Raw genomic sequence first — 70,803 nt, 5'->3', positions numbered from 1 at the left:
AAAAGAAGGGGATAAATAAAGCATTTTTTTTTTCATATTCTTTATATGGCAATAAAATCACTATTAAATTGAGTTCAAAATTATTTCAATGGAAATCCATTAATTGTATACGAAAATTGGTATGTTTATATACACTAAACTCACATATCTCCTTTAAATTTGTTTGGTTCATATGTATTTTTATGTTTAATGAACTATAACCGGCACCTTAACTAGTTAATAATTAGTAAAATTAATAATATTTTAAAATATTTCAGTTTCTTTTAATAAGTAATAATACTTTTTTTTTTAGTATTAGGAAGGGGATTTGAACAAGATAAATTGTCAGAACATGTATATTATGCCTTGGTGTACATTAAAGCTTCTTTTAATAATTAATGGAACTAATAATATCATTGATGTTATTTCAAAGTAGTAACTAAAATTATAATATAATTAATATCTATATGAACTATAATGACATTAATTTTTTTTTAAAAGACAATGAAATTAATAATACCTTTACTATTTTCAACTTTTTTTTTAATTTATAAAACTTTTTTATCTATATTTATTTTGCCTTTTCATTATTTTTTTATTATTTTATAATTTAAATTTTTAATTTAGACATTGATAAAGTTAGAATTAATATGATTTTCGATATTAATGACTTCTCGGTTTTTCAATCATTAATAAAATTAATAATATTATTCTAAATTATTACCTCTATTTCATATTACTTGTCAACTTATGTCACATTTGTGGTTTCAAGGAGTACTAAAATTTTTTTATGTTTATCTTCATAATGACCAATAATTATTATTTCAATTTGATGGTTTTCTTGGAGAATTAATATTAAATTTAGGATAATATAGTCAATTTACTCAATAATTTATTGTAACTCAGACACGTTTAATGGTTTTCTTAAAGAATGTGAAATTTCAAATGTGACAAATATTATGGAACAGATGTAGTAATGAATAAAATAATGACATCATTAATATTATTCATTTTTCAATAAATATTGTTGTTAATATTTTTCAAATAATAGAAAAATTTGTATATCTGCGCAATTCACATGTATATGACTACTAATTAGTAAAAAAATGAAGCTAAAAAATTTTGTTATAGATACTAACCGTTTTTCTAAAAAATCTAATTAGAAACATGCAAAAAACAGATTTCTTTTTTTTTTTTTAACATTTTCTTTATATGGCGATAATAACTAAGGGTGGTCACGGTTTCAGAACCGTCGGTTTCGGTTCCAAAAAATTTGGAACCGGAACCTAATAGAAAATTAACGGTTTCGGTTACGGTTTGAAACCGAACGGTTCCGATTCCGATTCTGGTTCCTCAATGGTTCCAAAATTGACGGTTCCGGCTGGTTCTCTGGCCGATTTTCTGACGGTTCCTGCCGGTTTCGCACCGATTCAGGTCGATTTTGGACGGTTCTGGCTGATTTCAGATGGAACTAGAACCGTCGGTTCCAACTGAGCTAGAACCGCTAGTTCACTGTTCGAAAAATGGTGGAACTGGAAGCGAACCGGTTTGAACCGATTTTGATTCTAGTTCGGTCCGGTTCTGGTTCCCACCGGTTCGGAACCGATGGTTCTAGTTCCGAAAACCGGATTTTGGCCACCCCTAATAATAACTACTTTCTTTTTGAGAAGATCGGCAATAATCACTACTAGTTAGGTCCAAAAGTATTTCAATGGGAACTCATTAGTTTTCTTTTTTTGTTTTTTTTTTGAAAATATAATTTATTAATACTAATATTAAAAATTACAAATGTTCATTTAGCCGAGACATAGAACTCTACTATTAATAGGTAATAGAGTTTGCTTATCTTTTTACAAACTAAAAAAATTCATATTCTTTTGAACAATGAAACCAAAATTAAAAAAGAACTCATATTTTTTTGAATGATGAAACTAAAATTAAAAAATATTCTAGATCTCCTATACGTGGATGACAAAAAAATTAAATTTTCATATAGCAATTGGTCCGTTAATTAATATGGATGACAAAATAATAACTTTTATGGATCTCATATACATAGGTTGTTTTTCTAAGAATTTACAACATACAACGAACATAGATGAATTTACAACACTATACGTCAATATCGAACAATGAAAGAACATGCCGCACTACGAGGCTCCATTAATCAAAAATACACACCTACAACGCAGTAGTTGGGATTCCGGCCAAGCGAGCATCTCATCATATTATTTTAATTAGTATTAAACAATCATAAAGAAGGGATCACACTCAAAAAAAAAAGGACAAAAGAAATTCCAAATATGAAAACAAAAGAAATAACAAAACCAAAAAAAGAACAAATCTATTGTAGGAGACGTAGATATAAATTTATCAAAATGAATAAAAGATTGAAAGCGAAAGAAGGTGAAGCGAAAAAAAAGTACAAAGTAGAAGCTGCCGTTGATAAAGAGTGACAGCGCAAAACAAAACTAGAGTTTATGGAAACTCATTAGTTATATATGGAAACTAGTATATATATATTATGTTTAATAAATAAAACCAGCACTTTCTTTTAACTCATTAAATTAGTGAAAATAATTATAATTGAGAGAAAAGTTAGGTAAAATTTAAAATTACAATTAAAATTAAAATTCAAAATACTACAAGAAAAAAAAAATGAATTTAGAGCACAATTAAAATTACGGCAAAGTTTTAGTTTTTTTTTTTTTTTTTTTAATGATCTAGCCAAAATATTACAAAAACCATGTACTTTGAAACCTTTTTTCGTTCTACAAACTTGATTTTTACCCAGATGGGATTAGAATTCAGAATAGCTAATTTGTATTACATGGAATCATCAAGTTTTGATTCGCATCTTTCTGGTCAACCAAACGTCCCGTGTGAAAGAGTACAAAGAAAGAGGTATTGGCCTTACGATGGAATTTTTGAAATTCAGTTAAGCATTGTCCAATCCAACCATTTGGACTTATATATCTGCACAAGTAACTTAACAAATACATAATGCATTCCCTTTCAGAAAACACAATAACAGCTGCTAGTATTTTATTAGCATTCCCCAGACAAAACACGGCTTTACCTAAATATAAAACGGAATTAAATCGATTTGTGCTATGATTCTAGTCATCTGCAGAACCTCAATACTGAACATATACAGAGCAGGTTTCCTTAGGTGCAGCCCCACGGGTTGGCATAACCGCAATTTTTCAAATAATTTTCGTTGATATCACAATTCACAACAGACATAACCACTATTGCAACAGAAATAAGGTTCCAAAACAGAACATATTTCAGTCCCGCCCACTGTAAGGTTCCACTACGGAATGTACTGTCAAGATTGATGCTAGAGTAGATTCTCAACCCATGACCAAAACAACTTTTTTTCTTTCTCATATTGAAAATATATACAGGTCTATTGGAGAATGTACAAAAACCTAACCCAGACTTGATTAGTATGGAATGAACTTTTACAAGACCGATTTGATTATCAATTTATAGATTATAAGTTCATTAGCAGTTAGCCTATGCAAATGGACAATCAATATATCATGGATTAACAAATGATAAAGGAAAGTGCTTGCCAAATTTTCATGAGGTTTTTCACACTAGTATAGAACTTTTAGTAAGGTCGCATTATGACAAGATAAAGCCTAACTATAATGTTCAAAAACAAGGACAGCAGAGCTGAGCAAGAAGTTTTCTATTATTTGCTAATAGGATGAAGCATGCTATAGCCATCAGGTAGACGCAGAACCCTACCCCATTGCATATTTCTGGGTCCAGGATCGAGCAGTAGCCTCATACTTGGCTCTATCCGTCTTGTACATGTGAGCAATCTCAGGCACCAGCGGATCATCTGGGTTTGGATCAGTCAGCAGTGAGCAGATGGACAAAAGGACCTAAAAAAAAGAGAGAGAATCATTAATAGCTCTTGTTAGAAGCAAAATGCAAGTCTATCATCAGCTTAATAAAATTAAAATGTCCAAACTATAGCATCCTGTAAGATGGAATAAAGAAACAGTTAGATGGCATTCCATGTGTAAATGACAATAATAATAATAATAATAATAATTGAAAAAATAACAATACCTTGGATATAGTAAGGGCAGGGCTCCACTGCTCTTTGAGAATGTCAAGACAAATGCTTCCATTGCTGTTGATGTTGGGATGGAAGACCTTTGTACGGAAGGAAACCTATAAACGTCCCAACAAGCATTCACAAACAACTTAAAACATGCTATTCAATAATGCACCACAGACAACAAAGGAGAAACAATAGACAAGTTAAACTTCCCCATTCACATAATGAAGAGAGAATTATTTGTATTTCAAAACATCAGACCTATTATTGAAAATCAGCTGATAGCAATTTCACAATCACTAGTGTGCATTAACATACTAGACTCGAAGTCCTTAACATTTTATAAACTAATTAAAATTTGTGAAACCAAATAAAAAAGACACAAAATTACTTCCATTCATTTTGCAGTTTTCAATCAAACTTGTTCCAGGCAAAATAAAAGCAGTAGCGTTAATAATGACAAGTTTAATCTTCCTTTTTTATTTTTTATTTTTTTGTTGTAGATAGGATGATAAACAAATTGCTAAGCAAGATAAAAAAATTTTACCTTCGGTGGCTTGAATGGATAATCTGGTGGAAAATGAATTGAGACAAGAAACACACCACCAGCAAAAGGGCTGTCAGCTGGACCCATGATTGTTGCTTGCCAGTGGAACATATCATCAGCAAGTGGGCCTATAAAATAACAAATCAAGCAAATCTAATCTTGAATTAGGCATGATGAGGCCAGCATATCTCAAGATCATGATTCTTATCGGTACTTGATCCACTTCCACCAGGCTTAATTTCAAGCATCGTTCGCAAATTTATCTTTATGCACATTATCATTCCTCAATTTCAATTTTTCACCTAAAACTCGCTAAACACCTATTAAAGTAATAGTATTACCCCTTAAGACTAATTTGATCAAAAGTGAGTCACAATACTTGTGTAATCTTTATCATACCATTTTATATTTAAATTTATTATTAAAATTTAACAATCATACTTTTAGGATCATTCATAATCCCTACTAAACTCTTTCTCTCTCCTCCAGTTCTTTCTATAAAATTGTGCTGCTTGATAGAGAGTTTCTTTTTCGACATGATTTTGTTTGGAACCCAACACAAAGGACAGTAGCATTGCTCTAATAGATGTTTAGAGAGTTTTAAATGACCTCATAATGTGGACGAGTTATGTGTTGAGGGACAACAGATAACATTAAGCCACTTGCAACATGAATATTCTAAGATGAACTGGTCAAATTTCTGCTATGAACACAAGCGTAGCTAGCAAACAATATGTGCTTGAAAATGCACTAATCAAATTTCTCATTAAAAGTTCTCTCTAATAATCACCTCTCTCTTATTGTTTCTTGTTTCAACAATGTATAAGAAAAATTAAAACTTGGATACACATCAACATGTATTGGTTTTATAAAATATAATCCCAAATATGATTAGTGCATTTCTAAAATCAAATTTCTCAAAATTATGCCAAGACAAAAAGACAACAGTTTTCAGGAACCATATGATACTAAAGAAACAAACCAGCACTGCATGAAGCTGGAGGGTCACGCTGCAGATCCTTCAATTCCTTGTTAATTCGTTTTGAAGCCATCACAAATTCTATGAAATTTCAAAAATAAAGTTCAGTTTACTAACTGCATAAAAACTTAAATTTAAAAAATCAAAAAATTCAGCTGGATTGAAATGATCAATTCAATAATACTAATGGTAAGTATAATTGTAAAACAAAAAGAACAAAAAATTCTCAACTAACATGTATTTCTCAATATTAATATATTAAAAATGGCAAAATAAACAAATTGGGTCTATGCATAAAATATCTTCAAATATGGACATCCAACATTCATTTGATACCAATTATATAATTTTACTATGAGATACTGCATCTCCCCCTTCTATGAAACCAAACACCCCAAAATCAATAATTCCATCAATTTTGCATTGTTTCAGCAACCAAACAAAGGGCTGACTCTAAGAATCACACATATCACAAAAAAGAAGACAAGCTCTGACATGCCAAGCAACTTGAAGATCTATATATTGAATAATCAATAAAATATAACAAAAGCCACTCCAAATATACATGCAAAAAATAACTTATTTCCTATAAAAATTATCATCAACAAGTACTGTTCATCAATAAAACAAATTTTCCTAGAAATAAAACAAATTTTCCTAGAAACACAATTCAGCAGAAGTTTAAAAAAAACTTCAAAAAAAATCAGCAATCAAAATCAAATATACATGCAAATAATTATTATTTCCTAAAAAAAATCACATCAACAACTACAGTTCATGAATATAAACAAATTGTCCTAGAAATACACAAAATTCTGCAAAAATTGAAAAAAAAAAATCAACAATCAAAATCACAAACCTCTACAGCAATTCAATATATTATAATTAAAATTAAAAAGCAAAAAAAAAAAAAAAAAGAAACAAGGGCTTCGATTTCGACTTTGATTACCTGTTGATTAGGGTTTGATAGTTATGCTCCGTCTTCCGTTAAAGCTAGGAATAGGTAAAATGAGAGTCGAGAGTGTTTGTTTTCTGTGTGTTTGCGTACATAAAATTGAGAGAGGAGACTAAAGTTAAAAATTTAAAAAAAAAAAAAAAAAAAAAAGGTGAGAATTTGTACAGGTACACACAGTTGGTGCCTCGTGGCGGTGACCCTCTGCCACGAATGCAGGTTACTTGTCACAATCTCAGTGGGCTTGTTATTTTATTTTAGTGGTGTCGTGTATGATTCAACCGGCTCATGGGTTGTCAAAGCAGGGATGGAAACAGAGCGAATATCTTCCTGTACCCGGCTTGCTCCTTCCTGAATGATAAGATTAAACGGTGACGGATTTTCTTTTTCGTGTTACATATAAAATGGATACTTGTAGGTACCTTACCCGTATCTATCCATTTATTTATTCTTTAAGAGAATTCATTTAATTATTTTAAACAGATTTTGAATTCCGATAGTTAAATTATATTATTCCTCCAAGAAGATTTAAATAGGTATTTGACGACTTAGTTAAATAAGTTTAAAATATGTACCGCTGAGATAAAAATTTGTAAGTATTAGCCTCACTTTCGTTTCCCTTTCCATGTTCAACGTATAATTCTAAAAAAATTAGTTCAAGTTTATTCGATAAATTTAATGAGTTAAAATTTGAATTACTCATCGAGCTTGTTTAATAAATACACCGACAAATTTTGAAATGACGGAGAATGAGACTCACAAGCTAGTTTGATGGTATGAAATACTTGTAAATGAATTCAAGTTTGAGCATAAATTTATATTCTACAAGCATGCTTAAATTTGAGTATGAGTATCTAAAATCAGCTCGAGCTTAAATTTGTAAACGAGCCATAATATTTTTTTTAATTATAAATAAAGTCCAAACTATATTTAAACTCTAAGCTTGATTTTTGGAACTTGAATATATGATCTCTGACTCCTGAGTTTGGTAAAATTTGACGCATTTACACATGTAATTTTATGTTTGACGAATCAATTTACTTTCAATTTTATGAAAATTTACAATTATATCGTTATTTTTTATAATTTAATCCTAATTTAATAAATTGATCGCAGTTATGCTGTGTCAAAATTTGGAGCAAATTATGAACCTCATCTCTCCTACATGCCAAAAGCAAAACAATAAAACATTAAAATGTGGATGTTTGGTTAACCGTTCTCGAGCTAAAATATAAGAGAATTCACAGAATAATAGAAAAAAAATTTATGAAATAAATAAAATAAAAAATTCAATAATTAAATAACTTATTAAGAAAAAAATATATTTATAATATTATTATAATTTGACAATCAATTTTTTATGAAAATAAAATTACTTATCAACCTATTTAAACTTTCTTCTAACAATTTAAATTTAATTAACTTAGATTTTTATATATAATGTAATATTATAAATTGCCTGCATTATTAAATTGTCTGCCATTGATGCAAGAGAAGAAGAAAAAAGGAAGTGATCGTCTACCATTTATACAAGAGAAGAAGAAGAAGAAGCCTTAAGAACAAACAGCAGGGTAAAAAATATCCAAACAGGAAACAAAAGTGCATCAGATAAAAGGACAAATAAGTAAATCACTAATAAAACTGAAATTATTAGAATTGTTTAGATCAAAGTGACATTTTTTAAATTAAAAACTTTCAAAATCTGATATCTACTATTATATCCCTCCTTATTTAATTGTAGTCTAATTCATATTATTTTATTAATTAATTAATTAAAAAAAAGAAAGAGATAAAAAAGAGACGGCTGCAATTGAGCAAAATAAAAATACTCCTTGAGCGATTATTCATGTATAGAAGGTGGAAAATCAAAAAGTTACGGGACGTGTTTCATTAAGTCTTTTAGTAACGATCAAGGAGTATGGAAAAAAGAAACTAAATTCTGGACGAAAGGTCTGTCTTTATTTTTCCGAAGTATGGTTCATTTACTTTTCTTGTAATTACAAATAATCACGTTTCTGTTACTTTTATAATTACTTTACTAAAGTTTACTATAATTGCACAACTTGTGAAATGTATATATTTGAATCCAAGTCACAATCTAGAAACAATTACTTATTTTGTCTAAAAATATAAGTCGCTTAAAACTTTTGCATAAGAATTAAAAAAGTAATTTATTCTAATAAATTATAACAAAAATAAGTATAATTTGATCAAGTTACCATTTATATTAAAACTAAGAATAACTTGCAAATCTTCTAAAAAAAAACTTATTGAAGATGATTATTATATTTAATATAAATAAAAGTAAAATTAAAAAATATTATTTATTACTTATTTAAATAATCAAAACATATTTTTATTTTGAAATAAAATAATTACGAAGAAAAGACTCATATTTTGGTGCAGGAAGTAATTACAACTAACAACTTTAAACCAGCATGACTTGACAACTCAAAAATGATTGGATGAGGATGATCCAAAACACGCCAACCCAACACTGCAGGAACACCAACATTAGCAAGCTCGTCAACCACTTTGTTGCTTTTCGGGAACAATGCTGAAACCTGACCTTCCAAAAACTCTAAAGTCTGCTCAGCAGATTCAATTGCTGACCCACAAAAAACACATCCCATATCCAAATTAAATTACCGATAATTATCGTTACATGTGTTAAAGAAAAAAAGGTTATAAAATAGGTATAGTTTCGCAGATCAAAATATTTAATAAATATAGTTTTATTAATTAAAAAAATTAACAGAAATGATTTTTTTTTATAAAATTTTCACCCCAAAAATTGGTGTCAATTCACCAGATATCATAATCTTTTTAACAAAAGAACATATTCATGTGCACGTCTTCCTTTAATTTGCCATTACAAAATAGATATTTATGGGTTAGAGCTATAAAGCAATATAATATAACGTAGTAGAGAATAGAAATTAATTTCAAATTAAATCTTGTCTATTTGTCTTTGTTTTTAAAATTAAAAAGATAAATCCAGAAAAAGTGGTTTGTTAGTAGCGTAACCAGAAGCGCCAAGTCCGTGAGTACGTGTTGGGTTCACCTAAAAACTTGGTGTTTTCATGACCCCAGCCCAGTTGACTAACTAACACTTCTTTTTTCCTAATCTTTGGCATCCATTCACAATTCTTTTTGCAAATTTTAGTTTCTGATAAGAAACTCTTTTCTGGGTCATCTTTGGTTTTTGTGATTTTCTTTTGGAGGCCATTTCTTGTTAGCTTTTCTTTCTGCTCCACATCATTTGAGGTTCATTTACTGATTCTTGATTTTCTGTTGTCACTTTGGTCTTTTCATAGTTTAATTCTTGATTTTGTTTATAGTTTAGTTTCTATGTTCCTGAATATGTAGTCTGTTATTATTGTTTCATTCAACTTTTTAGTTAGTGTATTTGGTTGTGTAATTATTTGCTGGTTTTATTTCTTAATCTAGGATACAAACAAGATTAGGAGTGGTTTTTTACTTTCCTTTTGTGATCTGTATTAGACAAAATGAATAATTCTGGATTCTGTTATTCTCTGTTTATTTATTTCCTTTTAGGTGAAGAATAAATCTTAGTATGGAAAGCTGTGATATTGGCAAATAATTTGATATTAGTTATCATAAAAATTCATGGGATTTAACATGCTCTTCTTGAGGCAATTAATCAATGTGAGTGTGTTTTAAATTAGATTGTTCTGTCTTCTCAGAATTCTTTAGAAAAGATCAAATTGATTGGTTAAGTTTCAAAGTTTTAATGTGCGCAATAGTAGATATTGATGAGCATGATTGAGCCTGTTCTTTTAGTGTACAGCTAAGAAAGACATATTTAAATAGCAAACCTCATATACAGCTAAATCTGATATGTTAAAAAGAGATACTGAGTGTTCTACTGCGTGAGACTTTCTGCCTTGGGGCTCTAGGCAGGTAGGTAGATGCATTTCCCTTGCATCACCAGAAGGTTGCTTCCGTGATTTGAACCTGTGGCTTCTGAATCAGATTGTACAAGTGGATATTTACAAGTCAGTGCATGCTGAAGAAGATTCTGACTAAGTTTAAACATGGAGTGAGCTATATTAAGCTTCAAATGATAATAATATGATCTTTATTTCCTGAACTTAGTGTTAACTGTTGTGTGAAGCTAAAATTTATTGTTGCATGAAGCATAGTGTAAAGTTATCTAAAGAAAATCGGTAAGCTACAGTTGTGTCCAATATGTTTATTTTGAATTCTCAGCAGATAATCAATTAGCTAAGGATTTTATCACGGGAATGCCCTTCGCTGAATACAGCAATGAAATAGTTATTTATTTTGCAGTTTAAACTGTCAAATGGGTGTCTTCATAGTCTAGCTTAACTCCTATAGAAGCCCCCACTATGGACCTAAACCACAAAAGAATTTAGTAAAGAGGGGTTAAAATTAAGGCAATGATTGACAGAAGTGGATTGAAGTTTAACTTCAAACTGGACCAATGATTATATTTTAATACTCATATGATTCTGGATTTTTCTTTTTTGTCCTTCCCTTGTGGTTTCAACTAGCCTCAGAATTTTTCTAACATCTTCATATGATTATTGGCCCAGGCACATACTGAACTAGAACCCTGCATTTCTTTTTGTCTTGTTGAAAATGGGAAGTGTTAAGGTACAGGATGATTCACCTAGATATTGGATACCAGAAACAAAGCTCGAGGCGAAAATGGTTGAAGCTATGCAGCGAAGGGAAGCTGAAGGATGTGCAATAAAATCTTTCAACAGCATAATCTTGAAATTTCCAAAAATTGATGAGAGCTTAAGGAAATGTAAAGATATCTTTGAGCAATTTGGTAGTAATCCAGCTTCTCTCTGTTTTTCCTGCAAGTATGATTCATTTAGCAGTTGCAAAACATATTGGTTTAAACTTAAATATTGTATTCTTATGGTCTTTATTGATGAAACATGGTTTAGCATCAACATATTCCTTGACTTCAATCTCTGACCTGCACAACAAATTACTGCAGTTAAAAAGAATCCACATATTTTTGTCAATTATTTGCCCTTGAAAGATTATGGAGTCCATTACATGGATTTTACGTTTACAAGAAATTCATCTCCAAAGGACATTACTTCATAGCATAACTTTCTGAAATTTTGGAGAATACTTTTGATATCGGAATATAAATCCTCTTTTTTCTGTGACATATTCATCTAAACAGGCGCAATCAAGCACACTATTTTATACTATAATTACTTTTGTAATGTAAGATTTCATTTTATGTCTTTGTAGATGAGGATTCCAATGGTATAATTGATCGTGAAGAGCTTAGAAAATGTTTCCATAAGCTGGAACTTTCATTTACAGAGGAGGAAATTGATGATCTTTTTTTGGCGTGTGATTTTAATGAAGATATGGGCATGGAGTTCAATGAGTTCATTGTGCTTCTCTGCCTTGTTTATCTTCTTAAGTATGATACTGCTGCTGTTCATTCTGTATCCAACTTTGAGCTATCGTTTGTTGGTATCACCTGACATTTCTCATATTTTAGTAAATAGCTTTTCTGATTGAAATGACAATTTGTTTACTGAATAGCATGGGTTCTCTATTGAGTTTAACTTTACTGGAAGAAGTTCATTCTTCGATTTAATTTTCTTGAAACATAAAAATTTTTATATCTTGGCCTAAAATATTAAATCCATCTTTGTTGGCGGAATAGTTTCAGTCTCCATGGATATGAGCCACATAAAAGGCAGAGAAATGGGTATCGTCATTTTGCCATTCTGTTCCCTACTAACATCAAGTGTTAAATTTATATTTGTGTTCCATGACAACACTAGAAATCAAGGATGGGAATGCCAAATTTGGAAGCTACATTTGAAACACTGGTTAATGCATTTGTGTTCTTGGACAAGAACAAGGATGGTTACGTGAGCAAGAATGAGATGGTTCAAGCAATAAATGAATCAGGTGAACGTCCTTCGGGACGAATAGCAATGAAAAGATTTGGTTAGTTCTCTCTCACTCACTCACTCATTTTATGCATTTACGGGCACGATAATGATAAGAAGATCAATATTCCTATTTCTAAGAAAGAAAATTTCGTTGTGCGTGTATGTTCACATTCGGGACTGAAAATTGCTTATGAATATTGAATTGGAAATGTAGTACCACCTTTCTCTAAAAATGTCGATGCTTTTTGTTATATTACTGAATCTGTTCACTTTGCAATTGCAGAAGAGATGGACTGGGATAAAAATGGAACGGTGAACTTCAAGGAATTTTTATTTGCTTTCACACGATGGGTTGGAATCGACTACACGGAGGACGAGGAATAAGGTGAAGAGAAGGTCTGAATCTAGCTGTCTATGTATGAAGTTGAAATCCACATAGATAAAGGTTCCAGTTGAACTTTTGTTTCCAATAACATGCAGTTGAATTTGAATGTGCAGTAGTAATGTTCATTGCTTCTTAAATTTGTAATGTAAATAGTTTCAGAAGTATAACTCGAATATAGGTCTAATAAGATGCTATTATACTCGAGAATTGTGCATGAAACCAGTTCAGAAGGTTGCATTGGAAAAAAATTGCATTTGTTTAGTGGAATGAATGCAGCAATATTTTAGACAGGTTATGAACATCATCCCTTTCTTTTTATAATATACTTCTTTATATGCAAATTCTTCATCTTTAATTTAGCATTATATATATATGGTTGATAGTTGCAGGACTTGATGATTCTGCATATTGTCTTTGTTCTATATTGTCATTACTAAGAAACGAAACTCATTACCGATTATGTAATTTCAGGAATTCCAAACCTTTGTTATCAAAACCCTTTTTATTTTTCATGTTATAATTTAGAGGATTGGGAGAGGGCAAAGTAGACAAGTTTTTCTATTATCACACTAAAGAAAATAAAGGGGTAAAATTGTCCATGTTAGGACATTATAAGATTCATTTTGGTAAGCTTACCAAAGTGGAATTTAATATAATGTATTTTATAAACAAAACCATTATGCTAAAAATGTATTTAATTAAATTACATTAACATTTCATCGCCATTGCTCTATGTTTTTCTCTACATAAATAGCTAAAAGCCGTCTGCTTATTCTTAACATTTTAACATTCTATTTTAAGAACACCTTTATTTTCATTTTGTAATGTTAAAAAAAAAAAAAAAAAAAATTGCGATTTTTTACTCGACAATCTGATAAACAAAATGATTATCTAAAATTTTGTTAAATATTTTCTCCCATCGAACTCATCCACATTCTTATTGTCACCAAAGTTTGAGCTTACCTTTCGTTAGCAGCCAAAAATCCAGGAACCTGCACAACGCAACAGCAATAATGACAGCAGAGGAATATATAGCGTCAAAAAAGAAAAAGAGAGGAAGAAGAAAAGATGAAAATGGGCAGAAGAAAAGCAAATTCAATTGTCAGAGAAGACGATAAAGACCGCCTTCAAATTCAAATCCATTCTACACTTGATAATACAAAACAAACCATCCCAAAGAAGATGCACAGGACGGATAGATGCTTAGCTCACTATTTGTATACAAACCATACCATTCTTGCATCATCACTATCAAAATTGTCCAATACACGCTTGTAGTAAAGACTAATTTTAATACAGGGGCAGTCTAGGAGTCCAAACTGCCTTAAGCAACATACACAAGCAAACCCCCCCCAACTCAACCAGCCTCCTTACTATGTGATACTGTCATTAAACTCTCCCCAAACATAAGATAAACACACTTATAGAAACAAGTTAGAACTGGCACCCAAGAGTAGTGCCAGTGCCCCGATGGCAGTCGGAGGCAATGGCTGACACAGCGACATCTGTCGCATGCGAACCGCTGATTAATGGCAGGACAAACACACAAGCTCCAAAAGCCCAATTCAAATTGGGGATCCATTACCCCCTGGTCTTGGCCCTCTTCATACCAAGGCTGTTGTGGAACGGAGAAACAGAACCAGACATGGGAGAACCCTCTTCACGAAGGGTACCATTCAACATTGCTAGCTCTCTTAGTTGCTGTTTCTTATAGAAATCATGAGATTCATCCTGTACAAGAAGGGAACATTCAAAAAGTATCAAGGAAAAGTTGCTTGCAACCTAGATCAACACACAAAAGGATGAAGTTACAAACCACAGGCTTCAACAAGTCTTCAAGTATCTCGCGTGCTTGCATTAGGCGAGCATCAACTATTTCGACTGGTAATTCTGCCTCTACTAAGATATGAAGAGGTTCATTCAGATGCTCATACCCCGGTTTCCCTCTCATCATTTCTTCCTTTAAGAAATAAACAATTGTGTGTAACTACTAAGGCCAAATTGAAAGCAATAATTTGCATATATGCACAAAGGGAAAAATCAAAATCACAAAATTTAGTTCATTATGACATTCACGGTCAAAGCCATAATGATATTCAGGAACATGAATAAATACATAATCACATCGAGGAGAAAACAAAAATAGAAACTCAATATTACCCTAGTTGGATCCTTAATGCTACCTCGGCCTCTGATCAGAACACGACACTCGGTACTTGCTTCCACTCGTTTAAGAGAGTTCCCCCTAGGGCCAAGGAGGCGCCCGACAAAGTTGTACTGCGACAAGAATGATGTTAGATAACACAGGTAAGGGAAACTACGACAAAAATAAAAAAAACAGGACACAAATTATCCATACACTAGGATATGTATCAACAGGAATATCCACTCTGATAGTTCTTTTAACAATAAGACCAGATGAGCTGCCTTGTGAACTCAGCCAGTTCTGTGCTGATGAGGGTTGTAATAAACTTGACATCTGCACAACATAATTCTAAATATTGTCAAACCATAATGATATAAACAGCTCGTTGTCCAGCTTTCTATGATGAGAAAAAATGATAAGAAGCTTCAGAGTCGGAGAAACATTAATAGCTTCTTCGGAGCAGCTCTAAAGAATTTGCATGAGGCAGTATGCCAAGAGGGCAGAAAGCAAAACCGTAAAGTAGTAAAGTAAAGTGCATCTTGACATGTACAACAATAAAATGTTCAAAGCAGATGCTCAAGCATAACCACACAAGGAAATGGAAGCTTCTAAACCTAAGAGAAAGTGTAATGGGATCAAAGTCTTAAATGAAGTTTAGAGCCACTAGCAAGCTGAACAGACTCGTTATCTTCTATCTTGCACAAGGCGTCTGGCTTGCTGCTATAGCAACATTGCAGATCAAATACAACATTGGTTAACCAAAAGGTTAGCATTCTGCACAAGTATTAGGACTTCAATTATCTTAGGCCTCCTAAATCAAATAAACTCTGACTCAGTACTCTGCATGTCAGACATCCCAACTAGAAGATGTAGGGCTTTGAAAAAGTTTTATGTGATATATCTCCATAGTTTGTCAAAATTAGAACGGAAAATCATGTTCGAGTCTCCATGAAACTTTAGACAAAGCTTGGGAAGAACAAGTTAACTAAAAAAGAAATTCTGAAACACATGCTTAAGTTAAGATCTACTTTCATTGGTTGATGATGTTAGCCTCAGACGCATTCTACCTGTCATGAAAAACTCCGCAATTTAAACTACAAACTCAAACAAAGTTAAGGGTTAGCATAAAATGTAAAATATCTAGTCAGGAATGCTTCTAGAAAACAGTAAAATTAGATGGAAAAAGAAGGTTATGTTAATGGTTAGTATCCGTACTTCTGATTGAAACCGTGATGCCCATCCATTTGCATCGGCTCCTCCATTTGAAAATATTCCTCCAGAAGCCAGAGGGCTAGCATGTTCAAGCCCACTTTGACCTAAAACTGATGCATTCCCCAACAGTGTAGTTACACGCAATATTTCTGCTCCAAAAATGTCAATTTTCAAGAACAAGATGTACCAGTTAGCATTTGTTAATAGATTGGTTAGCAGTCACCACAAAATGGAGAGACAAGACGGATTGTTAACTGAGTTAGTTAAGAATCAATGCTTGCCCCATTAAATATATTTAAACTTCAGAAGAACTTTTTCTGATATGAAAAGTTAAGGACCACATAATTTAGTCCTAACCTACCTTATGCATAAATAAGCAAATAACAGAGTTACAAATAATTTGACTAATTAGTTTAACGAAACATAAAATTAACCAATTCACAAAAGATAATCCCGAGCCATGTAACTAGAGATAATCGCAGGGCATTAACGAACCACCAAAAAATACAGCCAGAATAAAACAAGCACCATAAAGAAATTCCTCACCACCAAGTGTTAGTACCTGTATATATGAAAGTTGGTTCCATGTGTTTGACAGAATGGCCAAAAGAACAGCAAGTGTTAAAAATAAGACATTCCATGCAACAAAGACAGAGGTTTAGGAGGAAAATCAAAATGGAAAAAGAAAGCCATTACAGAAACCTGCCAATCCAAGTCCCTCTTTTGGCAATAAAGTCAGCATTCCAATTTGGTGAGTATATATGCTACAATTTCTATAACAAAACCCAGCAGATGCTTAGTTGACATTAACCGCCGAAGTTCTCAAGACTTCAAAAACTTCTCTGCAGATTCCACAGATTTCAAACATATGTCTGCCTAATTAAATTTTAGAGAGTCTTCCTTTTTATTTTATTCAGTAAATATACAAAGGCAGTGTTTATACCAAACATTGCACAACATATAAATCTTCAATAACTTATGGTAAGGATCCTATTAGATCATGTCTGGTGCAGAAGACAGAACAGGGCAAATAAGAATGAGCTAATCTCCGTTTGTCTTGCATTGAATGCATTTTTGTTCTGTCCTTCACAGGCTTAGCTTGTCAATGACAAAAGTAAGAAGTTAAAATTTTCTATTTTTCCCCAGAATTTTCTCTGTAGGATGTTTACTTCTTGTATCTGCATTTACAAAGGATGAGACAACTTTTGACTCGTTTCCTCTGGTATCATTATATCCACTATTGTCTCATTCCTACCACCAAAAGTAGCCTTAGGTGTTGCAAAGATCTAGCAATCCATATGACTCTAAAGTTACAAAAATCCATTTTCTGTCCCTAAATTAAGTTACATTGCATACATATTACATCTACTTGTCCAAAAGACTTCAGTTTCTACAAGAGGCATTAAGATGCCTTCATATATGCCAATGGAAATAGAAGCAAATTTACAGAGGAAGCTAGATAGCCAAAAGTTCATCCATTCTGTGCCTTTGCACACAATCACACTATCTACAAACGATAAGTCCATCCTCTTCCATCGACCCCTATCATCTCAAATGCTTAAAGGATTCCAAAAGTGAACCATCCAAACTATCAAATAAGGCAAGAAACCAAACACCAACGGATCCAATAACATCAAAGATTTAAAAACCCATAAGCAACGAATAAATCTACAAAGTCAAGCACATTAACCTACACCATGTGCGAATTGTTATGACTCAGATAATTTCCCAAGTTTCTCAAGAATGCGAGTCACCTATATGCATGTCAATGCAACTCAATGATAGCATGTTCTCAGTTATTAAAAATACTAAAGGAAATTCCTTTCATGTCAAGCTTAACGAATTATCACAGTAGCAAAATTTTAGCTCCTCTAATAGTTTCCTTTCAGTGCCAAAAATTTGTGCTCATTCAACAAGATATTACCAAAATCAGAATAAACCAAATTTACAATTCCCTAAAACCCATCATCATTTCATGCTTATGAAGATGTTAACAGCAATTTGCGAGTTTGTCATGCACTTAAAGCCAAAGGATTCACATAAAGTAGTTAAAAGCGTAAGCAGCAGCCAAAGTGATGCATCCCCCATCGCTTCAAGCGCAAAGAGCAAAAAAAAATGCTCGCTTTATTGAAGTGCAAAATTATTTAAAAAATTACCTAATTATATAAATAAAAAAAATTCAGCACCTAATAGAGGGCAGCCATGATCAATGTCGAAAAAATAAAGTTAAATGTAAAAGAAAAATGATGGATTAAAACAAGAATTAAAAAAAAAGGTCAATAATTAGAGCAAAAAAGGTCAATAATTAAAGCGTTAAAGGGCTGAAAGTTACAGTCAGATTATAAAAACAAAGTTCAGTCATGAAAATAATTTTGTGAAAATTTAGTATTGGAAAATTCGAACTCTGAAAAAAAAAAAGGCAGTATTGGAAATTCAACTTTGAAAAAAAAATCCGGTCTTGCGAAAAATTCAATATTGGAATTGAAAAAATTCAGTATTAGAAAAAGATTCGGAATTGGAAACAAAATTCAGTATTAGAAAAAGATTCGGAATTGGAAAAAAAATTCAGGTTGAGATGAAAGTGATTGATGGGAGAAAATTCAGACTGAAAGATCATAGTTCATAGACGGAATGAAGAATTAGGGACAAAATTTTTGAAGGCTGAAAGTTATTGGCGTAGAGTGGAAAAAAAAATTTTAAGTAGAGTCTTGAGAAAAAGAAGAAAGATTAATAAAAAATTGTGGTTAAAAAAATATGTACCTGCTGTGGGACGACTAGTGAAGAACAATTTCTCCAAAGTCCAAGTCTAATTGAAAAGTAAAATACCCTGTTTGTTTAATTGTTTCAATTTGTCTCCAAGTCTATGGTCACTGAAGAGTCATTAGGAAGTGAAAAGACTCTAAAACACTTTGCGGTTAAAAAACATATGTACCTGCCGTGGGACCACTAATAAAGAACAATTTCTCCAAAGTCCAAGTCTAATTGAAAGGTAAAATACCCTGTTTTGTTTAATTGTTTTAATTTGTCTCCAGAGTCATTAGGAAGCGAAAAGACTCTAAAACACTTACTTTTTAGTACTTAAAAAAATCCCTAAAACTGAAGGCTTTACTCGATTTGCACTTGATATAAGGCACGGCCAAGCGCAAAAGGCCCTCGCTTCATTGAATGCGCCTCCCTTTTGATATTTAAAAGCACTTTTCTACTTGACGCTTCGCATCATTGCTTAAGCGAGTGCTTTTTGACACATTTTAATATACCCTTTTCCTAATCATGTCTATAACAATTGGGGGTCATATGCATTTCAAAAAAGATGGTGTAGCCATGGAGGTTTATGTTCTAACTCACTAAAGAGAGAGCACAGAATCATGCAACTTGCTGACCCTTAAAGTTATATGTACCAGAAACATTTTAAATATGATCCTCATTAAGCATTTTGCATACATTGAATTGCTAATTACATACCTAAACACGATTACTGCAAAATGAAAAAGAAGCTAGAGGATAAGAGATCTAATCACCTTCTTTTATCAGTTGCTTGATTTACTGGAAAAAACAAATATGGTTTACAATTTGTTCCCATACGTTCAACTAACATTTATATATTAGAAGTTAGAGCATCACGATCTAACTCCCCATACACAAGCAAAGAGAAATATTTACACCATAATTCATGTATTGCCTCTATCACTATAATAGACTACAATGGACAAGTGACTTTATGAAACTCACCCTGGTTTAACAATCGATAGGTATGAGGGAGCACAGGCATAAATGGACTAAGCTTGTGACGCTCTGCTAGTAACTCTGAAAGATATCTGCAATTGAAAAGAAACAAAACACATTCCATTAACCATGCTCTGTTAAAAATAAGAAGTTTGTAGCTAGTTCATTATAGCAAATATATTGATAACAGAATATGACTGAAAAGAGGGATCAAGGAAATGATTGTAAATCACAGCATTCTATAAGGAACCAACATCATCTTATATCAGTGATCTGAAGCTTCAGAAGCCATTAAACCATTCCAAATTTCACCGCAATTACAGTGGGTGAGAAATCAAATGTAATACAAAAACACATAGATATAGGAAGAGCAGCATGATCAGTTAATAAAGTAGTAAAGTACAAATGAAATTCGGTGCACAATGGACAAATAAAAAGTTTGATCTGAATGAAGTTATAAACCACTGAGTCTGCTACTAGTCTAGCAAAATCAAATAACACTAGATCATACACAGTGAGTAATACTCCGACCAAAAAAAAAAAAAAAAAGAACTAACAAATCTTATTGAATCAAACTCGAACACACTCGATCATATAAAAAACCTAGATCCCTAGTTAACAAATGAGAGTAAAACGAAAATGATGATCTAGATCTGCGATAGAAAAGTTACTTTTCTTGCTCCACAATAGCAGAGGAGGCGGAGCGGAGGCCAGATAGATGGGGAGAGTGAGGGGCGGACGGAGAAGGAGAATAGGCCATGTAGCGGCCGCCGCCACCGCCGCCTGATGTGGTCATTTTATTAATACTCCAATCAATCTCCGTGTAAATATCCGTTTTGGCGGATTTTCTTTGAAAAATTTTATAATAGATAGATAGAAAGATAGAGTAGGATAGGAAGATCCCAGTAGCGATCGACGAGCGAGAGGGTGTACGAGTAATGATTTTTTGATCTTGTGGTTATGGTTGTGGCTGGTGGGGTGATCCCGACCAGACGCTTCTCTCTATCTAGCGTCGGTGCAAATCTACTACTACTATATATATACCTAGTTATTATATTCTTTTTAATTTCATTTTTTACTCTTTTTTCTTTTTTTTTTTTTTTTTTTTTGAAAACGATTTCAATTTTTACTTTACTGTAACACTGTTATTATCATAATACTATTATCATGTATTTTAATTTGCTGTTTTTTACAACTTGCTAATTAAATACAAATATTTTTTACAATAAATTTAAATATAAATATCAGAATTACTAACTGGATTTAAATATTAATTCTAAGTATTATAATGATAATAATAATAATAATTGAGCTCAAGTATTATTCATTTAATGTTATGATTTAATTGTAACACTAGGATATTTAAGTTTAACTATCATTTCTTTTAATGTTAATTATAAAATATTAATTTTAAGATTTTTAATTGAGTTGATAAGTTCAAATATTAGTTTCTTAACTTTAACAAAATATTTGAATGGAAAACAGTAGTTTCAAATCTTATATTCAAACCATGTTTTGCATATCATCAATATAAAAAATTTTTCAAAAAATTCAAAATTCATAAAATTTTAATTACAATTATGAATTTCTTAAGCTTTCAATTTTATATATTGTATAATTTTATTACTAAAAATAAGACCTTTGCTATTTAAAATTTTTTTGAAAGTGAGCAAAGCAGACACTTTTATTGAGACTAATAAAAAGGTAATAAGGTAATAAAAAAGTAATAAGCAACGTGGAATTAATTCCGCATTTGAAAAGAAATATGTTTATAGAAAGCCATAACTAACATATGGATTATAAATTCATGTATTCGCTTGTCTTCGAATCCATCTAACAGCGATGTTAGACCTAAAAGTTAATAAAGTTTTAAAATCATTTATAACCTATCAAATTATGAAAAGTCAAGTGAAAAGAAATTTAACATGTGAATAAGAAATTGACAGTTTGTATAAATGGTACATACAGTGTTATACTCCCCCTCTTCTCATAATGTCAAATTAGCTTGTCGACGGAATATTATAATTTGATAACCAAATTTTTATAAAAATAAAATTATATTTTAATCAATTTAAATTTAATTAACTTAATTTTTTTATATAATATAATATCATAAAACTATATGTATTACCAGAATATGAAAAACCAATATTAACTATTATAATAACTAGTATATTAATTATTGTTTAAGAGCATCATTTACAATTTTGGTATTTTTCTTTTTTTAATTTTTTTAAAGTCTATGAGCATTTAATTAATTTTTGATTTTCTTTTAGAAAAAAATTCTTTTAATATACTATATGGTTTGCTAATATAACGTCTTATATTATTCAAACAATAAATTTTATAATATATTTTTAATAAATAATAATAAAATTATTTATTTTTTGTAGAGTAAGTTACATGTATGAAATTACAACCAATTAAATTAAATATTTATTAAAAATAATAATTAAACATATTTATTTTTTACTATATTTAATGTGTATTTTATTTAGTACTACGATATAACCAATCAAAATTAAATTATCTTTATTTTTTCTACCAATAAAATTAAAATCCTTAAATATATTATATTTTTACCATATTTAATATGTATTTTATATAATATAATATAACCAATCAAAATTAAATTACTTTTATTTTTGCTACCAAGAAAATTAAAATCCTTAAATATATTATATTCTTACCATATTTAATATATAGCTTATTTAATATCTATCAAATAGTACTACAATATTATATTGTATTACCATATAATATGTGTATATTACCATAATATGCATATATTACCATATTTATTGTCATATAATATGGATATATTACCATATTTAATATATACATTATATACCTTATTTAATATTATATTATATGGTTTAGATTTCAAAATTATTAGTTCCAGTTATAAAAAAGATGGAATCAAATATTATTATCATATTTTATATAATTTATTATTTTATTAAATATAATTTAGATTTAAATAAAAAATTAATATAACCAATTAAAATTAAATTATCTTTTTTTTTTCAATCAATCAAATTAAAATTCTTAATGATATTTTTGTTAATCCAGATGTTTTTGGCAATATCAATATTCTCCCACCCATCCTCACTTCTATATATTACTATTTTTTTTATAACGTGCGTTGCACATAAACTAGTCCTTTGTACTCATTTAATTTTTTTATTTATATAAATTAAAGCATAAATTTTTATTTAGATTAAAATAAATACAATAGTTATTTATATTACACTTTGCCCTAAAAAATAATGCTAATTCTATGTACTTAGTTCTATTTTATATAATAAAGTGGCCTCAAAATAAAATTTAATATGACTCTTAAATCTAATATTAGCCCCTAATTTATATATGCGGATTCTTAAAATTTTAATAAGTGTCCAGAAAGTACATCAAGTTATCATTCAATCCCCAATCACATGTCCCGCAACCCTAAATCAAATATATATATATATTTATATATGATGGAAAGGTCAAAAAATAAAAAATTATTTATAGTAAAAAACAAGAAATGAAAAAGTGATTTGAATTGTTTAAAAATAGCACACACAAGCCAAAATGCTAGCGGCAATCACTTTGACTATAGTGAGAGTGTTATTTAGTGCACTAGAAAAATGAACATATTCATGTACATGGATCCTTGAAACCTCAAAAAAAAAAAAAAAAAAAAAAAAAAAAAAAAAGACCTAAAACAGAAATATATAGCTCTAATTTTTTTCCAGTTTTCCAAACACTATTTTCCTTCGAGTCAAACAAATTTAGGATATAAGAGAAAAAAAAATCAACAAATTAAAAATATTTAATTATTAAGAGACCATCTATTTATTGCAATGGATATGCAAATCTCTTACTAAATGAAGGTGATAGTAGTTATAAATTGATTCAATAATAGAAAACAAAATAAAAATAAAAAATTATTTCCATAAGTCAATGTGTAATAAGAAATAAATTACTTTTAAAAATTACCAATTTAAATCTTAAACCCCTCCTTCAACTCGAAAGGCATGATTTAATGAAATTTGATTTTTATGAAAAAAAAATGAAAAGATTAAAACCAAGTTAAAAAAATATATAACATTGAGCGATTCTCTCTTTCTCTCAAAACCTAAAACCTAACAATTCTCTTTTTTTTCTTCCACGAGTGGCCACTGATGAGCTCTCACCGGTGGTCACCTCTTTCTTTTTATTTATTTTTTTGCAAATAATCTTCAGATCTATTTCTATATTTGAGTGATTGTCACTCAAATATTGGGATTTATTATTGCCCATATTTTGGGATTTTGTTCACAGATTTTCTGAGTTATTATTATCCATATTTTGGGATTTTGTTATGAATTATTGTTTTCACTATTATGGTAATTTTGTCTAGCGTCTTTTATTATTTGGATAGTTATGTAGAAAAAAACTGCAGATTTCCTCTCAAATAGAAGGAAGAAATTTGAAAGTAATCAGATCGGACTTGTAGAAAGACCATGTAGTCGAATAGCGGCTATGAATAGCCACCAAGTGAAGCAAGAGATCACCTATGGAACAAATATTATACACTGTCAACTCGATCAGATACTTCAAATCAAGATTGTATTTTTTTTATTCTTTGTATAAGAGGTTTATTATTAGACTTCCTATACAAAAATATAAAATATATTGATTTGTACCCCATATGTGTATACAGTTTTTGATAGTGTTAATTTTTATAATGTTTTTATTGTAACTTTTACTAAGATTTCTAGCAATTTTTATTTATCTAAATTAGTTTTTATATAATATTGTTATGTTTTTATTTAAAAGCTTTCTTGAAATACAACTCACTTGATTTTTGAGGAAAAGTGTAGGATTTTGCAAGAAAAGGACAAAAATAAGGCAAAACATGATTAGCATGCCCCAGCCCGTGCTAAGGCGCACGGCCGTGCCAAACACAAGGCAAATCAAAGCAAAGAGCCAGAAGGCGCACGCCCTAACCCATGCTAAGGCACACGCCCATGCCTCAAATGCCTCGGACTTCCAGAGAGATGCACGCCCCAAGTCGTGCCAAAGAACACGCCCGTGCACGCACTGGAGACAGAAGCTTGGCCCGTGCAGCTGAAGCACGCCCGTGCTACACAACTTCCAGACTTCCAGAAGAGTGCACGCCTACAGCCGTGCCAGTACGCACGCCCGTGCCCTGGAACTCCCCCAGACCGTGCGGAACCGCACGGCCCGTGCTGAAAGCCCCAGACCTCCAGAGCCTGGCATGCCCCAGACCGTGCCAGGCAGCACGCCCGTGCCAATCAAGAAAACTAAAATTTAGTCAAAAGTTGCCAGCCAAATTCCACCAAATTATGGAGCAAATCTTGGACAACTTTCCTCACATGCAAACCAAGATCAACCCTATGCACATGGGTGAGTCATGATTAAAGAAAATGGAGACCTAAAAGAGAGCTTTACAACCTAACAAAAGAAGACTTTAATCATTAAACCATATGGAATCCTATATCAAAGAAGTCTATATAAAGAAGAGGAGAGTTCATCTCAAGGATCATCCCATCCCACACATTGCACTACACTCCACTCTACATCTATTCTCTCTCTCATTCTATAGCTTGTACATAGTTTCTCTTTTAGAAGCTAGGCATTCAAGAGTTGTGAAAAGTTTCAAGGAAGCCATCCAAGCAACTTATCACTAGTTCTTATTTCTAAACTCTTAATCTTGTTTATTTCTTTCATTATCTTTGTTGATTATAGAATATTTATCAAGTATTGTTGAGTTTTATTTAAGTACTATGTGGAACTAAATTCTTATACTAGGGGGTTTGATGTAGCTTAATCTCTTTTCCAATTTATGCAATTAGATTTATTTTTCCTTATTCAAGTTATGATTTATTAATGAACTTAATGCTTCTAGGCAGAATTTTCCCCTAGATTGAATTATTTCAATTATCACTATCAGAAGAAGGATCTTTGATATGAAAAGAGTTAATAAAACACATGAGAATAATAACTTGATGCGGAAGTTATATGGTTTGACTCATGGGGGGTTTTTACAATTTATCAAACTTAAATTGTAAATTCTTAAACAACTACATAGCTTAATGATTTAATTCATATTTGATTGCGCTGTTGGAAGATAGGTAATTAAATAGAATTAAAATAGCTAGCAATACATTGGAAGAACTTGTTAGTGAATTCAGAGTTGTTTCCCCTACCTGAATAATTAAATTGATTAATAAACTAATGAGATAAATTGGAAAGAATTAAGTGAAATCAAAATCCCTAGTAGTTTCAACCCCTTGATTCCTTTTAATCAATTTTTGTTTACTTGACTCTTGTTTATTTTACATTTATAAAAACAATTCTCTCAATTATAGTTTAAATAATAACAAGATAACATAATTTTGGTATTTGGATTACAATCCACATGGAAACGATATCTTACTCATCATATATTACTTGTAGCGATTCGTACACTTGCGAAATAAGCTATCAGTTTTCAATTAATGAAATTTATAGTTTGGTTTTTTTTAAAAAAATATATATATACAATCAAATTATACAAATATAAAGAAAAATAATATTAAAATAAAATAATATTTTTTTTCTTTTCTTTCTCCCCCTCCAAAAATAAAATCTTTTAAATTACAATCAAAAAATTAAATTAAATATTTAAAAATAACTTTGAAAAGTTCAAAATTTTAAAATTTTCAAATGCATTATTATCATATATATTTATTTAAATAAAATAAATTTAAAAAAGTTAAAACTTAAAAATTTTTGAACGGCTTAATTATCTACAATATTTATTTAAAAATTAATTTTAACAAAATATACCCAATCAAATCAAAAAAATTTAAAATATTAATTTTTTATAAACCAAAATGTAGAAAAAAAATATAGAAATTTAAAAATAAATATGTTCCTTAAAAAATAAATTAAAAATTAAAAATCTTCAAAGGCATGTATATTTAAAAATAAATTTATAAAAAAATCCAACCAAATTATAAAAAATAAAAAATAAATAAAAAATCAGTCCTAATCAAAATATTTTAAATAACAATCAAATATTATATATTTTTTTAGTATGTTTTTCTTATCTTTATCTCTCTCCTAATCAAAATATTTAAAATTACAATTAAATATTATAAATATTATTTTTTAATTGGATATAACTAAAATTATTTTAGAATATTTTAAATTCCACCAAGAATACTATCAGAAAAACCATTATTCCCTCATATTCTCATAATTATTATTATAGATTAATTAGATAATATATGACTTAGATTATTGATATTTAGAAAATAAATATTCATAAGTTCTTAACTAAAATTTCATATGTTATATTACTTTCTGATTTTTCCTGTTCTGAAAAAATAAATGTTTTAGTGATATAATATTGCCTATGTAGCTCTCACAATACACCAATCTACACTAGTAACACTAACGCTCCAGTATAGAACAACAGCTCCATCCTCCATTATCGTTGGACACAGAGGTCCAATTCTTCTTCAACACTATCATATGTTAGAGAGCGAGTTCCTAAAGGATATTGAACTTAATGGAAAATAATTATTAGTTCAGGTATCAATTGATAAAATTTAAATAATTAGCTAAAATTGAAAACAATATTGAAGTTTAAGCTTTTTGCTTTTATTCAATAGGCCTTTTAAATTGAAATAACATGGTTGATCGGTCGGTATTGGCTTAGTAACGGTCGATCTCACTAATAGTCATATCACCACTTTTCTAACGTCAGTCAGACGAAGGTCGTAATTGGTCCATTTTTCTTATATTTGGTGTATTAGGTGTTTGCTTTTTACAATGTGTAGTAAGACATGAATCTGATACAACTGTATATGCTTTTGACTGCATCTTTAGTTAATTTATGTTTGAAAATTCCATAATGTCATCGGACGTAATTTTAGTATATTCATATATTAAAAATATATTTATTTCTATTACATTCAAGGTCATTTGGAGGAGCAATAGGAACCAGCTTTGGCATTTAGATTCTAAACAGATAGCTAATAACAAATTTAGTGTTTGTTGGTAGCTCTAAACATCCCCGATTTCTTTATATTTCACTATATATATCTTCATTAATCCTCACCCTTTTATTTTAAATATTTTTGTTCAGAAAAATACTATAAGGTATTCTTTAAAAATTTTTTCATACTTTATCTTTTTTTTTTTCCTAGCGTATGTTCATAAATACTCTCGTTTCAACGAAATTTTTATCATTGGTTTAATCCATGATGAGATCATGAACCCGTTCTGGATAAATAAATCCATTAGAATTTAGAAAATACATTTATAGTATATATTTAAATTGATGATAAAATTTAAATATATATATATATATTATGAAAAGTATTAGAATTTTTAATCCAATTGACCCCATTGAAAAGCCATATTAAATAAATGACCATATTGAAAAATACACCAGCCATGGATGATTGATGAGATCTACTGGGGCTTGAAAATCAACTTCCATATATAGACTGGACTTGCAGATAAAAAAAAATTAAATATTTCCTGTCCTGAACTTGCGTTTGTAACTTGAAATGGACAAAGAGCCTTAATTGTGATTAAACCCGATTAATAAGTCCGATAATAGGTCTGGATACCCGTCGCAGACACTCAAAAAAAGAATCAAAATAGAAACTTTTCCACTTTTGTTCCTGTTCTGTTTTTCACTGAGAGCAATAAGATTAATAGATCATAAAATCTGAGAAATGAAATTATTATGAATTTGTATAACTTCACAGAATCAAAATAGTTCCTTCTGTTGCGTCAACTCCAAAATGGGAAGATCTACGGAGTGTGGAAAACATTATGAATTTGTATAACTTACAATTACTTGAACGAGGCTTCCCAAATTATACGTGTTGGTGAGACTTGGGATTAGTGATTCACTCTGTCACTTTCTCTGTAATTTATATTTTCTTTCATCTCAATTATATATTTCCATGGTATCTCATCCCCATATTTTATTTTGGGGCTTAATATAAAAACGGTGTGCTTTGATTATTTTAACTAGGGTAGGTTAAATTAACACAGGTGTTAGAGGTGGATCCCATAATTAATAATTTTCATTTTTGAATTCAGTCCAAATGTAAATTTAAGGTATAATCTATATTATACAATCCATTCGTCCTATTTTATTTACTTGTTATTCCTTTTTTGGATGTTTCAAAATATTTACAAGGTTTCTAAATTTAGATATGTAAACAATTGTTTTTTCCAAAATAACTTTTATTATCTTTCATTAGATGATGAACTTTTATTAATATCTTCAATGAGTTAAATTAACTAAATTCTTAATATGCGTATTTTATTAAACCATGCAAACAAAATGTGGCTGAGGAAGTATAAATTAGACGGCACTTGAATTCATTTTTTAGGAAAAAAAATGACTGATATTATTCTTAGAGATAAAGTTTTGTAGGCAATTTAAAATAATTCGAATACTTGATTTCTATTTTTCTAGAGATTTATCTGATCGGAAGTCTATAATTAAAAAATATATTAAAACATAATAATTAATTTATCATTGCATATAACATATTTGAATCCTTTTGAATTGCACACATTTAAATCCTGGAAAAATAAATAAAAAAATTAAACTAAACTAAACAAAATACAAAATGAAAATGAAAAAGCAATGAATCACCGCAATGTTATTCTTTCAACCAGTAATAAATTAAAAAGAATTAAGTTAAATTTTTAACAAAAGAAAAAAATTTATAAAATTTATAAAAAAAAGAGAATTGTCAAAAAAGAGAGAATCTTGAACTTTTAATTTTTATATAATAATATATAAATATTTAAATTCTCAATCAGCAAGGAAGAATACTATTCACCATCTAACCGTGAGATGGAAAACAATAATTTACTCAAAAACTAAAATCATTATCAAACAAATCAAAGGAGATTTTTTTTTTTAAAAAAAAAAGAAAACTATTCACCATCTTATCTTTTGATTTTTCAAACTATATAAGATTAATTTTAAATTTTAGTGATAATTATTCCATCTTCTCTTTTGGTTTTTCAAACTATACAAGATTAATTTTAAATTGTAATGATGATTATTAAAAATTTAGGATATTAAATTGAAACGTGTAAGGAAGTTAGCAAGGGAAAAATTATAATGTTAAATTTAAATTTTAGAACACTTAAAAAGCTTTGTTCAACATAGGTAATGTAAAATGCATAAAATATCATTGAAAAGTGGGAATAATTAGACAACATTGAATTCATGGAATTAAATTATACTACCTCCGTTCCATAATACTTATCACATTTGAGAAAATAATTTGTTTAAAAATTCTTGTCGCATTTGTAGTTTCAAAGAGTCATATATTTATTTTTTTACTTTACCCTTTGTATATGACCAATAATTATTACTTTAACTGAATGATTTTCTTAAAGAATTAGTATTAAATTAATAGTAATATAATCAATTTACTTAACAATTTATTATAACTTGAACAAATTTTAATTTCTTAAGGGGCGTGAAATTTCTCAAAGAAAAGTTACACCGAAAAGGACAATTTTAAATGAATTAAATTTTCATTCTTCGAAGGGGAGATAGAGAGCCACAATAAGAAAGTATTTTTCTAAAAGAAAATTTATTTAAATTATTTTGGTCAAGTTTGATAAAATAAACAAGTTAAATAAGTAAAAAATTGAAAAATTATGGTAGTTTTATCATAAAAAGTTGGATTGCTTAGTTTTGTGATTCATTTGAACATTCCACCTATTTTTGTGAAATTTGGTGTAACTTTGTTCAATTCCATAAAATTGAATTCCTAGAATTGAAATTTATATATATATATATTTTCATTCTAAACACAAAAATATGGATTTATAATGAATTCCACAAAAATTTTATAGAATCTATTTGTTCAAAATAAGGGTACAAATCAAAATTCTAGAAACAGGTTATAAGAGCTCTGACGAAGGTTTGGTAAAAGAAGGTTCTCTCGTTCCCTAAATCACCAAAAGCATGTGAGTCAAACTTGCATCAACATTTTTCTTCTTAGGAAGGTGAATCCAGAACACGATGTCTGTACACTGCCAGCAATTCCTCAGCTTCATTCGGAAACTTTGATATAAACTTCTGTAGAAACTCCCTTTCTGTCAAATTCAACACAACAGCACAACTCGGCTGCTTCTTCAATAACTCTTTTGATTTTAAAATCTCCAAAACCTTGTATCGAGGAATCACTCTTTTTTCCAAGCTCTGCATCAACAATGCAGGTCTATTAACTAACACCTCCTTTTTTACCTTAACTGTGTTCAAAAAGAAATCAAGTCCCAACTTTAACTTCTTCTCAGATGTCCTTGGAAAATCTGGTACCCTTCTAAACATTTTCAAGCATTCATGCTGTGAAAACCCAAAAGTCTTCAGAATTCCAAATTTTCTCTCAAATGTCTCTTCAGTCAAGCTACCAGCAGTATATAAAGCATGAACCAACATTTTTGAATTGACTGAGAACCCCATATTTAAAGCCCGAGAAACAAGGTCTCTAAGCTTTGGATTCTTGCATAACAAAAAGCTTAGGCCTTCTGCTTAACAACTTGGAGAGCTGAGACCCAACTATACCACAGCTCTGCAAAAATGCTATATTGGATAACAATAATGATTCAGGATTCTTGTAGAGAATCCACTGGCATCTAGTTATAACCTTTACCAAATCCTCATTATTCTCATCATTCAACAAAATTTCCTTACAAATTTTAATGCGAGGAACCAATTTTTTCTCCAGACTAGCAGTTAAAACCCTAGAATGCTTGGAAATGAACTCGCCCAGATGGTTACCCACAAGACCCATATCTTGAAAAAGCTTAATTTTTGGTTTTAGGGACCTTTCAACATTAGCAAAGAGAATTTGGGGCAATGGACGGATAACAGATTGGATGTGGGAATTGGAGAAACCAAGTTCTTGGAGAAAGTGAACCACAAATTTAGCATTTTCAATGGCTTTGGAATGAGAGATGCGAGTGCAGATAGAGATTGCTCGTCTTTCAGAGAATTTGAGGATTTTAATTAGGTAATCAACAAGCACTGGGTTTGGGGCTTTTGAGGTTTTAGCAAGTGAAGAGAAACAACAACATACAGAAAAAGGTAATGGCTGTCTGGGAATGAAGTGAAGCCTGTACAGATGAGAATTTGAAATAACAGATAGTGACTTGACAATTAGCATTTGCAAATTGGGAGATTAGGATTGAATTTGAGTCACTGAATAGGGTTTATGGTATGAGGGAGCAACTGAATAAATGGACAAGCATGTGCTGCCTTGCTAGTAACTCTGAAAGATATCTGTAATTAAAAAACAAACTGAAAATAGTCCGATTGACATTCACACAAACAAGCACATGCATGTTAAGAATATGAAGTTTGCAGCCAGTTGATGATGATAGACATAATGAGGAAAAGCAGCTCATAACTTGTGTTGCAAGAGAACAACGTATACATTATAGAGATATGATTAAGCTATTACACTATATTATCATGTAAATCAATAATCACATATAATTAAAATAAAGTAAATGCCAGCTAAGTATCATCGAAGTTCATAATGTGAAAAATGAAATCACAGCATTCTGAATAGAATAAGCATCATGCAATATCACTGATGGAAGAGACATTAGAATTGGGGCTCCAGAAGTAAAGTGTTGACGAAATTTGAAGCACATGAGAGAAGCTGATCTAACACACACAAGGTAACTATAAATCAGTTAATCTACTGGCATCCAAGCTAGTACAGCAAAATCACCATATGGTTATTGACAATTTCCCAAAGTTTGACAAACATGGAAGTGAAACACCTAGATGCAAATAAACTAAACTCATATCAAAGCATGTTTCAGTTATTAAAAATTGCTAAAACAAAAATCTTTACTTTGCATTAATCACAAAAACAAAAGGCCAGCTCCCTCATTAAAATGAAGGAGAGAGAAAGAGTTATTAACCAACTCAATCTCCGCCTCTAACTGAGTTTTCCTTTTTAATTTTCCTTCAGTTTCAAATTATCCAAACAATGTTTTTCAAAGAAAAGAAAGCATCAATATATACAAGTTTACTTTCTCGTCCTCCAAGCATTGTTCTTTCAAAGCAAAAGAGCAATCATTGAAATTGAATTTTTTCTAGCATCAACCACACAAGAACCACCGTCATGCTCAACTTTGATAATCAGAGATTTTGAAAGAGAAGACTTACCTGAGTTAATTTTCTTGACATTCAGTTGAATCTTGGGAAAACCACGCCCTAAATGAATTGGTAATCTACAAGCGGTCGGCAGCAAGTGTGAGCGGAAGGAAGAAGACGATGAGGGGAGAACGGCGCGTTTTACATTTCGACATGTACATATAATACTATGTTATTTTTCAGGTTAATGCCAATAAAATTTGGATTGTAAATAATTGGAAAAAGTATCATAGATTATTTATATTTTCAATATCATTAATATTTTACGTTTGTGTATTGATATTTAAACACAACCACGCGTGTATTTTCAAATTAATTAATTAATTAAAATTCTCTACATTCTTAGCCAATAGAATTTAATAAAAGTTAAAATATTAAAATTTCTAATTGAATTAAATTCTTAATTATTTACAAAACAGTTGCTTCATATCATCCAAACGACACTACTCCTTTAATTGGCTGCATCAGTGCTCCACTGAATCCATTCGAGAAAAAAAAAATAAAAAAAGGAATATCGTTTTACAAAAACTCAAAAAGGAAGCTTGAAAGATTCAGACTTATGAAGGCCATAGTGTAAAACCGAAAGAAAATAGCAGCCAGAAAAAAACTTTTTGATCAGAAACATTACAAATCAAAATTTTAGAAAATTACAAAAGTTAAGCTCTTTTAGAGAGATATACATATGGTTTGCTAAAAGAAGGTTCTCTGACACTCTAAACACCAAAGCATGTTATTCAAACTCGCATCAACATTTTTCTTCTACTGAGGATGAATCCAGTGTATGACCTTTATAAGCTACCAACAATTCCTCAGCCTCATTCGGAAACCTTGATATAAACCTCTCTAGAAACTCCTCGTCTGTTAAATGCAACACATTCATAAAACTCGGGTCCTTCTTCAGTAACTTTTTTGATTTCAAAATCTCTAAAACCTTGTATCGAGGAATCACTCTATTTTCCATGCTATGCAACAACAATGTAGGTGTATAAACCAACACCTCCTTTTTGAACTTAACTGTGTTCAAAAAGAAATCAATTCCCAACTTCAACTTCTCTTCAGATGTCCTTGGCAAATGTGGTGCTTTTCTAAACATTTCCAAGTACTCATGCTTTGAAAACCCAAAACTCTTTAAAATGCCAAATTTTCTCTCAAATGTCCCCTCATTCACGCCTACAACAGAATATAAAGCATGAACCAACATTCTTGAATCCACTGAGAACCCCATATTTAAAGCCCGAGAAACAAGGTCTCTAACCTTGGATTCTCGCATAATAAAAAGCCTAGGCGACCTGATTAACAACTTCGAGAGCTGAGACCCAATTATCCCACAACTCTGCAAGAATGCTATATTGGATAACAATACTGATTCAGGTTTACTGCAGATAATCCAATTGCATCTAGATATGACTTTTACTAAATCCTTATTATTCTCATCATTCAACAAAATTTTCTGCAAAATTTTAATGCGAGGAACCAATTTTTTTTCCAAACTAGTAGTTAAAAGTATAGAATTCTTTGAAATGAACTTAACCAGATCATTACCTACAAGACCCAGATCTTGAAAAAGGTCAATTTTTGGCTTTAAGGTCTTGTCAACATTAGCAAAGATAATTTGGGGTGCTCCATTGATAGTAGATTGGATATTGGAATGGGAGAAACCAAGGTTTTGGAGAAAGCGAACCACAAATATAGGGTTTTCAACGGATTTTATCCCAGAGTAGCCAGTGCGAGTGGAGAGAGAGAGTGCTTTGGTTTCAGAGAATTTCAGGTTTTTAATTAGATAATCAAATAGGGCAGGGTTTGGGGATTTTGAGGTTTTAGCAAGTGTTGAGAAAGAACAAAATACAGAAAAACATATTGGCTGTTTAGGAATTAAGAGAAGACCGCATAAATGAGAATTTGAAATAACAGAAAGTGACTTGACAAGTAGCATTTGAAAACTTGGAGATTAGAATTGAGTCAGTTGACAGGCTTAGGGAGTAAATCAATATACAACAGACTAAGCTTGTGCCACCTTGGAAGTAATTCTGAAGATATCTGTAATTTTTTTTAAAAAAAAATGAATATAGTCAGTTGATATTCATATAAAAAAGCACATGCATGTCAAGTATATGAAGTTTGTGGCCAGTTGATAATCATACACATAATAAGGAAGAATAGTTCATGACTCGTGCTGCAAGAGAACACATAAGTGACGGAGATAAAAGATGAGCTATTCCATTACATTACCATGTAAATCAATAATCAAATGTAACTAGAATAAAGTAAATGTCAGCTATCACCTAAGTTCTTTATTAATATGAAAAATGAAAACCAGAACATTCTAAATAGCATAAGCATAATGCAATATCATTTATGGAGGGGACACCGGAAGTAAAAGACATCTAAGGTACAGAGGGCATAATGCATAATGCAATATCCAGAAGGCATGTAAGGTACAACACAGCCATTCAAATTTCATCAATTTTAAATGCAAAGGCAACATATTAATAAACAAGTAATAATAAAATTTGAAGCAAACAAGAAGTTGATCTCACACACACAATATAAATATAAACCACTGAATCCACTAGCACTCAAGCTAGTCCAGAAAAACTGCAATGCAGTAGACGATATAGACAATTTCCCAAAGTTTGACAGAAATGCAATTGAAACACCTAAATGATACTCAACCAAACTCAATATTTCAGTTATTTAAAATTACTATACAAAAATCTTTACTCTGCATTTATTTTTTTTTTTTTAAAAAAAAAAGGCTAGATGATCCCTAATTAAACTTCAGTAAACAAAAAATGATAATCTAAATCTTTGAACTACCTTCTTCACTTAAAATCATAAGTTTAGAAATAGTTAAACAAAGGAATGTACTTAAATAAAGTAAAACATTACATAACTTTAGTAATAAATTTTGTTTCAAGTATTCAGCTATGTATTGTTTTAAATTGATCTTGACATTAACACCAGCGTAAGGAAATAATGAAGCAAAAAATGTAGCAATTTGTAATCAAATAATCACAAGAAGAATACAAAGCTTCTGCAGCCACCATTCAAGGAAAAACAAACAGCTTGCTTTGATAAAAAAATTTTAGATTAGACTCCCCAAAAGAAGTTAGATTTTGCAGTTTTGCTTTCTTTAATACCCACCTGTACTAACTCATGCCCAAACGATAGAAGCTCCAGGAACGGGACTATAAGCATATCAAAACTAAAATGGGGGAACAAAGGTTGCTACCAGTGTTCTCTGGGTAATATTTGGATGTCCTATTTATTCACAATACTAGCAAGAGAAGAAAACAATTGAAAGCTAATAGAAAGGAACAAAAAATGTCACCAGAAGTGATGGATCCTGCACTGCTATTGTCACTCTGGAACCCAAGAGCAGCTGTAATTAGGTAAAGAGATCATATTTTAGTGTTTACGTTAGCTGAGTTTAATAAAAATCTATAGCTTATTTCCAGTTGTAGATTGGAAGTTATAGAACATATTATAAAGGCCAATATTGATACAGAAGAATAAAAAGTTAAATACTTGGATGCCTGAAGACGAGCAATATCACACTGTGAACAGTCTGAAATGAGAACTTATGTGTCTTTTACCTGCAATCATTATAAAGACTAATGCAATCATTATCTACTCTTTCAATCTTTTATGCAATCAGTATGATGGTGTTACAACCAATGTACTTGGTTGATCTCAAAGTTAATTGAATAAGAAAAATAAACCTTTTTTTTGATATCCATGATGGTATATTTGTTACTATCCAGTCCTGCTGCCAATTTTTACAGGTTTAAAAGCAAGACAAGCCAAATTGACTAGAGGTCTTACAGCCAGATGATATTTAACAAGTAAATTGCCAACACCTTGACAAAGTATATAAAATAAAGAATAAGAAGACAACTTCATTTTATATTAAATCAAACTAATGAATGTATAATAACTACAGATAACTTAGCATCACAAAATTAGAAACAATTCTGAAAGACACAAGATACCTTTTCGTTTCAAGGAACAGTGGAAGAAGTAATGTCATACGCATAACAAGAGAACTATTAGAACCCATGGCAGCTTATGCTTTCAATGGCAGAAGGTAGAGAGAGTGAAAGCAAATCAAAAAGACAGGATTTGCCTACTACTCCTTGAGTAGTAAAAACGAAATTTCCTTATTTAGTTAAAGCAGAAGTAAAACTTTCCCATGTTGATAGTGCAACCACCAACACCAGCAAAGATCAGAAAAAGTGACACCAATGAAATGTAAAGCCTAGTGAATTCCTGAAAAAAAGCTATTGCTATCATATTAAGCAAATAAAAATAAAGGAAAAAAATACTATTAACTAGGAGTAATTCCCAAAACAGTCTATATTTCATATTCAGAAACCTTCTGTTTTGTTATTTCCTTTATCTTTCTCAATCCAATTGATGAGAAATTTCAAAAACAAAATACTTCTCACAGCTTGTCTGAAGAAATTCCATTATTATTTTTATTTACAAGATACAGCTAAATTGTAATATTTCATAATCACAGCTAGAATTCTTTGGAAGAAATGTCTTCTTCCTCAATAACTCAAGAGAAGCCCATAACAAGGATAAAAAATATATATATATATATTTGTTCAAGAAGCAAAGGCCACCAAACATGCATAAGCCAGAACACTCTCCTTTTTCACTATTCCACTCCAATAAACAAACATAAACCAAAGACAAGTATCCTAATGAACAAAAGCAAGAAATAATAACAGAAAAGAAAACTCCAGCGCTTGCTTTTCATTGCGGAGCATAAACAAATTAAAGAGGGAAAAAATAAATGAAAATATTAGGGGGGGAAAAAAAAAAGAAAGGTAAACTCAAAACAGATGATAAAGAAGAGCCGACCATGTCCTGAAGCTGCATAAGCGACTTAACACGTAATGGAACTGACTGCTACTCACTCATTACAATATTTTCACTTATTTTCAGTGCTTGCCTTTCAGTACAACATTCCACGGAGAATGAACAGGGTGATGAAAATTATGAAGATGCAGATGCAATGGTAAAATTTGCTGAAACAAATGGTATTCGTATTTGTGGCTATAACATCTGCTAACCCAACTACAGGAAATTAATTACATGAAAATACATGAGAAACCACAAAAGAAGAGAGACCCAAAAGAAATTTGAAACCAACTTATAGAGCATTAATCTCGTCACCAACCGGAAAAAAAAGTACAAAAAAAAATGAAGAGAAGCTTACCTCAAAGAGAATCGAGTGAGCGAAGAGGAAAGAAGATCAAATGCTGATCTTGTTGAGTTGTGATTTGGGAGGGAGAGAATCGAGAAAACACAGCTAAAAAGAGAGACTCGATTGGAGAAGATTCACAGCAAAGAGTGTAAGATTGAATACATGAGCATGTGAGAGTCTCAAAAGAGGAACAAGCTTTTGGGTTTAGGGATTTGGAATCAAAATGTTGAGAATCGCTTCAAATAGTTTGGGTTTCATTGATTCTAGCTTGAGAAAGATATTTCTGGTGGGATTTTGATGAGATAGTGAAATTTGGATTTGATTTTTGGAGGGAGGCGTCAATATTTTTTTTTTTGGAAAGGGAGGGAAGCGCTAAGTTGAGACAAGGCAAAGGGAGAGATTTGATTCGGGCTGGTGGAGGCGGTTTTATTGAATCTCAAACAGCCTGTAAAGTTCTAATTAGTTCAGATCACAATTCCGACGGTTCTAGGGTTAAATCTTTTTTTCCGGGAAAATTAAAATAAATTTGAAAAATATCATAATAAAATTTTTTTTGACAAAATAATAAAATTTTATTTTAAATAACTTTCAAAATGTTTATACACATAGAAAAAACAAAATTCATTGATTTTTATAAATAAATACAAAATAATCAAATAAATTTTGATTTTATTTTTCCAAATGTACGGAAATCTGTCTTAATTTCATTGATTTGATCAATAAGTATGCTATGGATACATAGATCATATATAGATAATTTTTACTTATCAATTAATTAGCTAGCTTGCCAGCACACCGTGGATTTGATATTTAAACCACGAGGGATTCTTAACAAAGAATAGCAAGCTTCTGCCAGTGATGTCTCAGATCGGTACCTTCGAAGGTTGGTATTCTTTTTACATTCTCAGATGCCATGAATTACATTAGTGTTGAAGGTGAACTAGAGCTGATGATTACTTGTACTTTACATGCTTCTTTTATTGTAACAAGCAACAATGAATAGAACTGATAAAAAAAGAAGCACACAAGTTGTGTGTTGCCATCTGCAATCCAAGAATTGTCTTTAGCCATCTTCTGGTGCATCACTTTGTCCACAAAGCTTCAAAAAATAATTCTGCTACAAAATTTGGTTTCCAAGAAATGATTGGAGCAGACCAATATGCTTCAACTGCACAAATTTCCTTTTCTGATTCTGAGGCATGGAAATTCCAACAATTCATTTCTAGCCCCAAAATGTTCCAAGAAATGATTGAATCAGATCGGACCAAGATGCTTCATTCTACCCCTTGAAGTATAGATAAAAAGTAAGAACCAGGAGAACTACACAAAATTGTTCTTCAGCCAGCCTCTTGGATCAAATGGAGTAGCCTGTCAAATCCCAACTGATAATGCTCAATTATTCCTCACAGTTCAATAATTAAACAATATTTAAAATCCAAGAATGCTCAAATTCCCATATAACACAACAAACATTCAACCAAAGAATGCTACATAACATACATATAGCAAGAACTAAACAATTTTCAATCAAAGAAAGCTCAAATTTCCATATATTACCTCAGAGTAATTAATAGAATCACTCTTTAATATATCCCAATTTTATGACTTCCAATCTCCACCTGAAAAAGGTACACGTTACCCCATCTTTACTTAGTTAAAATGCTAAACAGGCTGTTTCCAGGGTTGTGTGATTCAACATTTTAATATATACAGTGTAATAACAAATGATTGAATTCTTTTTTTTATTTTGTATTATTAAAAATAATGTAGTTTATTTTTTACAATAAACAAAAAAAATGTAATAATAGAAGTTTCCCTGAAACAATATATATGATTATGGTACTAACTTGGCTAGTTGGGATCACAAAATTTGCAGAACAATCTCTTAGAATCCACAAAGGATCAATTTGGAAGCAGGAAAGACCAAACCTGAGAAGCAAACAAGACAAATAGTAATAAGATATTGAGAAAACCAAGTAATTGGCTTCCATTTGATCTCAACACTTGAGCTTTTCATTCTCTTTCCACTTTGTGGCTCCTTTGACAAATCAAAACTTGACCCTTTCATTCTTAGCTCTTGAATACACCTTGTAAGAGCTCTATTATCATTTTTTTCCCTTTGCAATTGTCTCCACACCTTCCAATACCTGTAAACTTTAATTTGAACCAAAAATATGAACACAAGGGAAGTGGATAAAGATACAAGACTTGGTATCCACCAGTTTTTGCAAGTATGGTGATCTTTGCTGCTATTATCAGAAGAAGAGGAAAACAAGATTGTTAAAAAAATCCCATGAAAGACTAAAAAGAAAGAACAAAGCTGAAAAATTTCGCGTTTAATAGAATCCATTCTTGTCTCTTTAGCAGCAATTTTGCGGCTGAATAAATCCTCTTCTCTTTGCCAGAGCTTGAGAAGAAGAAGATGACCTGGACTATGGGAAATTTCTGCTAGTGGGTGATTTTGAATTGCTGTTACTGTGTTCATGGCGTATAACATTTTTTGTTGGTGCTCTTCATCTACTGGGATTTCTACTATATGGGCATCTTTCAGTTCCGCCATTTTTGAACTAAAATGAGATTAAAATTAAGAAAGTACAGAGATTCAATTAAAAACGAAAATGAAAAAGATAAATAATGAACCGTTAGATGTTATCAGAATCAGAGATAATGAAATGAGAGACAGAGAGAGTAAGATTGAGAATTGCAAATCGATAGCGAGAGTAAGATTGTATGGTGAGAGAGACTTGAGAGAGTTTTCAGATATTTAAATTGTTGTAAAACGCCTGGGATGAGATTCTCAACGGTTATATTCTCATTTTTCATGCCCCCTAACGGTCAGATTTATTTCCTCCTTCATTCCATTTTGGGTTTCAACGGTTATAATTTTTGCTGGGCATAGGCAGGCCGGGTCCGGAGTTGGGTTCAATGTCTAAACTCCAGTCCGACCTCATCCATGGCATTCGTTATTTTAATTCTTTGGCACTCTTAATTTTTTACTTTGATCTGTCTAATAATGTAATTTATAAAATTATGTCTATTAAAAACTTCAACTTGTAAGATTAAATAAATTAAATACCTATTATATAATAGAAAAATTTTAAAATTATTGTTTTAAAAGTTATGTTAACTGTATATCAAATTAATATTTTAGATATAAACGTCAAAAACTCTAAAAACTATTGATGTTAGTGTAAAAAAAGTATGTAAAATTATCAAAATTTAAAAGTTTAAGTGTACAATAAATTATTCACAAAGTTTAGAGTACCGTAAAGTTAAAGTTACAAAGTTGAGCAAGAGTAAATTTATACATTTGACCGAAAATATATAATTAAGTTCTTAAATGACTAAATATATAGTTTACTCCATAAAGTTTAATAAAAAAAAAAAAAAACTTATGGCATCTTGAACTCTAAAGTCGACTTTATAGCAGTTTAAACTTTATTTTTTGCAATTATCTCACACCTCGTCATGCTAACATTAATAATTTTTAAAGTTTTTTACCTTTATATGCAAAATTTAAATTTTATATGTGGTGAGTACAACTTTTTAAATAATAACTTTCACATTTTTCAACTATTTAATAAGTGTTCTGATAGTCAATAGGTCAATTAGAGTGTCTAATATATACAATTTTATGAGTTGAAGCGTTTAAAATGTTAAAGTGAAAGTTGAGTATGTCATAAAAAGTGAATTTATGTATTCAATAGTTATGATGGTTTATAGAGGTGTAACGTCCTAGGCCTAGCAATATATTGTTCATTTTGGGCCCAGTAGCACGAATTTGTTCGTAGGCTAGAGCCTCACCTCTAAGCCCAAAAAGTATTTTGTTAAATGCTAATTTAAAGCTTACACATTTTATGTACATTACTTCTACCTTATGCTTAGCTGATGTAGAATTTGCCTAAGGTAAACTAAACATTTCAAGCTAGCACCTCATCTAGTGGGAATGTTACAAGTTTTAGGTTCAATTCTATCTCATGAATACACAAAAGTCTATACGAATATTAAAATACATAATAGTATTATAAATTTATAATCCAATTCATTGTTTGTTACTGGTTATTTAGTTAAAACTTAACAATTTTTAAAAACTTTAGAATTATAAATTCATTTAATAAACACATGATATTTAATTTATTTAAAGAGATAAATTTAATATTATAACTCAATGATTCAATTTTAATACTTTTAAAAATAATATGATATTAAATTAATCAAATTTTAAATTTATCGAAAGTTTATTTTACTTTTTTGTTTAACAGTAAATGATAATCTATAATGTATTTTCATAATTTCACTTGTTTTACAAAATATTTTAAAAATAGCATTTTTAAATTTCAAAAATTAAAGAAATAATTCTCTCAATAATAATTTAAATAAAATTATCAAATAAATTATAATATATAATTAATATTAATATTTTGAAAAACTATGGTAAATTATAACTTCAAAATTTGATGACAAACTATATATGTTTTATAATGATATATATATATATATATATATATATATATATATATATATATATATATATATATATATATATATATATATATATATATATATATATATATATTCAATATTAAACCATTCATTTTAAAATATGAATTATAAAATACATGAAATACAACAAAAATAAAAGTTATAACTGATTCTACCTTTGCTCAGAAAAAATACTTTAATTTAATGAAAATCGAATTTGAAAATTACAATAACATATTTAAATTTTTAAATACTAACAATTATTTTCATTGTAATTTTTAGTATGACAATTTCAAAAAGTCACTATTTCTTTTCCTATTGAGGGTTATTATTTTTATCAAATATTTGTATCATTTTGTGGTTAAGATAATATATTCATTAAAAAAATCTTGAGCATGTGTAATATATATATTTGTTTATATAGAATGATAAATATATTTTTATCCCCTGAGAAGAAATCCTGCTTTCGTTGAACAACACATTTAAAAAAAAATTAATTTTTAATAAAAAGACCAGATACTTTTGTCCTATTTTTATTATGCTTCTTTGTCCTAAAAGTAAAAATTAATTTTTTAAGAATATATATAATTATCAAAATAGTAATATTCATAAAAGCAAATTAATTTATACTCCTTCCATCTCATTTTGTTTGCTTGTTATTTCTTTTTTGGATGTCCCAAAATGTTAAGGTTTCTAAATTTATACACGTAAATAATTATTTTTTTCATGATAACATTTATGATTTTTCATTAAATGAATAACTTTTATTAATATTTTAATGCGTCAAGGGTTAAAAAGAGAAAAATAAGACTAAATTCTTAATACGCATATTTTATCAAACCATGCAAACAAAATGGGATAGAGGGAGTATTAATTTTTACTCTCTTTGTCCCAAAACATATGTCATTTTTTTTTTTTTTTTGTGATTATTGTTTTCCAAAATATAAGTCATTTTGAGTATTTTAAGGAGTAATAAATGATATTTTTTATTGTTACCCTTATTTATATTAGATACAATAGATATTTTCATAAGTAATTATTCATTGTGAAATAAAAGATAATTTAGTCAATTTACTCTTGATTTTATTATAATTTAGGAGATTAATTATTTTCTTAATTTTTATATAAAAACCTTAAACGACTTGTATTTTAGAACATATAAATACTATTTTAGAGACTAATCAATGTACTTATCGAATGAGAAAGGCAGATTTATGATTATGACTGAAATTAAGAGAATATATAATAGGGTAATTTATTATTTAGTCCCTCAGGTTTTACAAAATTAACCAACTAATTCAAGGTTTTGCCAAAATATCTAGCTAGTCCCTCAGGTTTAACTCCGTCTAATTAAAAGGTCCTTCCGTTTGAAAAGTTGGTTTTTTTCCGTTAATTATAGACTAAAAGACTAAAACACCCCTCCCTAGCTGACGTGGACCATAAGGGAAAATTATTATCTAGTCCCTCAGGTTTTACATAATTATCTAACTAATCCCAAGTTTTGCGCAAATATCTAACTAGTCCCTCAGGTTTAACTCCGTCTAATTGAAAGGTCCTTCCGTCCGAAAAGTTAATTTTTTTCCGTTAATTAAAGACTAAAAGACTAAAACACCCCTCCCTAGCTGACGTGGACCAGTATGAAGCGATAATGATATACCTAGTTTGTTTCCCTTTTGTTCCTTCCATGCCATAATGATACACCTAGTTTATCTTTTGCACAGATAACATTGCATTAAATATTAATATTCATATTCAAAGTTATGAAATTATAATAATATAGGTGGCAATAATAATTACTTTTTTTATCTATAAATAACTATTATTTTAGACCCGGTGCTTTCTCCGCAAATATCTTTTTTTTTAGAATATTAATGAATAATTATTTTTTTTTCAATTTTATCCTTATTTATATTAAATTTAATAATTATTTTTATAATTTTCCAAAATCATATAACATCTCATCTCTTATTTAAGGTTACGTAATAAAATTAATTAATATTTTGTTATAATTTATAAGAATAAATTTACTTACTTAATTACCATAAAAACATTAAAAGTATTTATGAATAGATGGAATATTTTGTTTTTTTTTTTTTTTAGATTTTATCAATGATAATAGTAATGTTTCTTGATAAAATTTGCATATTAAATATGAATAAAATAGAAAATTATGTTTATTACTTTTTTCCTAAAAAAGAAACTATGATGATAATTTGGGGTAAAAAGAAAAATGAGGTATTTACTTTTTTTAAGAGGTATTTACTTTCATGATTCACTTAAATTTAATAATATTTAATTAGAATATCAAATTAATTTTTTTATCATTTTTTTAATACTGTCTTTGTTCCATAATACTTGTTATATTTGAGAAAATAGTTTGTTCTAAAATATTTGTCTAATTTAGTCTGAAATACTTGTTATATTTGCGGTTTTAAGGAGTAATAAATATTTTTTTCATATTTACCTTTTGTGTATGATTAATAATTATTACTTCAATTTAATGATTTTCTTAGAGATTAATATTAAATTAAGAGTAATATTGTCAAAATTTATTCAATAATTTATTATAATTTATACAAATTTAATAATTTTTTTAAAAGACATGAAATTCTAAATGTGACGAATATTATAGAATGAAGATAGTAATATTTTAGAGACATAATTATATTTAATGGTTTTCGATTTGCAAATATTCATAATCTAAAACTAAACCGTACATTTAAGAGAGAAAAATGATTATGTCTCCATCGACTTTATATGAAACTCTTCAATTTTCATTTTTAAATTTAGCGAAGCTAATTTTCCTACTTGTGTAATTAAGCTTAGTCTATACAATTCTACATGTGCATAAAATTATAGGAAAAATTATTATTTAGTCTTTTAGTTTATACAATTCCCTCCCTTATCGCTTCATACTGGTCCACGTCAGCTAGGGAAAGGTGTTTTAGTCTTTTAGTCTTCAATTAACGGAAAAAACTAACTTTTCAGACGGAAGGACCTTTCAATTAGACGGAGTTAAACCTGAGGGACTAGTTAGATATTTGCGCAAAACTTGGGATTAGTTAGATAATTATGTAAAACCTGAGAGACTAGATAATAATTTTCCCTTATGGTTCACGTCAGCTAGGGAGGGGTGTTTTAGTCTTTTAGTCTATAATTAATGGAAAAAAACCAACTTTTCGGACGGAAGGACCTTTTAATTAGACGGAGTTAAACCTGAGGGACTAGCTAGATATTTTGGCAAAACCTTGAATTAGTTGGTTAATTTTGTAAAACCTGAGGGACTAAATAATAAATTTCCCTATATAATAATTCATCCTATGCAATGGCGTGCTTCTCCGGCTAGGGTGTGCACTATTACAAAATTACAAAATAAATGAATATGAAGGAAAAATTACAAAATAAATGAATATGAAGGACGTATCTAGCATTATTATTATTGAATGAAACCAATGATGTTGTTATTGCAAAATAATGTTTTTCTTCGAAAATGAAAATTATTTTTTACTTTCATTGTTCTTGGCGAAGGGAGTGGGAGAGTTTGCGTTGAACAAGATCGAATCCATGACCTAAATCATAGTGATTGACCTGCAAGCGCTCTTTGCCATTAAACTACCCTTTCAGTTAGAAACACTCTTATTTCTTACTCCAAAAATAATATTTTTTTCATTCAAAATTTAATAATTCACAAAATTAAAGTCAAGACTCAAGAAAAGTTCATGGTTGAATACTATATAAGTATTATCGAAAATTTAACATAAAGATAAATGGCACACACAATCTAAGCATAAATTTAAAGGGTCTGAGTGTTTTTCAATAGTAAAAAATGAATAAAATAATGTAAAGAGTGATAATATTTCTAAATGACCATCAACTCTTATTTGAATAGAAAAAAATAAAAATAAAGGCGCAATTTAATAAATGTCAGAAATTTAGTTTTACATTAATAAAATGTTAATAAAAAAAATTTAAGAGACTGTCAATATTGGTTAAAATAAATAAGTAAAATCCTAAAACTATCCTGACGCAGTTTATGATTCAACACATACGAGACGATTGGACACGGCGGCGGTAACAACGACGACAATAAAGAAGTAAAATAGTAAAAGTGACGTCGTTTTAATATTTAAGGTCAAACTGATATTTTTAAAAATAAAACTTCTTATTCACAATATGACATTTATTACAATATCTCAAAAAATTTTAAATGTACAATTACTACGTGTTAAATCAATTATGTGTGTTTTAATTAATTTTTTTAGGTGTTGTATAAGATGTTTGGAGTGGGAGTTCCTCTTCGAGTTTAAATTCTCATAAACCACAAAAGTTATCATCATTTAGTGAATGAATGAATGTTGTTCAAAGGAAACGACTAACTTACCATATAATTCGAAATGATATTTTAATAATTAAACCTCCATGAATAAAACTGTTCAAAAAAAAAAAAAAAAACCTCCGAGAATAGAAAAATAATAAAAAAAAACTATCATGTAAATTTTTTTTGTGTGTAAACTATCGCTATCCGAGTTTCATTATAATTAATGTTTTTCGCCCTTTTTGTAGGTAGCTTGTTTCTTCGCCTCTTTTTATATAGAGCTTGCGTTATCAATTGAGCCACGACTCAAGTTAAAGATTTTTTTTAATGGAGAGCAAATTCAAAGAGTTCTAACATGTGCTAGTAATTTCATTCACTTATTATTCTTGAATTGAAAAATAAAGAGAAAGGGCAAAATAAAAAATAAATACCGGCGCCGGTGGTCGGTCAACGGAACGCGGTCAGTCTTCTTTTCCGGAAATCTAAATCCACCTTATTTATTTATTTATTTATATTTATTTCTTGTCTAAAAAGAAAAGATACAGACCCGACACACAAGAAATCTATACTTATACTATACTATAAATACTCTAATGCTCACTACTCACCTCCAAAAATTCATTTCATTTTCATTTCATTTCGATCAAACAGAGAAATCGGAATCGAAAAGCAAACAGAGGCCAAATGCATCTGTATAATGCATGGCTACCGCCACCGGTGGCAGAAGAGACCAAGAAGGAGAGAGAATCATTTGCTCGTGTGGTCAACTCGGTCAAGGCCTCTTACAAGCCCGACGATCCCGAATCTATCTATGCTACTCTCAAATGGATTTCTGTTATTGAGCTGTAAAGTCTCTTTTCTCTTTTTATGTTTTTGAAATTTCAATTAGCATTTCAAATTTCCAATTGAGGCTTTGTAATTTGCTGTTTTATCGTATAATTGCAGTGGATGTCAGTAGAGTTGAGAAATGACTTTAATGATGTTTGTGTGATTGGCTATGCAGCTTTATAAAGGCGAAAAGTGAAGTAGCTTTAGAAGATGTGACTCAACTTGTGGAATTTGGGCTTGAATTATTTAATGTATCGCAGGACAAGCTTTATGCGCAGGTCTTACACTCTTTCAAATGAAATGAATTCCCATTTTTATTTGTTTTTTAATTGAATAAATGGGTGGTTCTGTTCTTCATTTTTTTGTCTATCTTCTTTTGCCTTTTTGGTGGATTAGGTTCGATGGGGAAATGTTTTAGTCAGAATTCTTAACAAGTATAGAAAGAAATTGCATTCTTTGAGTGTTCAATGGCGGCCGTTGTATGATACTTTAATTCATACTCACTTCTCGCGGTGAGTTAATCAGTAAATAAATGATTATGTTGTTATATTATTGCATTTCCTATTCATATTGCAAGATCTTATGAATTGAGAGTGAACGATATCTTTTGAGCTTAGTGGAATTTCTACTTATTATGTCAATTATGTATTGGTGCTGAAAACTTGGTGCTCGTTACAGGAATACAGGTCCAGAAGGATGGCGGTTGAGACAGCGGCACTTTGAGACCGTTACTTCACTTGTTAGATCCTGCCGGAGATTCTTTCCAGCAGGTTCTGCCTTGGAAATATGGTCAGAATTTAGGTACGTGTTAAATTTTTTAATCAGATTTTTATTGACATTGTCATGACATTGGAATTCCCCCATAATCATTAAGATTTTAGTGGATAACTTGATGTCAGTCTATATCAAAGAGAATTTATCTGTTTTCATCCTCTTTCAATTTAAATTTGGGATATATTTAAAGTTTTTAATTTTTTTTTTTATTTTTTTGCCTTGTAAAAGGTGACTACTTAACTGACAAACATCACATATAATCAGAGGTTACTTGTTATGACTTCAACTGCTAAAACAATCAAAATTGTAAAATAAATGCTGATAGAGGTTGATTTATCATTTTAGGCTTTATATTTTGTAAATATTCGTCCTCCTCTTGCAATACAACGGTATCTGTAAGCCCCTCTGATACTGAAACAGCTGAGACAGAAAACCTGCTGATAGAACTCAAATTCTATGTTTTGCTATTTTAGGCTTATAAGCCTTGACCATCAGTTCTTAGCTGGTTCAAGACTGCATAACTTTTATGGTTTCTATATTCATATTTTCTATTATTTTTTTAAACAAATCTACAGTTCTTTATTGGAAAATCCATGGCACAATTCATCATTTGAAGGATCTGGGTTTGTGAGACTGTTTCTACCCACCAACTTGGAAAACAAGGACTTCTATACAGAGTAAGGATTTTCTTGTTTTGGTAACACTTATCTTAATGGTTTTTGGATGCATTATTAGAGCAACTTCATATCATATTATTGGCATGGCAGTGATTGGGTAAAAAAAAGTGTGGAACTGTGGGACTCGATACCAAATTGTCAATTTTGGAACAGCCAGTGGGCAGCTGTCTTAGCACGTGTTATAAAGAACTGCAGCTTTATCAACTGGGAATGCTTCCTACCAACACTTTTCACCAGATTCTTAAATATGTTTGAGGTGAGTTTGTGAATAACTGTGCCAAGATCACCACTTGTTTCTGGTTTTCAAGTTCCAATAGAGAAATTGAAAGTATTTTGTTTGGGGCATTGGTTGCTTGAGTAAATTGCATGTAGGATTTTATGCATTCCTCAATAGCTTTTCTTTTAGCTTCTAATTACAGTAGTGAAGGAAACTAGTTAAGCAAAGGTTTTTATTTTATTTTATTTTATTTTATTTTATTTTTATTTTGACCTCTATAATGAAGTGAATAGGAAAGGTTGTGCAATCTGCCTACCACCTACACACCTTTTAGAGACGGGTGGAAATATTTGAATTATTTATGATTTTTAAGTATTCAAATTATATGAATGTCTGTATTTGAGTGCAAAACAAGGTTGGTTTTGTAAGAGTTTAGTTGCTGGAAATTTCTAGCTGCAGAAAATTAAAGAAAGAGAAAACAGATGAAGAGAGATATTAATTATGGTAGAAAGATGAGAGGAATCCCACACTAGACAGATGTGCTTTATATTCACTAACAAAGTCATTTTTCATTAATCAAAAGCTTAAGAAAATAACTAAGCTACATGAGTATTTTTACTGTAGAAATAATTCCTTATTTCAACATGGATTATGACTCTTAAATTGGAAACACACTTATTATCATTAGATGGGAGGCGAATGTATCAGAACAATAATGAGGTTAGTATGCTAAAATTCCTAGATAGCAGTAGAACTCTGATTTGCGAAATAGTAAGGTCCTAAATCAAGAATAATAATATACATAAAACAATTCCTTGCTGATGGGATCTTCCCTTGATTGGACTGGAGAAAACAAGATCATGAGTTTTGTGATGCCAAAGGAAAAAATCCTTAACTTGGAGAGATTGAAAATGTGAACTAACAGATTTTACTTAACTTTGCCTAAATCAAAAGAAGGAATACCGAAATCAATTGATTGTGTTTACAGTTCATGAGTGTGATGAAATCTGCAACTACCACAAGTTGGAACCATCTTTTTTGAGTTTAACTTGTTCATGTTAATATTGTATTTATCTTTCTGTTGAAATCTCCATTATCATGTTTTCTATGGTCTCTCTTTATCCTTTTTGTATGCATAGTTTGGTAGGAATTTTTATGTTCATACTTACTTTCATTGTTTTCAATGTGACACGTCCTTTGGCAAGTGTAAAATGAAATATGATAGGAATTAGGGTTATAGTTTTAATACAGAAGAAAATAAGAGAGGGAGAAAGAGGAGAGAAAAAAGGAAGGTCGGGGGTTGGGGGAAGAATCATTATATTTTGAAAAATATAAATGAAAATTTAAGATAATCTTAGAATTTTCAAAAGCTTTGTGGGGATCTTGGTCTCCCTCAAAGCTCTCCTTGATTCCTCCCCCTGTACTACATTATCTTGACAATCAAAATTTTTGATTCTTCATTTTCTTCTAGCTCCTTGGAGGTTCTTGCTTACTTCTTCACAGATGGTACTTTAACAATTAGAGCCATGTTTGGATCTTATGATAATTCCTTTCGTCTCCTTTTCTTTCTCTTCGTCAATGGTTTCCTGAATAAAATTCACTACTTTAGAAGGAAACGGATTTTTGCTCAAAAAAAATTCTCTGATAAGTACTGAAAGCCCTAAAAATAGTATGTCTCTATGCTTCCTCAATAAAGAGAGCCTAAAATATGAAACTATAAAAAAAATTGAGACGAGAATAATATATATATATTTTTGTAATCAAAATTGATTGCAAATTTCTCTTTTGTGGCTCACAAGATGAAGTTTTTAGTAGTATGTATAGTGGTGGGGGGAATGGGAAGAGGAATATAAAGAGATAAACTTTCCTTTTTAAATTTTTTTCTTATTCCACCTCCTCCCTGTAAAGGTTAGAATGATACCTAAGAATGGAACTGATAATAAACATTTACTCATGCCTGCTTAAGGCTAGGAATCTGCAGTCAAGATTGCTGTTTGAGGCCTTGAGACGACTCAGTTTCATTGTCAACATGTGTCAGAATCATGTCAAATTCCTTCTTCTGGAGTAGATAAAATATCATCAAAAGAAGGGAATGGGAACTGTTGAAAAAACAACGGTTATAACTTTTTACTTGCTGCTACTTCATTTAGATATTGGAAGTGTGGTTGCTAAGAAGGATGTTTCTAATGTGCAATAATACGATTCTACGATTGTAAATATGATTTCTGATGATTGATTCTTTTCTTTTACTTGCTGATAAAATTTTCCTTCTTTTTTGTTTTGCTCTTTTGATTTTTGTTTGCGTCCACTCATACTCTAATCACTATTTGGATTTTCCCATGTTAGATTTTAATGCTTAAATCTGGCAATCACAGGTTCCTGTGGCAAATGGAAGTGGATCATATCCCTTTTCTGTTGACGTTCCCAGAAATACAAGATTTTTATTCTCCAATAAAACAGCCACCCCTTCAAAGGCTATTGCAAAATCGATTGTAAGATTGATATACAGCCTGCTTTTGATAGAATTCGTCAATTGATAACTTATCATTCCTTCCTAGATTGTGATGTGGTATCTAATTGCAACTGCAGGTGTATCTACTAAAACATGGTAGTACGGCACAGAAGCATTTTGAGAAATTGGTCGACCTCTTAGAACAGTTTGTTTACTGACATTATTTCTAGTAATCTAATTATTGTTTCTGAAGCATGTGATTATTTATAAAATCTGATTCTCAATGCTTAACTGCCTTCATTGTTCCAGATATTACCATCCCTCAAATGGTGGTCGCTGGACTTATTCACTGGAGAGATTTTTGCTTTATTTGGTAATGACATTCCAGAAGCGCTTACAGTATGAGCAACAGTAAGAATATACCATCATTGCTGACATATAGGTTTCATATTTGGTTTAACATGTTTTAAACTAGTTGTATTCATATGCTTGTTTTACAGGAGTATAGATGATGACGGACAAGCTGAACTGTTTCTAGGAAAGTCAGAAAGGACTTCTTTTGTTAATTTGCTGCTAAAGCTAATTGATCGTGGGCAATATAGCAAGAATGAACATCTTTCTGAGACAGTTGCTGCAGCAACTTCTATTTTGTCATATGTGGAGCCCTCTTTGGTTCTTCCATTTTTAGCATCTCGGTTTCAGCTGGCCTTGGAGACGGTTAGTAGTGGCTCATAGGTTTCTTAGGGCTAGAAACACTTGAAACGTTAACATTAGTTGTTTAACTTGCAAAAGATCAGTTATTCATTGATTGAAGTATGTTTAATTCATTGGATGAGAGCTTACCTTGATTTCTTGTTTACTTCTTGCACCACATTAACTTCTCTGTTTCCCACTTTTACATCTAGTCAGATGACTGCCACCCACCAGCTGAAAACAGCTGTCATGTCTGTAGCATTTGCGGGACGTTCACTGTTCCTCACATCCCTATCAACTTCAGTAAAAATGGTTGATCCTGGTGGTGGTGATAATGCATTCCTTGATCTTCTGACGATTTCACTATCCAATGCATTACTGGGTATGGACGCCAATGATCCTCCCAAAACTTTGGCTACCTTGCAATTAATTGGTTCCATATTCTCCAATGTAAGTTATAAACTTAAAGACCATGCTAGGTTAATGTTTCATAGGTTAATAATTTGTGAACAAAGCGTTATGGAAATCTACCTATAATTGCAGATTGCTACTTTGGATGATGAAAAGAATGAACTGTCATTCATGCCAATGAACCGCTTTTCTGAATGGCTAGATGAATTCTTATGTCGCCTATTTTCATTACTTCAACATTTGGAGCCCAGTACTGTTCTGTAAGTAGTGACATGAATTCTGCATTTGTTTTTAATTTCCTACTTTCATACATCTAGAAATGCTGATTTATATTCTTATTGGTTTCTAACATTGACCTTGAGATCAGAATAACTGTACATTCATTTGATAGGAATGAAGGCCTACATTCATCGGCAACGTCTGGGACCTTTCTGGTTGAAGATGGTCCTTACTATTATTGCATGCTTGAAATCTTGCTTGGGAGGCTTTCGAGATCACTATACAATCAGGTTTCATTTATCTTCAATTTGAAATTTTGGCAGATTCCCTCTTATTTTGTTGAAGACATGATTTTATAAACATTTATTTTACAACAGGCTTTGAAGAAAATTTCAAAGTTTGTCAGAACAAATATTCTACCTGGAGCAGTTGCTGAGGTTGGACTGCTTTGTTGTGCATGTGTTCATTCAAATCCAGATGAGGCAGTTGGTTCTCTTGTTGAGCCAATTTTATCATCTGTTATATCATCTTTGGAAGGAACCCCTGTTACAGGTTTTGGAGGAAGAGGAATTCCTGATGCCTCTGTTTCAACCAAGGTGTTTCAGATTTTTAATGGTTTTCATTATTCACTTTTATTTGCACCAAGTTTCTCGATGTGAAAGTTGATTGAATATTTCACAGGCCAAACCGACACTCTCTCCGGCTCTTGAAACAGCAATTGATTATCAATTGAAAATATTATCAGTTGCCATCAGCTATGGAGGGCCTGCACTTCTTCGTTATAAGGAACAATTCAAAGAAGCTATTGTGTCTGCTTTTGAATCTCCCTCATGGAAGGTTTCCTTTTGGCACTAGCTGATTTGTTACCTGCATAAATTGAAAAATCACTTGAACAGCATATTTGGAGTGGGATGCTAATTATGTATGTTGCTGAAAATATTATGGTCTATATTATTTTATGTGCTGAGAAATATGTTATATATGACAGGTTAATGGAGCTGGTGATCATCTTCTTCGGTCCCTCCTTGGAAGTGTGGTTCTCTATTATCCAATTGATCAGTACAAGTAATCTTGGATCTTCTTACTTGTAAAAGTATTTGCATTGAATTCTTTTACTTTTTTCGTCCAATGTTCAGTAATTAAAATGAAGCAAATTTTGGTTTCTTAGGTGCATTTTGCGCCACCCTGCTGCTGCAGCATTAGAAGAATGGATCAGCACAAAGGATTATAACACTGATGAAAAATTGATGGCCCCCAAGTGGCATGTTCCAAATAACGAAGAGATTCAATTTGCAAGTGAACTTTTGAACCTTCATTTTCAATCAGCTTTAGATGATCTTCTGAGAATATGCCAAAACAAAATCCACTCTGATCCAGGTAAAGCTGATACGTTCTTCTTATGCTTTTTTATGGACATTGGTGCAGTGTTTATTTTGAAGAGCTCAGTTTCTCGCTGAGTTATAGAAAGTAGCGATGCTTATGACAATTAGTTTTATCTCTATAGTGATGTCCCTTTATCCTGATTTTATTTTGTCCAGCAATCAAAATATTTTTCTGATGTGAGACCCTGCTATGAATATCAAGTACACTATAATCATGGACAATCACTTTCCTAGTTGATAAACAGTTGTGTCTCAAGGATCATATTTACTCTTTCTCACGTAGAATTACATTACAATATCTTGCAATTCATATGCAATTGCTTACTTGCTTTATAATATTTATCTTTTTCTAATTACATGCAACTTGTTAGCAGGGACTGAAAAAGAGCACTTGAAAGTGACTCTTTTGCGTATTGATTCTTCATTGCAAGGTGTTTTATCTTGCTTACCTGATTTCAGCCCATCCTCCAGGAATGGGATTGTCGAAAATCAAAGTCATGCTCCTTTCTTGATAGCTGGGGCAACAGGTTCAACTGTTGGCAGCGTGGAGCTCCGTGAAAAAGCTGCTGAAATTATTCACACAGCTTGCAAGTAATATTTCAATTTTGGCAATCTTTTATTTCATTTTCCTAATTTCAACGGATCTCATTTTATAAAATATCAAATTTATAAATTGGTAGGTACCTGTTAGAGGAAAAATCAGATGATAGCATCTTGTTGATACTGATTGTCCGTATAATGGATGCTTTGGGGAACTATGGTAACGGCACTGCATCTGGATAAATTGAATTCTCTGCCCTCTTTGTTGGTGTGCCTTAGAGTAGCATTTCCTTTCAGCCTAGTTTTGACATCCCCTTTTCAAACAGGAAGTTTGGAGTATGATGAGTGGTCAAATCACAGGCAGGCTTGGAAGTTGGAATCTGCTGCCATTATAGAGCCTCCAATAAATTTCATCGTGTCATCTCATTCTCAAGGAAAGAAAAGGTTAGAAGAGTCTTGCCATTAGGTTTTCCCTGTATAATTATTTGTATCATGCATTAAATTCGTAGCGTTTAAACATTGGATTTTTCAGGCCTAGGTGGGCTCTTATTGACAAGGCGTACATGCATAGTACATGGAGATCCTCGCAGTCATCCTATCATCTATTTCGTACAAGTGGGAATTTTTATCCTTCAGACAATGCAATTCTTTTAATGGAAGATCTATTGAAACTCGCTTTGCATAGCTATGAAACTGTTCGTGCGTAAGTTATCCATTGTTATGTAATCCTTATTTGATTAAAGCGGTCTACCTCATTCTCTCTCTCCCATCTTCTCCCTCTACTCTATTGGAGGGATAGACTTGCATGTGACTTTATTCAATTTATTTAACTTGTTTACCATGCCATTACTTATCTATTTTGCAGAAAGAAATTTGTATTTGGCATTTTCTTAATTTTCATATGTATATTCTGTGACTTATGGCCTTTCTACATTTTTATAATCAGTGTCGTGTTGAATCCTAACACCCCCCTCCTCTCTCTCTCTTTTTGGCTCAATTTTATGTGCTATGTCTAGTTCATATTACCTTTCAAATCATGAGTGCTTATAATGTTTGATATACACTGCTGACTTGGTGTCCAGGCTTGCTGGAAAGTCACTGCTGAAGATGATTAAGAGATGGCCCTCTATCTCTACGATTTCAAAATTTGTTCTCTCTCTTACTGAAAACTTACGGAACCCCAACTCACCAGAGTATGCAGTCTTAGGTTCTTGTGCAGTCCTTTCTACTCAGACAGTTCTCAAGCATTTGACAGCGGTAATCATTCACTAGTACTTGCTTGAAAGAAATATATGAAAATAAATATTTGTTCCTGATCCATCAGCTTTCATTGCAGGATCCAAAATCACTAACTTCATTTCTTCTTGGTATTCTTTCAAGGTGACTCTAGGAACAAGGATAGCATTGCCTTTAAGATAGCCTGTTTATTAATTGTTATAAGTCATACAAACGCTTACTTCTTGTTTTCCTCAAACTGTAGCTCACATCATGAATCACTGAAGGCCCAGAAAGCAATTAATGATGTAAGAATTCCCGTATCTATTGATTTAAATGTTGTATTTCTGAATTTCTCGTTCTCTGATAGTTTTTGAGAGTCAACAGCTTTTTGTCAAGTACAACATCCACTTCTCTGGAGTATCTAGGGCAATTTTCAGGGCATCAGATATTCACTTGGATGGACCAGATTTTTCAGATTTGGTTTCTCAGATTGAATCTATGAGTTTTGATTCTACTGGCTTGCATTGGCGGTATATATCTAAACGCTTGTCTACTTACGTTTTTGTAGATTTTTAGCTTGTTCAAGTTTCTTAACTTTATAATGAACTGTTCTGGTGTGTTGGCGATGTTCATGAATTATTGGGCCTATAGGTGGTTAAAGTTTACCTTTGATGTGCAAATGAATATTTTTGACCGGGAATTCATATATGTGAAAAATTATTAATCACCCATGCTTGACTTTCAAAATTTTATTCACCAAACCTTCAAAATCAGCTTCTTTTTCTTTTTCCAGTTTTGATCTGGTTGTTCGTTTATATGTACACTATCGAGCTTCATTATTTTAGATATATTATTTTTCCTTGGATGTTAGCTGAATTTTGTTCCTTTTTCTGTGTTCAGGTATAATCTGATGGCTAATAGGGTTTTGCTTTTGTTGGCTATGACATCTAGAAATGATCCCAACTTCTCTTCAAAAGTACTGAGTGAAACTGCTGGTTAGCAAATTCTCCTCTGGGCTTATGGATTGCCTCTTTGCTTCTTGGTAGCATTATTCCCATTTATTAAATGGCACTCGCTTCTCAACATCTGCTTGTTCCTGTCTTTCCAGGACACTTCCTAAAAAATTTAAAAAGTCAACTTCCTCAGACAAGAATACTTGCAATCTCAGCTTTGAATACGCTACTAAAAGAATCGCCTTATAAATTATCAGAAAAGAGTCAGCCAGCATCTTCTGGAGAGTTGCACACAAATACCAAGTCATCTCTTGAAGGGGCATTAAGTGAAATTTTTCAGGAAGACGGATTTTTTAGCGAGACTTTGAATTCTCTTTCCCATGTTCATATAATCACTGATACCGATGGAACATCTAGAGGGAATCATGGACAATCTTCATTTCAAAGCTTGGCAGATAAATCAATTACCCGTTTTTATTTCGACTTTTCAGCTTCATGGCCACGTACCCCCAGTTGGATTTCTTTACTTGGAAATAATACTTTTTACTCAAACTTTGCACGAATTTTTAAGCGGCTAATACAAGAATGTGGCATGCCTGTTTTACTAGCACTTAAAAGTACATTGAATGAGTTTGCAAATGCTAAGGAAAGGTCAAAGCAGTGCGTTGCTGCTGAAGCTTTAGCTGGAGTGCTGCATTCTGATGTAAATGGCCTTTTAGAAGCGTGGGAAACTTGGATGGTGGTTCAATTGCAGGGTATTGTTCTTTCTCAATCAGTGGAATCCACACCTGAGTGGGCGGCTTGCATACGCTATGCAGTTACTGGGAAAGGAAAATATGGTACCAGAGTTCCTCTTCTGAGGCAACAAATTTTAGACTGTTTGATGACACCTTTACCTCCAGCTGTGACTACTACCATTGTTGCAAAGCGCTACACTTTTCTTTCAGCTGCCCTCATAGAAATATCCCCACAAAAAATGCTGTTATCTGAGATAGAGCTCCATAGTAAACTTCTTAATGAGTTGTTAGCTAATATGTGTCATTCATCAGCCCAAGTAAGCAAGCTATTTTTTTATGTTGTCAATTTTTACTTACTAATTTTTGTGACTGCTAAGAAGTACATGAGAAAATTTAAGGAATACAAAAAATGGAAACAGAAGAGGATAAGATCATTCTTTGCAGAATATTTAACGAAAGATCAATTGTGATTATATTTATCGTCTTTTCCAATGAAAGTTGGAGTTGTTTTTATGGTAATGGTTTCTGGTGATAATTTTGCATGAGACAGGTAAGGGAAGCTATCGGTGTTACTCTCTCTATTTTGTGCTCCAATGTTCGCCTCCATTCATCATTTGCTCATAATCATTCAAGTGAAGGAGCAAACGTTGACGTTGATAACCAACTGAAAGAGGAAAATTGGGTTCTGGTTCTGACAGAACGAGCTTCTGATATGGTCACAAATATACAAAAAACTAGCCCTTTGGACAATTTGGAGATACCAACACGGACAGTTCCTCAAAATGGGTCCTTGAATGCGGATGCACAGGATGATGTTAAGTGGATGGAAACGGTATTCATATTTAGAACTAAAACAATTTCTTGTCTAACCCTTGGATTATTAGTGTAACTGATTTTTTTTTTTTTGGTATTATAACTGATCGTTTTTTTTTTTTTAACCATTTGGTGTAGCGATTTCATTTTATCATTTCAACATTGAAATCTGGAAGATCATCTTACTTGCTGGATGTTATTGTGGGATTTCTCTATCCTATAATTTCCTTGCAGGTATAAGAAGTGCACTTTTCTTTTAGCATGATGTGACTTGTTTACACCAGCTTACAAATTAATTCTGACATTTATTGCTCTAGTTTTCTTTTTGACACCACTCAACTTAATGTTACTATTCCTTTTCTGTGATGACTGTTGTAATACAAATCATGAATTTGCAAATTTGCAAGTTGAAACTTTTGTATTCCTCATATATAGATACCCAAATATTTTCTCTTTTGGATGCTGATGGCATAATACTCCTCACATTTAGTTCTTTGATTCTATGTGCCAAGTTGATTGTGTGCTTTTGGAGAGTGTTGTAATTGTTGGAAGCATTTTCATAAAGAAGTAATATCTGATGACTATTATTGACTTGTTGAAGGAAACATCAAATAAAGATTTGTCAACCCTGGCCAAGGCTGCTTTTGAATTGTTGAAGTGGAGGATTTTCTGGGAGCCTCATCTCCAGAGGGTTGTTTCAGTTATTCTTTCATCAGCCAATGATCCCAACTGGCGGACCAGATCAGCTACTCTGACGTATCTACGTACTTTTATGTATAGGTATAATACTTTTTGAAAGGGTTCTCTTATGCATCAGATTTTTTTTAACTGCGCAAGGTTACATCTAGTACTTTTCTAATTTAACTTTTCTTTTGTTAGCTAATATTTAATGCACTGTATTAGGAATTAAAAGTTCTCTCAAATAAAATAAATTCTTTTTTCATGTTACATAGCATCTTGAATATGTTGTCTGTTGCATAACATCTTGCTCCCATTATCAACCCTTACTTTTGTTTTCCATCCATGATGGGGCATAGGCTTGTTAACTATTTTGTGGAAATCTGCTAGAGTCTGTGTGAAACGGGTCTTTCTTATTATGTGGATTCTAAGGAAGTTGTGCTCTTGTATATAACAGGCACACTTTTATTCTCTCAAGGGCGGATAAACAACAAATTTGGAGCACTGTGGAGAATCTACTGAGAGACAATCAAGTAGAGGCAAGTTCCTGACTGGATCTTGAATTAAATGATAATGTAGGTTCACGGATGTAAATGTTGATGGAGGATAAGTCTTGTCTTTGTCAATAGTTGAAAATAAATTTTCACCTCCATTACTTGTATTTTTGATAAGAAGCTCAAGGCTCTTGAAACAAAATACAACTAGCTGGACGTCCTGAGTGACCTGATTCCTTTGTCCATTGAATTCTCAACCTAATTGGAATTTGGTGGATCTCTATGATGGAAGAGTCCTTGATCTAGAGTTAGAGATTATTTATCTTTTAGTTATTTCCTCTTCCAATTTAAATAGCTTATATTTTACTCAGGTAAGAGAGCATGCTGCTGCAGTTCTAGCAGGTCTAATGAATGGTGGGGATGAAGACCTTGCTAGAGACTTCCGAGATAGAGCTTTCATAGAGGCAAATAACATCCAAAGGAAAAGAAAGCAGAGGTTTGTGGTCCGTCTAATGTTGTTAACGTATTGAATTTACCTTCTCATTAAGGATTGAATTTACCTTTTCATTAAGGATGCAACAGCATGAACAGATTCATGTCATGCATGAATGTAGAGTGTGCATTTCACAAAAAAGTTTCTTTTAGAGTTCCTTTCATTCGATGGAAATCTACAATATCTTCCTTTTGCAATTCTCATCTCTGTGATGGTTTTGCATAAAAGCTGCATTTTTTTTCCGTTGTTTGCACATTTCCATGTGCTTTTAGGAATTGCGTTGTAATTCTTAATAAAGAATATCATGTGCAATGTTGAGATGACAAATTTTATATATGAATGCAGGAATCTAAAATCTGGTCAATCTATAGCATCTATTCATGGTGCTGTGCTTGCTTTGGCTGCTTCTGTCTTATCTGTCCCATATGATATTCCCAGGTATGTCCATGTTGATAATAGGCGATTGATTGTATCATGTATTGGAATGATGCTATAATGTGTTAGTGTTTATCTGAACTTGCGATTTTGCATAATTGATGGCAAAATATTTATGGTCATGTTCCCTCATTAAAGTTTGTGAGTAGCAGCAGTTTTGACCATTTTAACATTATCTAATGAACCAACTTGCTCTATTAAAGTATCATTTTGAAATAATGATACTATTGGGGCTGGCAGTTAAATTTATATTGATTATAAGCCAAATCTGCTTTGTTAATTTCCTTCAAGCCCAAAGTTTAAATTATGAGGATGTCACTTTGATCATTTGCTTGACAAGACTTGGAGAAAATAAGACAAGGTATTGGCCAAGAAACAGTGGAAAAAATGGTTTAACAACATTAGCCTGAACCTGAGATTGAATGAAATGTGGGAATCTATAAACATGATATCAACTAGTTTGGGACTGCTACCTCGTTCATTTTATTTTGGCACTTTTTGACTTTATTTTTTTAATAGATGACACTTGTAGAAATCAAGGTAATATTAATTATATTATTCTAATTTTATCCTTATCTAGATATCTACAACAAACTTTACCCTTAGTAAATTATCCTTAGTTTTTCTAGAATTGAGGTGGTTCAATCATTTTTTTTTAATTCCCATAAAAAGTCAAAAAGTGTCAAAATTAATGGAGTGGAGATAGTATTACTTAGTTGAGTTGAATTTTTTTTGACAAGAGTTATGGAACTATACCTAGTAGTTATTGTATGGAATCATACTTCTTGTGGCAATATCATTCTCAAGTTGCAATTTCATCTGATTATTTTTATCTTTTTCATTTTTTTTGGGTGAGGTCTGTCAATCAAGCTTTCATTTATCACTTTATTACTTTTTTAGCAGGCAGTATAATTCTGCAAATTGAGTTATATTGTAACTTAAATAAGGGATCATTTGTATGGTTTCCCACAATGACTTCTAAGTTTTGCAATATTTCTGGATTTGATCGATTTTTTTTTTTTTTTTTTTCAAATGGTGTGAATTGGTCCTCCTATGCAGTCTTATCGAAAGATTTTTTGAGTTCAGCCAAAATAAGCCATTAAGCATTAGATCCTATTCGTGTTTTGGTTGGGGGAGGGCAGGAAGAGGTGTTTTGGTTGTCAATCTTTTGTTGATAATATGTCGTAAATTTTTATTTTCTGTTGCTAAAATTTCAGCCTCTTTTTTCCTTTCTTTTTATTTTTGGCAAAAATTTTGCCTTTTTCTAATAATTTTCAACACTACCATGGAAAAATGCAAATTACCACAAAGCAAGTTGGGGGATTACATGCTACGTGATTTCGAAGTAATGTGTTTACAGTGTTGCATGGAAACATAAAAATGGGTTGCATCTTCAGCAGCCAAATTGCCCTTATAAAATAGATTTGAATTTTGTATTTACTGATTCTTCCTTTCTTTCACTCGCATACACAAACACATACACAAACACACTGATTTGCCATTTGTTGTTTTACTGGTTAATGCATATCCTTCTTTCCATAGTAGTTCTAACCATCTTTCAAATTGAATTTTTGTTGTAAATGTCCAATTTTTAGCTCTTGATTGGATGCTGAAATGATGTTCAGTATGTGAACTTTGCTTCTTGTCTTTTATAGGGATGTCTTGACTGAAATAATCAAGAGCTCTGATTTTTTAATAGATTATTAAATGATACCGTTTTCTTGATACACAACACAATTTTGATCATTTCATTTCAGGTGGTTGCCTGAGCATGTTACTTTACTGGCTCGTTTTGGTGGAGAACCATTGCCTGTGAAATCAACAGTTACAAAGGCAGTTGCTGAGTTCCGCCGGACTCATGCAGATATGTGGAATGTCCAGAAAGATTCATTTACTGAAGAGCAACTTGAGGTAGCTTCAAGCATCTCTTCAGACTCTTGATTATATTGGAAATTGGCATAACATTATCTCATGTATAAACTTTTCTTATTGAAACTTGCAGGTTTTGGCTGATACGTCATCTTCATCATCATATTTTGCTTGATATGTGTTACTTTTCTAGCAAGGGAAAATAATCATAGGAACTCAATGATTGGAAGAACTGCAAACTTTACAGTTGGAGGATTAGCAGGAATTAGTGTAATTCTTGATAGATATTGTATAAGAAATTGAGTTTTATTTACATTTGCTTCATTTGTCCAGCATGAGAGAGTTTATTATTACTCTTAAGTAGGGTGCTTTGTCTTTGCCTTTGACGTCATGTAAACTTAAACTATAGGATTCATCAAATCATCAGATGGTAAATCCCATAAAACGCATTCTGTATTAAATATGCTCGAGCCATTCCTAATCTCTTTTCCACCTTCAGATTCCTCTCCATTTTCATCCTCTAGTTTTTCATGCAGCCGGCCTTGTTGATCACCTGCTGTACATGTACTTCCAGTGCACATACTCTGGCTCCATGGCGACACAGCCCCTTCGCCAAAAGAAGACGAGCCACATTGAAATCCAGTGACTGATGCAGGGAAACTGCTGCATTCTCCAGCAAAATTTGCAGAGTTAGCGACGTTAAATTCCCAAGGTTTGTTTGGAGGTAGCATTCCAGGTTCTTGCATAGCTCTGGATAAACTAAGTTTAATTTTCTCAATGGTTTCATCGTTCTCATCATTTTTACTAACAATGTAAGGTGATGATGTGTTCCCTTGTGCTCCTGCACTAGTGTTAGGGTTTGGCTGTTGCAGCTGGAAGTCGATACGCTTTTTAGTGAGAAGATGCAACATTTCATCCTTAAAGCAGCCGAGAGCTGCTTCCGCAAGGTGAGTCACCTGCGGCGGTGCTAGCGTGGTGGCAATCTCAGCCATGAGATGAGAGAAGGGTTTGTGGGTGACAGGATCGATCCCCATACCTGAAAGCTTCTTTTTCAGTTTAGTGTTCCAATGATTCTTAACGTCATTATCAGTGCGGCCAGGAAGTTGATTAGCTATTAATGACCATCTACAATGCCATTTAGAAATAGTCAAAATAACAAAAACTAACAAGTAACAAGAAATAGACATTGTTATGTAATACCTGTTGCCAAAAACAGAGTGAAGCTTGACAATGGTGTGTTCTTCGGCATCGGAGAACTGGCCATGTTTGAGGTCGGGACGAAGATAATTAGTCCATCGCAGCCTGCAACTTTTCCCGCATCTTTGGAGACCTTAAATAAAACGAACAGAAACCAAAAAAAAAAAAAAAACACTTGAATAATTCGTTTAGGTTTCATTTAGCATTAAGTTTAGAGCTACTATTTAAAACTGTATTTTGAGACACTGCCAAGGGAGACACGGATCCTAAAACCAGGGTGTTTAAAGAAAAACATTACAAAGGCAAACACAAACCAGCATTCTTGGGAATGAGCCGCCAGTTGCGGGTGCCATGTTGGGCTATGTAGGAAGAGAGTTTGTTGTCTTCTTCAGGTGTCCATTGCCCTCTTTTTACATTATCCTTCTCACAACATGGAATTCTTCCCATTTTTATGTCTCTTTCTATTTTCTTTTTGAAAAAAAAAAAATAATGTGGATAATTAAATAAGAGAAGAAGTAAAAAGAGAATTTCTCTACTGCCTCCCTTTTTTTTTTCTTTTTTCTTTTTTTTAAGGGAGCTTAGGCTTAATTAGTAGCTTTGAATTAAAGAAAACAAGTGGAAGTGAGAAAAGAAATGGTTAGTGTTAAGTTCTTATATAAGGAATTGGGTTTGCTAATTTGCATGGATTGAGGTTATGTGAGAGAGAAGAGAGGAATTCGGCATGAAAGGTGCATGATTTTATTAAAGAATTCAACGCTATTGAGCGTGTGAGCTGTGCCGGTAGCTCACCCACAAGACACCCGGTCAACCTTCTCTCTTTCTCTCTCTATCTCTTTTGTTGACTGATAGGAGCTTTAGGGTTTCTACTATCTATTCACTTCTTGTTGGGTGGCTTTTTGCTTTGCTCACACAAACCTTACAAGCAAAGAGGACGTTATTGAGGTTGTTGGTTATTCCACGTGCGGGTCATATGATATGATTTCCATTCATGTTTCTATAACTAACTGTACCTGTTAACCGTACTATTACTACTACTACATCATACACTGTTGTGTCTAGAGTTTATAGAATATGTACCGGCAGAATACATATTTTGTTACTTTAACTTTTACGCATTCTAACTTTTATTTCAACTCGTTAAATATTGTAATTTATAAAATTAAATTTATTAAATATTTAAATTTATAAAAATATTTTATTAAGAATTTCAAATTTTAAAATTATATTAATTAAATATCTATTTAATCATTAAAAAATTTAAAAGTTATTGTTATAAAAGTTATACTACTAATTATACATTAAACCAATATTTGATATATAAAAGTAAAAAATCTTAAAAATTATTATTATTAGTGTGAAAATATATGTATTGTTTCAAAATTTGCAAGTTCATATACACGATATCATTTACAAAATTTAGAGTGTTGTAATATTAAAATTACAAAGTTAACGAGTAAATTTATATATTTCCCGAATATGTATCTACGGTCCAATGTTTAATTAGTGGTGCACTAATGCTAGTTTTCAGATTTTAAATTTGTGCAGCTCATTGCCTAAGATTGGGTTGCTATTGGTTGAGTCCATACTATAATATATGAAAACATCCCAGTTTCTCTTAAATAAAAGCCAAATGTTAGTTTCTCAAGTTGTCAAATATAAGAAGAGTAATTATTCAGGATAATAATTGTAAGAAGATTAATTGTTTTATATTTTTTAATAAAATATAACTTTTTCTTTTTGTATATATTTAAAGAAAAAACTGTTAACGGTCAATTTCATTAGAATCCCTTAACATTCAATTTCTCCAGAATCCCTTCACATTCAAAATTCTAACATGAGCAGTTATCACATTTAACATCCGATATTCCAAAACTTCCATTTAATGTTATCGTCCCTTCCATTTGATGTTATAGGGATTTTGCATATGTGGAGAGATAACATAGAGGATAACGATGACGGCGAAGGAAGTTGGAGTACCATTCCTTATAAAGAAATGTAAATTACAATCAAATTAAAAATAAAAATATGAATAAATTAAGAAATATAATTATAAAATATTAAATGCATTAAGAAAATATTTTATTATAGTACATATTTCCAGCTATATTTATTTTTTCGTCAATGATATTAATTTTTTCTAACAAATTTAATTTGAAGTATTTATATCTAATTTGTAATAATTATATATTATCTAGAAATAGAATTTGTTCTATTTATAACTAAACGGAGGTACGCGCCGATTGTTTTGAAAGTTTTTAATTTATAAATACATTAAACGATCCTCCATGCTTCACACGGTTGTTTAATAATTATATTTTTCATTTTAAATGTAAGATATATATATTGAGTAAATTATAAAAATTTATTTTTTAGAGAAAAAGTGACTGAAATTACTATTAGATATAAAGTCTTATAGGTATTTAAAATAATATAAATACTTAATTTATTTTTTTATAGAGATTTATCTAATTGGAAGTATATAATTAAAAAACCTATTAAAACATAATAGTTAATTCATCATTGCATTAAAACATATTTAAATCCTTTGAAATTACAAACACTTAAATCCTTGCAAAAATAAATAAAATAAAATTAAGCTAAGCAAAATATAAAATGAAAAAACAAAACCAAGTAAGCGACTCAAACAAAGTAATAAAATACTAGCAATAAACTGAAGAAGTTAAAATAAAGAATTAAGTTAAACTTTCAACGATAGATAGAAAGTTAAAAATAAAAAAAAATAGAAAAATAGAATATGGAACAAAAGAGAATCTTGAACTTTCTGTTTATATATAACGATATATAAATATTTGAATTCTCAATCAACAAAAAGAATAAAAAATAAAAGTTAAAACCACTAATTTCACATCAACCCAATTCTTTGAATTTTAAATCAAAATAAGAAAAACCACATAGATAACATTTTTCATGATAAATTCAACAGCATTTTTCATGATAAATTTGATATAGTCATACAAACAATAAATTGAACTTAAAGTTATTAAATATTATCGACTTGAAAATATTCAACTTATTATAAGAAGAAAAACTAATTTGTATCTTTATAATTTACTAAAAAACTGAAAATCACAATCAAACAAATCAAAAGAGAGAAAAAAAAAGAAGAATACTCATCATCTTATCTTATTATTTTTAAACTATATGGGACTATTTTTGAACTTTAATAGGTTACTTATCATGAAAAGAAAATTAAAATTTGTACCTATAATTTACTCAAAAAAATTAAAAATCATTACCAAACAAATAAAAAATAATGTGTATTTTTGAAACACGTGGTTTTTTTTTTTTAATATTTTTCAAATTATCAAATTTTTAAACATACTATGTTTGAAGTTTAGACTACATAAAAATAAAAATTTCATATTTGTAAATTATGAAAATTTAAAGATTTAGACATTGTATTGTTTTTCTATCACATATTTTATTTCTAACAAAAAAACAAGTTGCATATTTGATTTGAATCTAAAAACTAATAAAAGTCTTATATGTGTGCGTGTATTATGAAAATTTAAAAAATATAATTGAAATATTTAAATTTTTTATATTGTCATAAATAAATGAATTTCAAACTCATAAAAATGAAAAAATAATTAATTATTGAAAAATAAATGATGGGAGAAAAAAATGGATAAAAAAAGTGAAATGCTCAAAAAATTCACAAAAAAAGATAAATCACAATACTAAATATCAGGAGTTTCACTTTTGAAGAAAGTGCCGCATCAGCATATAAAAACAATGTTTCTCTTTATATATATATATATATATATATAATCATATTAAAGATTTAATTTTTCCCATGAGCTGTTTTATTGTTTTACATAATATTTTATAAATTGTATTTAATAATATTATTAAAAGATTTATTTTTTCCACAGGTTATTATATCAAATTATAGTGTTATTGAAATTACAATATCTTAAATTTACATTAAATAATTATACAATTCAATTAATCATGTCTACAGTTAAAGCTTATACTTTAAAAAAAAAATCCTAGAATAATAGAGGATTTTTAGACAGCAACTCTTGTGCTTATTAGTATATTTTTTTTAAAAGAAAAAAATTGGGTCTTATTAGTTTTTTTAAAATTATAAATTTATGAATTTATAAATATATTATATAAAATACAAATTCAAATTCCCAATATCTGAATATGAAACTTAAAAAATTATTTTATAAAATTAATAATAATCAACAATTCAAATATATAATTTTAAAATTTTAAAATAATAATAAAATCAATTCAAAAAATAATGCAAACTTTTAATTCCTAATTTTTTAAAAAGATAATTCATGTACAAAACACAAACGCAAAAGAAAACTTCATGTGTTTTATTAATCTCATATATTAGAACTTAGGTTGCACAGATGCAAGACACGAGATATGAAAACATACAGAATACGATAATTAAAAAAAAAAAGAATATCCACACGCTTAATATGCAGCCACTCTAAGTACGTATAGTAAATTAATATTTTAAATAAATAAACAATCATTTATAATAAATTATAAATATAAAATAAAAAAAGATTTAATTTCTTATTTCAATATAATTATTTAAATTCTCAAAATTATTATCATTATTGAAAATAATAGTGTGTGTGCATTTTTTGATACAAATCATACCATGCATGGCTTTTGCTATTGTATATCTTGGTGAAAGGCTTCGCAGGATACCTAAAAAAATACTTCTTAGCATTGCAACTTTTTCAGTATATCTCAATGAGATATAATTTTGTATTGCGTTTTACGATCATTTTAGTATACAATTTTTAGGGGTGTCAAAATGGGTCAAGAAACGTGAACACGATTCACCTAGCACTCGAAATAAATGGGTTAGGGTTGATGTTAAATGAGTTTATATCATAAACGGGTCACCCATTTATGACACGAATGTACGTGTTATGTCAGGGGGTTGACACGCGGTTTAGGCGAGTAACCCGTTTATTTAAAGGTAGACATAAATACTCCAATTAAAATCCTATTTAAACTTATTATTGTATTAATTTTTTTTATTTTAGTTGTGAATTTATAAAAATTTATGCATTTATGTATAAAAATTAATTTTTAAATATAATTTGAGTTAAATATGTTAAAATTTAAAAATATCATGAGCATTTTAAGTGAGTGTATATAGGTCAACATGACCCATTTAAGCGGGGTATAAGGGTCGTATATGGGTCAACACAGTCTATTTAACCTGTTTATAATATTAGGTGAATTACACATGTAATGTTTGTGTCACCTGTCTAATTTTTGTGTCGTGTTCGTATTGATAAATTTGACACAATTATTAAATGGATTGTGTTTGTGTTGACCTTAATGAATTGTATCGCGTATTAGGCGAATCCATGTCGAACCTAGCATGCCAACCCATTTTGACACTCCTAACAATTTCGTTATTTTGAATGATGTTATAAAATATTAATTCATCATTTAATATTGTCCCGCGCATTGTGCGGATTCTAACACTAGTAATAAAATATACACAAGGATAATACATAAGTATTGATAATGTTAATAATTGAACATTAATATTGTTGATATATAAAAGAATAATATATATTGAAAGATATTAGATTCCTAAATAAACTATAATTAACAGATAATTCAGGATTCCATCTATCGTTATCTTGTTATGATTACTCATTTCCTAATATATATATCCAACTAAATCTAGAAGAGAGTCTAATTCACAATTTACTCACTATTCAAATTAATTTAACAATTGATGCGGTGAGCGTGGAACAACCTTTTACAACAACAACATTAAAAAATACGTCTATTATATAGACTTGAATTGTAGACATCAAGTTTTGTACTAGAATATATTTGAATCTATTTCTCAAAATTATATGAAACAATTTTAATTTTTATGAAAGTCTGACCTTATCATGTACATAATTATACAAATATAGTATTAAAACTAAAAAATTAAAATAAGTCAAGTATTTGATCATGGACGCATGTCGGTTACTTATCATTGCATGTTGGTGATTAATATAATTATTATTTAATTAAGGTATCAATCATGTCCGTTTGAGTGACTGCTTCCCCAATCACTTTCAAAGATGTAGTGTTGGTTCGACTATTATTTGACCAACTTGCCATTAAGTAGATTTTTTTTCTAGTTCTAAGGTTAAATTACACGTCAAATATTTTTTTTTTTTTTGTAACAGAATTCTTCACCTATCGGTTCATGAGGCCACTTTATTTTGTTTCACCTATTCTGTTCCAATAAAAAAGAGTAATCTCTAAAAAAAAAAAAAAAAAAAAAAATTGAACTCTAATATTTTATTCAAAAATATTTCCACGGATTCTTTGACCATTCAAACTTTTGATTGATTAATTAATTTTCTCAATTTATCATTAATAGAAATTTGGTATGTCTATTTAATTACTAGTATTTTTTTTTTTTTTTTGATTAAACCACATGAAATTTTTCTTTAGCTCTTCTTCTTTGATTACAGGGATGATAAATAATTGAGTTTATGATCAAAAAAAAAAAAAAAAAAAAAAATATCTTGAAAACTATGAAATCAACTTAATTGTGATCAA

At 30.7% G+C, this 70,803-nt stretch overlaps 7 protein-coding genes and 1 non-coding gene across 12 annotated transcripts; 2 read left to right on the top strand and 6 right to left on the bottom strand.

The window, feature by feature from the left end:
- Positions 1–3,510: 3,510 nt before the first annotated feature.
- On the bottom strand, positions 3,511–6,675 carry UBC30 (ubiquitin-conjugating enzyme 30). Its single transcript, XM_089721943.1, has 5 exons — positions 6,536–6,675; positions 5,590–5,667; positions 4,608–4,735; positions 4,069–4,173; positions 3,511–3,878 (listed from the first exon to the last, which is right to left on the bottom strand). The coding sequence occupies exons 2-5, from the start codon at positions 5,657–5,659 to the stop codon at positions 3,735–3,737; spliced, it is 447 nt and encodes a 148-aa protein (XP_089578069.1). The 5' UTR covers positions 5,660–5,667; positions 6,536–6,675; the 3' UTR covers positions 3,511–3,734.
- A 2,869-nt stretch (positions 6,676–9,544) lies between these two features.
- Positions 9,545–13,188, top strand: LOC105635689 (Calcium-binding EF-hand family protein). The gene is made up of 5 exons (XM_012218765.4): positions 9,545–9,805; positions 11,119–11,360; positions 11,801–12,003; positions 12,349–12,517; positions 12,746–13,188. Exons 2-5 carry the CDS (start codon positions 11,165–11,167, stop codon positions 12,844–12,846), a joined length of 669 nt encoding a protein of 222 aa, XP_012074155.1. The 5' UTR covers positions 9,545–9,805; positions 11,119–11,164; the 3' UTR covers positions 12,847–13,188.
- Positions 13,189–14,290: 1,102 nt separating this feature from the next.
- Positions 14,291–20,936, bottom strand: LOC105635690 (RNA-binding KH domain-containing protein). The gene is made up of 7 exons (XM_012218767.4): positions 20,600–20,936; positions 19,935–20,020; positions 16,209–16,354; positions 15,207–15,326; positions 15,008–15,124; positions 14,664–14,807; positions 14,291–14,578 (listed from the first exon to the last, which is right to left on the bottom strand). Exons 1-7 carry the CDS (start codon positions 20,722–20,724, stop codon positions 14,429–14,431), a joined length of 888 nt encoding a protein of 295 aa, XP_012074157.1. The 5' UTR covers positions 20,725–20,936; the 3' UTR covers positions 14,291–14,428.
- A 9,786-nt stretch (positions 20,937–30,722) lies between these two features.
- Positions 30,723–33,570, bottom strand: LOC110009642 (uncharacterized). The gene is made up of 2 exons (XR_016320882.1): positions 33,145–33,570; positions 30,723–32,244 (listed from the first exon to the last, which is right to left on the bottom strand). It is a non-coding gene; the product is annotated as an uncharacterized LOC110009642 (transcript).
- Positions 33,571–33,706: 136 nt separating this feature from the next.
- Positions 33,707–38,897, bottom strand: LOC105635700 (transcription termination factor MTERF8, chloroplastic). 4 transcript variants are annotated; one of them, XM_020679931.3, is made up of 5 exons: positions 38,360–38,897; positions 37,125–37,401; positions 36,661–36,728; positions 36,464–36,514; positions 33,707–35,169 (listed from the first exon to the last, which is right to left on the bottom strand). In XM_020679931.3, the coding sequence occupies exon 5, from the start codon at positions 35,063–35,065 to the stop codon at positions 33,878–33,880; it is 1,188 nt and encodes a 395-aa protein (XP_020535590.1). In that variant the 5' UTR covers positions 35,066–35,169; positions 36,464–36,514; positions 36,661–36,728; positions 37,125–37,401; positions 38,360–38,897; the 3' UTR covers positions 33,707–33,877. The 4 variants fall into 4 exon arrangements, with proteins under 4 accessions (XP_020535590.1, XP_089577489.1, XP_020535589.1 ...); XM_089721363.1 differs by having other exon boundaries at positions 33,707–36,514; XM_020679930.3 differs by lacking the exon at positions 37,125–37,401.
- Positions 38,898–39,219: 322 nt separating this feature from the next.
- Positions 39,220–41,125, bottom strand: LOC105635691 (RNA polymerase II elongation factor). Of its 2 annotated transcripts, none has more exons than XM_012218770.4 (3): positions 40,195–41,125; positions 39,905–39,966; positions 39,220–39,729 (listed from the first exon to the last, which is right to left on the bottom strand). In XM_012218770.4, exon 1 carries the CDS (start codon positions 40,905–40,907, stop codon positions 40,233–40,235), a length of 675 nt encoding a protein of 224 aa, XP_012074160.1. In that variant the 5' UTR covers positions 40,908–41,125; the 3' UTR covers positions 39,220–39,729; positions 39,905–39,966; positions 40,195–40,232. The 2 variants fall into 2 exon arrangements, with proteins under 2 accessions (XP_012074160.1, XP_012074159.1); XM_012218769.4 differs by having other exon boundaries at positions 39,220–39,715; positions 40,195–41,124.
- Positions 41,126–47,705: 6,580 nt separating this feature from the next.
- On the top strand, positions 47,706–63,488 carry PA200 (proteasome activating protein 200). Its single transcript, XM_012218775.4, has 35 exons — positions 47,706–47,989; positions 48,148–48,250; positions 48,369–48,484; positions 48,651–48,773; positions 49,322–49,423; positions 49,514–49,679; positions 52,016–52,132; positions 52,230–52,297; positions 52,402–52,503; positions 52,593–52,809; positions 53,002–53,235; positions 53,329–53,456; positions 53,588–53,705; positions 53,793–54,011; positions 54,097–54,252; positions 54,404–54,480; positions 54,584–54,792; positions 55,172–55,388; positions 55,478–55,557; positions 55,664–55,781; positions 55,870–56,040; positions 56,420–56,594; positions 56,674–56,717; positions 56,818–56,860; positions 56,940–57,085; positions 57,456–57,550; positions 57,664–58,562; positions 58,796–59,077; positions 59,197–59,292; positions 59,660–59,838; positions 60,194–60,275; positions 60,602–60,726; positions 61,069–61,161; positions 62,916–63,069; positions 63,161–63,488. Exons 1-35 carry the CDS (start codon positions 47,829–47,831, stop codon positions 63,200–63,202), a joined length of 5,457 nt encoding a protein of 1,818 aa, XP_012074165.1. The 5' UTR covers positions 47,706–47,828; the 3' UTR covers positions 63,203–63,488.
- MYB80 (myb domain protein 103) lies at positions 63,283–64,920 on the bottom strand. Its single transcript, XM_012218772.4, has 3 exons — positions 64,539–64,920; positions 64,228–64,357; positions 63,283–64,152 (listed from the first exon to the last, which is right to left on the bottom strand). The coding sequence occupies exons 1-3, from the start codon at positions 64,669–64,671 to the stop codon at positions 63,426–63,428; spliced, it is 990 nt and encodes a 329-aa protein (XP_012074162.1). The 5' UTR covers positions 64,672–64,920; the 3' UTR covers positions 63,283–63,425.
- Between the last annotated feature and the right edge of the window lie 5,883 nt (positions 64,921–70,803).

The sequence above is a fragment of the Jatropha curcas genome, chromosome 5, assembly GCF_041381405.1.
Source record: "Jatropha curcas cultivar XTBG-Jc1 chromosome 5, XTBG_Jcur_1.0, whole genome shotgun sequence".
Lineage (NCBI taxonomy): Eukaryota > Viridiplantae > Streptophyta > Magnoliopsida > Malpighiales > Euphorbiaceae > Jatropha > Jatropha curcas.
Note: the sequence above shows the minus strand (reverse complement) of the source record. Positions and strands in the feature narration are given on the sequence as shown.

What these genes read in the sequence shown, in the direction of transcription:
- PA200 (XM_012218775.4), top strand. Translation starts at nt 47,829, where the DNA reads ATGCATCTGTATAATGCATGGCTACCGCCACCGGTGGCAGAAGAGACC. An exon ending in ATTCATACTCACTTCTCGCG is followed by an intron (nt 48,485 to 48,650) that starts GTGAGTTAATCA and finishes TGCTCGTTACAG; the next exon opens with GAATACAGGTCCAGAAGGAT. An exon ending in ATTATTCACACAGCTTGCAA is followed by an intron (nt 55,389 to 55,477) that starts GTAATATTTCAA and finishes ATAAATTGGTAG; the next exon opens with GTACCTGTTAGAGGAAAAAT.
- LOC105635689 (XM_012218765.4), top strand. Translation starts at nt 11,165, where the DNA reads ATGGGAAGTGTTAAGGTACAGGATGATTCACCTAGATATTGGATACCA. An exon ending in AGATATCTTTGAGCAATTTG is followed by an intron (nt 11,361 to 11,800) that starts GTAGTAATCCAG and finishes ATGTCTTTGTAG; the next exon opens with ATGAGGATTCCAATGGTATA. An exon ending in ATACTGCTGCTGTTCATTCT is followed by an intron (nt 12,004 to 12,348) that starts GTATCCAACTTT and finishes TGACAACACTAG; the next exon opens with AAATCAAGGATGGGAATGCC.
- UBC30 (XM_089721943.1), bottom strand. Translation starts at nt 5,659, where the DNA reads ATGGCTTCAAAACGAATTAACAAGGAATTGAAGGATCTGCAGCGTGAC. An exon ending in ATCCATTCAAGCCACCGAAG is followed by an intron (nt 4,174 to 4,607) that starts GTAAAATTTTTT and finishes GGACGTTTATAG; the next exon opens with GTTTCCTTCCGTACAAAGGT. An exon ending in CTGCCCTTACTATATCCAAG is followed by an intron (nt 3,879 to 4,068) that starts GTATTGTTATTT and finishes TCTTTTTTTTAG; the next exon opens with GTCCTTTTGTCCATCTGCTC.
- LOC105635691 (XM_012218770.4), bottom strand. Translation starts at nt 40,907, where the DNA reads ATGGCGGAACTGAAAGATGCCCATATAGTAGAAATCCCAGTAGATGAA.
- MYB80 (XM_012218772.4), bottom strand. Translation starts at nt 64,671, where the DNA reads ATGGGAAGAATTCCATGTTGTGAGAAGGATAATGTAAAAAGAGGGCAA. An exon ending in GCTCATTCCCAAGAATGCTG is followed by an intron (nt 64,358 to 64,538) that starts GTTTGTGTTTGC and finishes GTTTTATTTAAG; the next exon opens with GTCTCCAAAGATGCGGGAAA. An exon ending in CACTCTGTTTTTGGCAACAG is followed by an intron (nt 64,153 to 64,227) that starts GTATTACATAAC and finishes ATGGCATTGTAG; the next exon opens with ATGGTCATTAATAGCTAATC.
- LOC105635690 (XM_012218767.4), bottom strand. Translation starts at nt 20,724, where the DNA reads ATGACCACATCAGGCGGCGGTGGCGGCGGCCGCTACATGGCCTATTCT. An exon ending in GCTATTGTGGAGCAAGAAAA is followed by an intron (nt 20,021 to 20,599) that starts GTAACTTTTCTA and finishes TTTCAATTGCAG; the next exon opens with ATATCTTTCAGAGTTACTAG. An exon ending in CTATCGATTGTTAAACCAGG is followed by an intron (nt 16,355 to 19,934) that starts GTGAGTTTCATA and finishes TTTTTGGAGCAG; the next exon opens with AAATATTGCGTGTAACTACA.
- LOC105635700 (XM_089721363.1), bottom strand. Translation starts at nt 35,065, where the DNA reads ATGCTACTTGTCAAGTCACTTTCTGTTATTTCAAATTCTCATTTATGC.